This window comes from Porites lutea, chromosome 2 (genome assembly GCF_958299795.1).
Source record: "Porites lutea chromosome 2, jaPorLute2.1, whole genome shotgun sequence".
NCBI classification, from domain to species: domain Eukaryota; kingdom Metazoa; phylum Cnidaria; class Anthozoa; order Scleractinia; family Poritidae; genus Porites; species Porites lutea.
The window spans coordinates 3,298,172-3,370,260 of NC_133202.1; the positions used below are offsets into that span (position 1 = coordinate 3,298,172).

General features: G+C 40.3%; 2 protein-coding genes and 1 pseudogene across 2 annotated transcripts; 2 read left to right on the forward strand and 1 right to left on the reverse strand.

Annotated features, from left to right (window-relative positions):
• Positions 1-9,533: 9,533 nt before the first annotated feature.
• On the forward strand, positions 9,534-15,087 carry LOC140927431 (uncharacterized). Its single transcript, XM_073377079.1, has 2 exons — positions 9,534-10,302; positions 12,608-15,087. The coding sequence occupies exon 1, from the start codon at positions 9,587-9,589 to the stop codon at positions 10,283-10,285; it is 699 nt and encodes a 232-aa protein (XP_073233180.1). The 5' UTR covers positions 9,534-9,586; the 3' UTR covers positions 10,286-10,302; positions 12,608-15,087.
• Positions 15,088-37,509: 22,422 nt separating this feature from the next.
• Positions 37,510-37,914, reverse strand: LOC140925002 (uncharacterized). Its single transcript, XM_073374968.1, has one exon. It carries the CDS (start codon positions 37,912-37,914, stop codon positions 37,510-37,512), a length of 405 nt encoding a protein of 134 aa, XP_073231069.1.
• Positions 37,915-40,596: 2,682 nt separating this feature from the next.
• On the forward strand, positions 40,597-42,400 carry LOC140927433 (uncharacterized; annotated as a pseudogene).
• Positions 42,401-72,089: the final 29,689 nt, after the last annotated feature.

Sequence of the window (72,089 nt, forward strand, 5' to 3'; positions counted from 1 at the left end):
AATTCTACCAAAAGAATCAAGCCGAATTTCATTTTGAGGCGCGCTGGACAACCCGCAGTGGGTGCTGGGTGGCTGGAAGTGGTCATCTTGTTTTGAAAAGGAAAACCACCGAAGAGGAATGACGTAGCGGCGTCATAGCAAGTCATAGCATAGAAAGCTTTATTAAGTAACCTTAAGCCGACTAGAACAAGTTTTTAACTAGATATGATTATTACGACTTAAACTGTTTGTTGTAGCGAGATGAATCGACAGAGTCGTGCTTTCCCGGGAGTTTTTTTTGACCAAAGATACAACAGACAGTCAGGACTATGTAGCGGCCCCGATTTCTGCAAGAAATTTGCTCTCCGATCTCTTCCCTTCACCATTATGCTTTTGCTCGTTGGTTTTATCTTGACCATGGTTGCAAATTCTGAGAAATCTTTCTGGGGCCCTGAAGATGACTGGTGTTGTAAGGAAGAGAGGCTTAAGTCGGAGCGAAATATAAAGAATCGTCAAATCATTGGGCAAATTATCTTGGCGATCAGCGGTTTATCTTTAATTATTACCATAGCGTACATCCAGAGAAAGAACAATGCCGGACAAGGTATAACCAGACCGAACACTGGTCAAGCAGCGGGTTCAACAACTCAGGAAGGATCGGGCAATGTGACGACCACCACTCAATATCCTAGCCCCAATGGCTTTGAACAGCCCGCGTATGGGCAGACACCCGAGTATCCCTCGGGATCAGGACCTTATACTTCAACACCCGCTGAATATTCGTCTTTTCCGACGGGTCCAGCTTATCCTCCATCGACTCAGTACCCCTATAATTCTTCGCAAAGTGGTCCACAGGCACTATCTCCAACAGAGATAAATCCACCCCCATCGTATGAAAGTATTGTTGGCCAAAGTAACTCTGCTTCAAGTGCTCCCCCAGAGACGCAAGTTTATTAAAAAGAGATGAAATAATGAACCGTCAGATTTTACCGCTTGTTTTTCTTACGTTGTAGTGATAAATATAGATATATAGATTTCAAATGATGTTGTCATTGTCTCTAGCTATATACGGCTATCTCGAGGAAGGTTGTTGGAAAAAATGAGCACGCGACAATCCCGAAAAGTAAAATGGGATATGATCAATACACGGTGCCTGACACTATAGTTAGCTGTCGAACCTACTTTTGTTGCTTTCATTTATCATTCGCAAACGTACTTCCATGGCCTCTCGTGCCATTCTTTCAAATTTCTCTGTGAAATAGTGAACCCAAAAACTATCCACTATTATAATTGATATTTGGAATAAAGACCACTTGTGATATTTCAAAATTGTCTCAAATTTCACTCGCCTAACGGCTCTTGAAATTTACGTATAACAATTTTGAAATACCACTCGTGGTATTTATGCCAAATATCACTACAAATCATGCTATTACCTATACCAATTTTATCCGCACCATAAGATCGGGAGACATGTACTTGAGCTAGAATATGGATCAGTTCCGGTGTTAGCAGGAAATGAAAGATCGGCTGCTAATCTGTTTACCACAAAAAGAAAAGGCATTTCAAGCATTGCCTTTTAGCTGCTTCTGAAAGTTCACATGCTGCAAATTTAATGAAATACAAATATCTTCAAAAGAGGACATTAAAGTCACTTCTCTGTTTTCAATTATTAAGGCAAAATACCAGATACAGCAATACAGTACCGAGAAAGAAAAAATTGAATATAATTATTTATCGGTTGTTTCGGGTCAAAAAATTTCCCTTGTTTGAAGTTTAATTTCCTTTTCCCAGGGAATGGCAAGGACCTCAAAACAAGTTCAAATCAAAAGTAAACAACAACAACAAAAAAAACACCACAGAACATGTATTTTGTCAAGATGCTCTGACACAGAGTTTATGCAGACAAGGAACCAATTTTTTTTTGAATGCTTCAGTGGGGCGGAAATAGGGATCAAAAGTGGTTTTGAGTGACGCGCAACAACCGGAAGTGGAAGTACCTTTTTTCCTTTCAATATACCTCCACGCTAACAAATCTGTCTTTACTAAGTGTCTTTACTCTCATCATGTGACACGATTTGCCTGAAAATTTGGGCAAAACCACTGCCCAAGAATAAAACAGTCTCCGCTTCCGGTTGGGTGCATCGCTCAAACATTCGGCTTTGTTCCAGGCTTTGCTTCAGCTCCCTTTTGTGGCCTAAACGGAACCAGAAAGAATTTCATTTTGAGGCGCGCGGGACAACCCGCAGTTGGTTATTGGTGGCTGGAGGTAGTCATCTTGTTTTGAAAAGGAAAACCACCGAAGAGTAATGACGTAGTTGCGTCTTAGCAAGTCATAGCATAGAAAGGTTTGTTAAGTAACCTTAAGCCGACTAGAAGACGTTTTTTACTAGAAGTGATTATTACGACTTGCACCGTTTGTTGTAGCAATATGAATCGACAGAATCGTGCTTTCCCGACAGGGGTTTATATTAGCCAAAGATACAACAGACAGTCAGGACTATGTAGCGGCCCCGATTTCTGCAAGAAATTTGTTATCCAATCTCTTCCCTTCACCATTTTTCTTTTGATCGGTGCTTTTATCTTCACCATGCATTTCAATTCTCAGGAATCCAAAATTATCTTGGCGATCATCGGTTTCATCAATTTATGTTTAATTGTTACCACAGCGTACATTTGCATCCAGAGAAAGAACAATGCCAGACAAGGTATAACCAGACCGAACACTGGTCAAGCAGCGGGTTCAACAACTCAAGGAGGATCGGGCAATGTGACGACCACCACTCAATATCCTAGCCCCAGTGGCTTTCAACAGCCCGCGTATGGGCAAACACCCGAGTATCCCTCGGAATCACGACCTTATACTTCAACGCCCGCTGAATATTCGTCTTTTCCGACGGGTCCAGCTTATCCTCCATCGACTCAGTACCCCTATAATTCTTCACAGAATGGTCCACAGGCACTATCTCCAACAGAGCTGCCTCCCCCCCCATCGTATGAAAGTATTGTTGGCCAAAGTAACTCTGCTCCAAGTGCTCCCCCGGATACGCAAGTTTGTTAAAAAGAGATGAAAGAATGAACGGTCAGATTTTACCGCTTAGTTTCCTTACGTTGTAGTGATAAATATAGATATTTAGATTTCAAATGATCTTGTCATTGTCTGTAGCTATATACAATACGGCTATCTAGAGAAAGTTTGTTGTAAAAATGAGCATGATCAATGCACGGTCCCTGACACTATAGCTAGCTGTCGAACCTACTTTTGTTCAGGGGCACCCAACGTCAGTTTTCGGAAAATATCTGTTCGGAAGACGATTTGAGACCTTGAATTTTCGGAACATTTTTTGTAAAATTTCTTGCTTGCCTACCTCTCCTAGGATTTTCGAACATTTAAAAAATGGTATAATTGCCCATTTTTAACGGATTTTTACCCTAAAAAGGTCACCTAGAATTTTCGGGAGTCTTTTTCTGGCTGAAACTTTCGAAAAGGTAAGTTTTGATCCGTACAATTTTCGGATCACCATACCTTCTGCTGGGAAATCCGAACAGATGAAAAATTTTTAGGGGATAAAAATATGCCTATATCTACCGTTTAAATACTAAAGTACGTTTAACAATGCTATGTTTAAGTTATTTTGAACTATATTCTCGTTGGGTGCCCCTGTTTTGTTGCTTTAATTTACCACTCGCAAACGTAGATCCATGGCCTCTCGTGCCATTTTTTCAAATTTCTCTGAAGAACAGTGAACTCAAAAACCATCCACAATGATACCTTTCGGGATTGTCAAGTACCCTTTTCCCGAAAGCGTTTCTCGAAATAGCCGTATATGCATAAACCCGTCTGATGGTCTAGTACGTATCAATGAAGATCTCCGCGTGATCGTGAGTTGTTGCACGAAAGTTAAAACGAGGGCAAAAAAGATTGAAGGGGAAAGGGAAGGGAGGAAGGTGACACTTTTCGCTCTTGATAAAGTCGTCATGGACAGTAACACCGGATTGCAGCGATTGAGCTGTCACTGTTTACTTTAAGATACAACCTATACCTCTATGTGCTAATGTGGAGGACGGATATGATTTCAGGCCATAGATTTCAGGCCATAGTGCTTATTCGAGGCTGGGCGCTTATTAACTTTTTCTGCCGTTAGGTTGGGCGCTTATTCGAGGTTGGGCGCTCAGTACTCGGATAAATATATGGTATGTGGAGGGCGTAACATACTTTGTCTTAAGATACCTGGCCACATTTTTTATTGGAAGGGTAATTATAAAATCACCCGTCTGTGAAGTTCATTCAACCCTCCGAATTAGGAAACACTTACAAGTTTAGTTTAGTTTCTTTGGTAGAACAATTAATTAGGACTGGAATAATTTAAGTGATTCTGTGATTGAATTTGAATCATATAATGGCTTCAAACGAGCCGTGAGTAATTTAGTCATCTTATTTGTTATAACAAGAGTATAGATGATGGTTTTTAGTATCATTTATAACTATTTAATTTATTTATGATATATTTATAAGTAACTTAACTATTTAAATGCAGCATTAAATGGTATCACGTGTATTATTAAAATACTGATGCAGTTTTTCGTTGCTTTTCATTATTTCAAGACTGTAAGCTCCTGCTGACCATATCTATGTAATGGGAAACATTATAGATTTTAATTGTAGATGTATAGATTTAGAAAATGAATTAGGACGAGTGCGATTTCTTTTTCATTTAAAATAGCCCGCGAGAACATCAGTTTCTCCTCGCTCCTGGCCGCTGGGGACGTTTCACGTTTCACGAGGAGGTTCCTCCGGGCGAAACGTCCCAAGTGGCGAAGAGCGAGGAGAAACGGATGTTTTCGTAGGCTACATTCAAAACAAATCTACATGAAATTGTTCAACATTCATTTTCCATTGTTTTATTTCAACATCACAAGGAATCGGCTCCGGATGATCATGCACCGCCATACAAAAAAGAAAACAAAAAGGAAAAAACACAGAGGAAGTAAAAATTGAACCACACCGTATACCGCAGAACTCTTAATGAATTCTCTCTCCCGGCACTGAAAAGAAGTTGAGGTGCAGAATTGCATTGCGCATGATGAAATTCCTCAAACTTATTCCTCCTTACCACAAGAGAGCTGACCTGTATTTGTGGTAGAATATGGATTTTCCGCCGGGTGTTTCAGTAAATTGAAATATTCCTGCGGTACGTAATATAACGAACCTCTATATAAGAAAGCCCTGAACTGTACCTTATCAATCACATTATTGTATAATTATTTACTTATCCATCATGCTATCTATTTTTCTCATTTTAAGTTTATCATTAACCTTTCATGTAAATTTAAATTCAAATTTAGGAGCCCTATCGCCAGCCTTGAATTCAGTTTTGTTTTAATTCCCACTTCAACAAATGACGTCTGGCATTAGCCTCTCTACATTAGAGATCCGACAACAAACAACCAGTCGGTTTTATTTACACGTTGAGAGGACCTCTGCATTCAAGGGTCTTTTAGTACAGTCGGTATAACGATCGATTTTCTTTACCCCAGTAATAGCAGTGATAGTAAAATATATGAAAAATGACCTGGATATAACGAAACCTCGTTATAGCGAACACATTTTGCCAGTCCCTTGGGCCTTCGTTGTATCGAGGTTCCGCTGTATACAGCTATTTCTAGAAAGGTTGTCGAAAAAACTGTGCACGCGACAATCCCGAAAGGTAATATGGGATATGATCGATACACTTGTTCCTTACGCTGTAGCTGTCGAACCTACTTTTAATGCTTTCCTTTAGAACTTGCAAACATACGTCCATGGCCTCTCGTGCCATTCTTTGAAATTTGTTTGAAAAACAGTCAACTGAAAACCACCCACAATACCTTTCGGGATTGTCGCGTGCGGCTTTTTCCGACAACCTTTCTCGAACTAGCTGTATATTTCAGAGATCATTGTCACCCGGTAAAGCTGGGAATGCATAAGGCCGACACCTTGTTTAGCTGCTTTACAACCCCCAAAATGATCCCCAAATTGACCCTGAAATGATCCCCATTTCTCTTCACGTCCGCCCCGAAATGATCCCCAATTAATTTTAGGAATGGAATGATATCCTGGAACTATGGATCGTGCAAAATGCACAACATCATAACTTAAGTTTCACTAACACAGTCTTCACTTGCCCACATTCTTTAATGACATTAATTTGGGATTACGCTTTGAACTGGATTAGACGAACACAAAGTCTAGTATATTTTTAGTAACAGCATGAACTGCAACTGATAACATCAAGAAACATAACATTTATTATTATTACTTAGTTGATTATAGCCCGGGATATAGAGAAAATGCCTGGATGTTAAATTCTAAAAATGATGTTAAAACTACATACCTTGGATATTGTGTAAATAGACCGAATTTTGTACTAGTACCCAGTTCGCTTATCAAGTGTTTTAACACTTTTTAAAATTTTAAAATGATGTTGAAGGTGCAAAAGTAGACATAAAGGCCATTAGATGACAAAAGCGCTAAAAAATCACATACACTGTTGTGAAATGTTGAATGCGATTCAAGAACGCAAACGCTGCAACAGACTTGTAATAATTCCGTGACGGAATACCAATCCATTCCAAGAATTAATTGGGGATCATTTCGGGGTCGACGTGAAGAGAAATGGGGATCATTTCGGTGTCGATTTGGGGATCATTTCAGGGTTGGGGGTCATTGCGGGGTCGGGATCATTTCGGGGGCTGTACAGCTTCTCTTGTTGTTTTCAGAGTTTGAGCCATGGTTCTTACCCAGGTTTCCTACTGAGCGTTTTCCCAACTGACTTCTTTTTCCCGATTGGTTCTTTCTGGCCTCTCCGATCCCACGGTAGGTTCTTTGAAAACTAAAGCTAAGCTCTTCTTTAGGATATGTTTCGCATACTTAGCTGTAATTAAAAGTTCTGTTAATATATCAGGCCCGTAGGGAGGGGGGTAAGACGGGTGCGCTCACACCCCCCTTCTCTCCACAGGCCTGGCACACTACTGGAAGATCATGATGATCAGCAGGCCATAGAGAAGAAAACGGGTTCTCAAATGCTCAAAAATTGTAAAATAAAGTTGTCCCTTTGACACAAAAAAATCAGTTTTGAAGTTAAAAAAAGTGAAATCAATGTTTTACAAAACGCTCGTAATGCAGTCTCAGCTAGACAACCCAATTTCCCCCCTAGATACTTGTACCTCCGGCCTTGTTTGGTCCGTCGCCTCGTTGGATCGCACCCTCCGGTAAAAAAAAAAAAAAAAAAGCTGGCTACGGTCCTGTACATAAGTTGCATCAGGAGCCCATGACCCTGATATTGCCAATGACATGGCCACGAGTTCCTAGCTGCCGTCACTGATGATTGATACTACAAGGAGGGAGTAGGGGCAGAGGGCAGAGGATATGTTTTTATAGGCATTATTATTATACCCGTTTTTTTTTTAAAAACCGGGCTACTAAAAAATGTTAGTCTCTCGCACTGATTGTTAATTTGATGGCCCTTGTTACTTGAAAAGTAAAATCTCACCTCAAAAAGAAATTATTGAATACATGAGCTTCCATTTGATAGAATCGTCTGTCTTGAAAGTAACAAAAGTGAAGTTTTCCTCATTAATCTGGAAAATAAGGCATTTTAAGAAGCAATTTTTAGTGTTCAACAACATGACACTTAGTTTGACGGAAGCCGCCCCTCAAAAAATATTAGCTGGGCCAACGGGGGCAACAGCCCGTCCCTACGGGCTGGGCTGTTGCCCCCCTCGTGAAAATTTTCTGGAATTTGCACTGATTTCTGTCAATTCCAGGAAGTTATTTGGAGCCCATGGTTAGGAGATGAGGGTGGTTAGTCCTGAAGAGCGAGATTGTTATTTTTACACTAAAAGTATCAGGGCTTTAAGAAAATTAAGTTTTGAAAGATTGCTTGCAATGTGCTGGACTTGACTTAAGATTTCAGGCAACCCGGTTTTCAAAACTCCAGGTAGTATTATTTTTTTGTATATCCCCAAACACTGTACATAATTTTTCGACATCCACTCCTGACTGGCAAAATGAAAAATGACAACCCCCCGTCTTGATAATGAAAGTGAAGTACTATCAACGATACAGAGTCAGTAGAGATATATGTTTAAATTAGATAACTGAAACAAAAGGAATCAAGATCATAGATGGTAGTATTTCTGGCGTAAAGGAACTTGTGGGCGGAGTCATGTCAGAAATCGTGGGCTATTGAGACAATCATACTTAGATTATCAAGGTTAAATTTAGGCCTCAAGCAGAAACGTAACCTGAGATCAGACAGAAATCTACCAAAAGAATCAGGCCGAATTCAATTGGCCCTCAAAGTTATGAGAAAGTAGTTACCCCCTTTATCCTTGAATCGGGGGCTTTGAATGCGCCAGCGGCTGGGTCAGGAGGGGCTGGGTCATACCGTTGTCACAGTGATATGTGTATCCCCGTGATATGTGTATTCTCGTACACATATCCCTAGTGATATGTGTATCTCTCCAATATGGCTGCCAGTGAAATGTGTATCCCCTACTTATCCCCTACCCCCTACCCCCCCCACCCCTCCAAACAAGTGTCGGTTTTATTTCTGTTGTTTTTGTGAATTTTGGGAATCATCGTCACAGGGACCACAAATGATTCACGATTATGAGCAACACAATCGACAAAAGAGCAACGATTCGAGACAAAATAATCGCAAAGCTTTCTCTGTGGAGTTTACTTCTTCGTGGGCCGCAATGTTGATGTAAACATTCGTTCTCGCTCCTCTCCTTATCCAACATGATTATAATTTATACGTCACTAGTCGCGTTAAATAAGTATGACTGACAAAATTTCATTCAGCAAGGGATAACTCGAAAAGTCAAAAAATAGAGAGGGGATACACATATCTCTGCGCTAGTTCAGTGATATGTGTATCCCCCCCCCCCCCCCCCCCACTGCAAGAACCATAATAATCCACCTTTTAAGTTTGATTCCTGTCTTAAACCTAGTTGTATTACTAGTCGTTCTGATAGATTATATGGACGATATTCCCTTTAGCAAGAGAAGGAAAACAGGGGATACACATATCTCCGAGCCGGGTCAGGGATATGTGTATCCCTTTTGCGAACGCCCAATATTCCACCTTTGCATGTTGTTTGATTCCTCAGTTAACCCCAACCTCGTTCCCAGGGTTCTCTCTTACCCGCCCTTCTCTCTCTCTCGCTCCATAGGGCGGGTAGGAGAGAACCCTGGGAACGAGGTTGAGTTAACCCTTGTTGTGTAACTAGTTATGTTAGATGATATCGACGATATTTCCTTTAGCAAGAGAAGATAATTCCTTATTGTGTCGCGGATGAGCATCAGTGTTTATTGTATCCCCACCCGGGATACCCATATCACTAGGGATATGTGTACGGGGATACACATATCACGGGGATACACATATCACACCGGGTCATCTTGCTTTTAAAAGAAAACCGCTGAATATTAGAGAAAGCAAATGACGTAGCTGCGTCAACTGCTGCGTTACGGTAAGTCGAAGCATAAACAAAAGCGAAATTTTGGTTGCACGCAACTTATATCCGATTGAAAACGACTTGCTCCGTTTATTGTAGTAATATGCATCAACAGAATCCTGCTCCTCCGACACGAATTGTTATTCACCCCACATACAGACAGTCAGGACAATGTGGTGGCCCCGAATGCTGCAAGAAATGTGCTCTGATTTTCTTCACGATTATGTTTTTGCTCGTTGGTTTTATCTTGACTATGGTTGGAAATTTGGCGAAACCTTTCTGGGGCCCTGAAGATGACTGGTGTGACTTCTGTAAAGAAGACAGGCTTGAGACGGAGCGAAATCTAAAGAATTGTCGAATCGTTGGGCCAGTTTTCTTGGCGATCGGCGTTGCATTGTTGATTGCTACCATAGTGTATTCTCGCATCCAGAGAAAGAACAATGCCGGACAAGTTATAAGCGGACCGAATACTGGTCAGATAGGTTCAACAACTCAAGGAGGATCGGGCAATGTGACGACCACCACTCAATATCCTAGCCCCTATGGCTTTCAACAGCCGGCGTACGGGCAAACACCCATGTATCCACCGGGATCATATCCGCCACCGGTACCGCCCGCTGGATATTCGACTTATCCGACAGGACCAGCTTATCCTTCATCGACTCAGTACCCTTTTAATTCTCCCTATAATGTTCAAGCACCATACCCAACAGAGATGCCTCCACCCCCATCATATGAAAGTACCGTTGGCCAAAGTGACACTGCTCCAAGTGCCCCTCCTGCAGAGAAAGTGGAAGCATAGAAATGAAGGATAGAAAGGTTGGATTTTGGTCAATTTTGCTTGTTGCCCTTCGAGTCAAATTACTTGACTCTCTCTTTAACAATTATTCCTCGAGGCCGAATGGGCTATTGACTCAGAGACCATGAGGGCCCGAGGAATAACTATTTTAGTAAAATCCAACTAGTCGGTCAAAAATATCGAGAAAAAACAACTTTAGCTAGTTAAAGCTAGACATTTTGCCGCCAAAAAGCCAGTGCTTTTCACTACTAGTGGGCTACTAAAACATATAGCCTAGTAGTAGCTCAACCAATCAGAATGCAGCATTGATGATAGACCACTAGTTGGATTTTACTAATAACAGATACCTCTATAAGATGGACACGTTGGTGCTATAGACACCTAGAGTTGATTCCTACATGTACCTTACTTTACCCCCTTTATTAGACTCTCTATAAGATTGACATCACTATTAGACAGGCACTTGGTGACATTCCCAAAGTGTTCGTCTTACAGAGAGTTGACTGTACATATTACTTTAACTTGTGACAACTTTTGATTACTTTACAAAACATGTCCCAACTTCCTTCAACTACAGGTATAATCCATTCTTTGGTTAAACCAGGTTTTAGAGATTTGAGCAGGTGTCTGCTAAATGGCTGAACAATTCAAGTTAGTGATCCATACAAATAGTATTAAAAGTAAGGACTGTTGTTGACAGCGACTGACGTTTTGACAACCCTGCGTAGTCATCTTTAGAGTCTGGTAGTCATCTTCAGGGTCTGAAGATGACTACTGCACAGGTTGTTGAAATGTCAGTCTCTATCAACAATAGTCCTATTCAGGACTACGCTCACCCGGACAATTGTACAATGTATTCCACCCACTTATGAAATGACTCCAGGGCTTAAACCTTTCACAGTATTAAAAATATTGGAAATCTGGTGAGTCATTTGTTTTGGTACAGTTGAACCTCTCTATAACAACCCATCTGATAGGGTGCAATAAAAAATCAGAAATTTCGTGATATTTTCAAGGTAGATTGTGTGATAAGATAGGACTATTATGTGATAAATTATGCAGTCTTTTGGGGGCTAATTAGCATTGATTTATAAGGTTTCAAAGGAAAAAAAATCACTTTAATGTCGTTTAACAGGCAATTTGAATGTAAAAGAATAAGAATAATAAAACATCTATTTTAATACAAATTAGTTTAATTTGTCCAATAAGTTTGACCTGGAAAAGAAAACAAATAGAAAGAAAGAAAAGGACACTTTTTTAATATTGCATGATGCCGTTACACCGCTGACCATACTGCTTGTCTCTGAAATCAAAATGGCTGCCCAGATACCACGATCGAAGGTTTCAGATGTCTTACAAGGCTTTCTTTAGTCTTAAATCACCTGAAATAACATTAAGATTGGGAAAATGTTTGATTAAAACTAGAATTTATTGTTTTCTTTACTTGAATTTAGCATTTTTTTTTACGAATTATGCGATTTTCCTCAAATTGTGTGATCGGATGCGATTTGAGATCAATTTTGCGAAATCGCACCATCACGTAATATCAGATGGCCTGCTATAACGGTTACCTTGGGGACAGAAGAAGGTGGCCATTATAGAGAGGTGACCATTGTAGAGACGTTGAAACAAACGTTAATGTATGGACTGTCTGCCAAAAAAAATGGCCGTTGTAGAGAGGTGGCTGTTAGTGGAGGTTCAATTGTATTTACTATAAGAGAATGGGAAACTTAGGGAACCTAGTATCATACAGTATAACAAGTTTAGCTAAACAGCTAATCTATAAGCTAATCTACCACTCGGGAAAATGCCATCTTATTGGAGGTCTTGAGCAAAGGTTGGCCTGGGTCAAGTTAAAACCAACCCAGCTTTATAAAAGCTGTCTTTAGAATGTTCAACTTTTCAAGAGTTATCTGTCTGAAACGAAAGTCAGCCTGAATCAATGAACTATAGGGTGAAATGATGAACACTGCCTTATTCTTCTATCAATTTCACATATTCCCCAACCCTCGGCCCAATTTCTCGAAAGTCCCAATAATAATATTACAGGCCCTGTTTTTTTTTTACTTTCAATTTGGTGCTTTTTTCAGCTGTTTATGTGTGCTTCATGTTTATGGTGAGGTTCAGGGTTTTAAATTAATAGTTTTGAAACCAAAACTACATGTATAAAACCATCTGTTAATGAAACCTGGTAAATGATATTGTAAAATATGACTTTGGGCCCTAAAAGATGTTGGGATTTTTAAGAAACAGACCCAAGGCACATTGAGGTGGCCTGAATTGAATACTGTAAGTGGTTAATATTATTGTCTTATTTAATTGTAGGTTTGCCTGAAAGTTTGTTATCTGAAGGATGAGGTCAAGTGAAGTACTGAAAATACCTTGAATCTGTTACTGTAAGACACACATGTCTTTTCTGCTCATTTTAAAGTTCTACTGATTTTCAGAAACAAAATAAGAACTAGTTTAAAATAATGATTATAACTTTTTTTTTAACTACACTGTAGTTCATTATCAATATCTTACAACATGTACAAATAAGAGAAATGACCTCTTAAGGCAATGAAAAACTAATTTTAGTGCACTTTATTATGCCAATGTTTCTATGATGGGGAAGTTAGTGCAACATAGCACAATTCTTAGTTAGATATACATCATGTGGGAACCAGGTGCTCAGCACATGCATTAAAGTCAAGTTTATGATTAAGAGACATCGACAACTTGCAAATAAATGCATAGTTGAAGTGTCAACTCAGCACTTAGAAAGAGAGAGCCTCTAGAAAATTGAATTCTAATCAGAAAGGGATGGGTTCTGAGTGTTGTGCCCCAAATTAGGTGCCAGTGACAAAATCAGTATCCTTTCCAGAAAATTTTAAAGCTTTTAGATGTGCATCTTCTTATGATAATTGCATGATGTCAAATGGCTTACAGAACAAGCCAAGGAAATATCCAAATTTGTTGAACTTAGGGTCATTTCTCAAGCCTAAATCTCTTTGCGCACTCAATCTCTTCAGAGCAAAAAAAAATTAAGTAAAAAGAGACAAGTATAATGTTTGTTTCAGTGGCACTTAGAACACTTCTTAAAGGCATTTTTTAGCATGGATTACTGGTATTTTAGATGTACAATAAATTTATTACCTTCCAAGCCCCTGTTGTTCAAAAGCTGGATAGCGCTATCCATCGGATAAATCTCTACCCAGTAGATAACAGTGAATTAAGTTTTGATGAGATTGCATTTGTTGTGACCACTGTTACAGCTGTATCAGCTGGGACCTGTATGTATAATGTAATGCATATTTTTCACAGAGTATCTCGCTACACTCTGTATGTGAAGAGGTGATAATTGCTAGCACTTTATATGCCATATTACTGTTCTGGTTTTGTATTTAATTTGAATTTAACTCCTTTGTTGTGGCAAAACAATGTGAAATATTTATTGCAGAAAAGAAGTATGAATTCCAATAATTTGTTTGCTCAAGAACATGTGCTAAGAAGATTTAAAGCAACAAAAAATAGCATATGAGAGTAAACTATTTCTGCCCTTAAATTTCCTGCAGGCAGCTTTTTAAAGTTTTGATGAGATTGCATTTGTTGTGATCACTGTTATGTAATAAACTGGGCAGGTCCTTAGGTGGAGGGGGGGGGGGGAGGTTGCCTTTGCCAGCTCCCTCTTTGCACCACAGAAAAACTTTTTCCTTATTCCATACACCTCGCTTCAACTGTTGAACCTCCTCAAAGGGGAACTGATAATTTACGTAGGTAGCCACTTACGTTAGGTGGTCTTGTACAGGATGAACGGTGGCTGCTTAAGCAGGCTGTCACTGAAGCAGCAACAAATGACTTATTTAGAATTGCTCATTTTTTGGTGAAATATTTACCGAAGCCATTATTTATTTTATTGTCTTTTTGTACATAATTTGGGCAATGACATTAAACTGTTGGCCGTCCTGATCAGTTACATGTGATTGCAGTTAAAGCTCAAATGAATAATATATGCGTTTAGACCAGCAATGTATTGAAATCAAGTGAATATTTGACACGCTTCACTAGGGAAAGGAGACTAAGTGAACTTAACAGAAAATGATGCAATTTCTTGTTTTGTTCGTTAATTTATGTCTAGTTTTTCAATTCAGTTTTATCCTTGTTTCAAGTTTTACTTTCCTTTGTTTTTACTGAGGCTAAATTGAGGTCCTATTGATTGATGTACAACATTTCCCCACATGGGTTGTCCAGAGTCGGCGTTTGAGAAAACGGTTTTTTCGATTTAGGAACCTCTCCTTGCCTTTCGATAAGTATCTGCTTGTTGTTTTCTCCTTTAATCTTTGGGTTGAGCTATTGATATGACCTTACTTTGTTTGAATGTAATAGTTTCAACTCAGTAGTAAAATTGAATTTCGAGGTCGAGTTTCAACGCACCGATTCTTCCCGGCATGGTGAAGGGTCGGAGTTCTACTTCTCACAAAGTGATTGTGTCTTCTTTTTTTATTATTATTATTATTATTATTATTGCTATCATCGTAATTAAGACTGTCAAATTAGGCCGAATTTAGCTTTTGTTTTTCCCATCAAAAGCCCTATCTTTGTACCCTGAATACGGGCTCAAAGATCTTCCTGTTTAGTACAATAGTGATGTATCGCTTGAAACAAAGTAGATTTCGAACCAAGAAATAAACTGGACCACCGTGTATATATATATTTAACTAAGGTATTATTTAAGGTGTAAATGTAGTAGACACCAAGGTGAGCTCGCTAAGACAAGTTAGGGAAATATATAATTTATTTATACATTTATTTTTATTCATTCCTCACATCAAATAAAAACCACAGATAATAACCTTCGTTACGTCTCCTACCTTGCTGAATGTCCAATTTTTTCAAAAAACAGTTGTTGATCCGGAGTTGCTTCTTCTTTTGAAAGAGATGTGTTTTATACCCTCAGTTTACATGGTATCGCTCAAAGTGATAAAGAACAGCTCTTGTATACGAGCAGTCACAAAGTTTCTTGCTAGTGGGCAGACCTCTCCGTATTGTAATGGCAAGTAATAGTAGCTCCGTGACTAATTCTTTGAAAATTCAGCCTTTTTCACCGCCATGAATTGACGCCTTTGCCCTGTATAGTGAATCAAGCTAGGAGTGCAGCTCTTGGATCTTTACACGTAGGTACAGTTAGCATTCATCAAGCAGTAGGTTGTTTACGATTCATGTAGAAATCGTAACTAAAAACAAATCATTTTTCTGGAATGTTCTACTTAACATAGGTTTTCCTTCAGCAAGGCCTTTGAGGTATTCTCCGTACATCTGTGGCGTTATAAGGGGTGGGGTGGGGCACTTTCTCGATGTCGTACGGCGAAAAATTTCAAAACGCAAACCTGAAGATTGATTCATTCAATAATTGTGAAGTTAACTCTCTTTCTTCCTGACTGACTGGCGTTCATCGTCTTTTCACTGTAGCTTTGTTTTGTGGTTAATTCTTTCTCATTTCCCTGAAGCCTCAAGGCTCCACGCCTTTTAGAGACGTTCATAGAAAACAATAGAACCGATAAAGAAAACAACTCCTCTGAACGCCATTTAAATTTTTGCCATTTTTCAGATGTTTCTGCAAAAACCACAACATTAGATGTTAAAATTCAAGACTCGTAAAGAACGTTAAGTCTATAGTTTCCATGTAATTATCCGAACTGTCTTTCTCTCATAATGTGCGGTCGAGGTTATCATAGAAAACACGCACTTTTGACGCGATTTTGCACGATCTCGGTCTCACTGATCATGATGTCTCCATGTAGTACTGGTTTCAATATTAATTGTCCCAAAAATAGGGGCCATATTCTTCAATTCCTTCAATTATTTTCTAGGTGGTGTTTCCCTGTCGTTGCTAAGTTGTGCTTTTATTTTCATTTGCATGGAAAATATTTTGTGGTTCAGAGAGTTCACTGAACCAATTACCTTTTATTTGTCTGAACAGCAATGGATCGCTTGTGAGTAGCATCATTGACTCATTTCCCTCAGGCACTCTCTAAAACAATGTGTTTTGATTTTCTTTTGTTTTTCGCAGTACATGAAGTCGTACAAAACACGAATGCCTAAGACCCTGTTTACATGGAGTGGGGGACCCCGGTCTAGTAGGGTAGGTTTCTTTTGTTTTGTAACCCCAAGAGCGTGAAAACAAAAGAAACCAACCCCACTAGACCGGGCCACCGCTCCATGTAAACAGGCCCTTAATCTTTTAAAAATACTTTCTCGTTTTTGTTTAACTTCCTTCCGATTACTTAGATACAGAACTCCACCTGCAGGTATAGTATAGAAGCAGTCCAGAGGGGGGTCTTTTGGATCCGATAGGGCCAGATAAATTTTAGTTTCCACTTCGCGAAGACTGTTTTTGACCGTGTTTCTGTTAAGTCCCGTACTTGTTAGCTCTGGAAGCAAAAATAACTAAAGACCATTAACTTTATCGGGGCTTTCGAGCCATTACTCGGGCGCGCACTTTAGTCCCGCGATATAAGAACAGACAAGGCCCACCCAACGACGGTTTCCTCCTAAGTACATTGAATCAGGAGCCGATAAATACACTTTTTAGACTATCCAGTGCACTTTTAGATATCTGGAAGTGCATTCTAATTGGCGCTATAAAATTTGTAACTGTTCAGTCATCCTAGGGAAACCCTTCAGTATTAATTATTTTCTCGAAAATGTCTAGATGCAATTTGAACGTATTACGAAAGTACTCCTGATTCCTCTTTCCCTCACATTTTTGAATACGAAAATTTTAGGTTTTCTTTTATTCTACGAAAAATAGCCTTTCCTGGGTAATAAAATGTGAAAATTAAACATTAGAAAATCGTAAGGAATGTATTAGATAGGCTTCGAAAATTGAACACGAATGGAACGGTGATCTAGAAATTTGTAGCCGTCCGCAAGTAATTTTAGCCTGCAAGAAAAAACGGGCGCGCGAGAACGAGACACGCGTGTCTCCCTCGCGCGCGCCCATTCTCTCTTTCACCCACTACTTCCAAGCGCCTGCTACGCGGGTAATAGAAAAGTCTAGCCAATGTTTGCTCCTCCCAACAGATATTTTACTGAAAACAGTCGTTAAGTGCCCCTGACAGACGCAGGATCGCAACCTGGAACATAAATCAAAATATACACTACTCCGGCTTTCATCGAATCGAATCTCGAATGTACCATTTCTCGCGTCAAAGAATGTCTTGACGTCACATATGAGACACAGTGAAATTACAAGTATATGAAGTACTTAACAACATTTCATGATTTAACCTGGAGGTAGGAATGGATGGCTGACTCGAATAATTGTGTGCGTCTACAGGCGGCAACCTTTTAGTTTTGTTACACTGACTGGCAAATAAACAAAGTATGTTAGTTGTCGCCGTGCGTAGTTGAGAAGTTGAAACGCTTAAACTGAAGAGGAAAATATCGTGAAGTGTGCATCATTCCTGAAACATCAGAAACGGTTAGTACCGCTTTTGAATTAATCCGATTAATTAGACCTCTTTACGATGAAGTCTTCGTCACCAACGGCTGTGTTCTGTAAAATATCTGTTCGGAGAAGCAAAAATTGCCTAAAATTTTCTATGGCTTGAGGAGGGTTAAAAATTTCTAGATGACCCTTTCATTCATGTACAATTTTCGAAACACATCTAATGATAGCCTGCGTGGCAGGCGTTTGGAGGGGGAAGGAAAGGGAGTTTTAGGCGCGAGATAAACGCGAGGGCCGGGGCGAGCGAGGAGGGAGGGAAGGAAACGCCTGCGAGGAAACCATTGTTTTCGCCATCCCGCCTAGTAATTATGTATGCAAAAATAACGCAACTGTGAATGACTAGCTGTCAAATAAGTCTGACCGCGATACACTGATTTTTAGCTTTTGTTTTTCTAGAACAAGATATCTGAAGTGTAGGTACGTTCTATAAAAAAAAGTTCAAATGCGGTCGTCCGTTGAAAGAAGAAAGTTGCAACGATGCGTATCTTATTATATAAAATCCAGCATAAATCTATTCACGTCGTTTGCTGAAGGAAACGTGCTGGACGTCGCAACTTGAATGCAATGTTTGTCTGAGAAAAACTTACAGTCAAGCCAGGTCAACGGTCCCCTTCAAAATGCCATTAATAAATTTATTATTCGAAAGTTGAGTCCGTTGGCAGTTGTAGATTTCAGATTCATCTCGACATTCTTGCATGCGTGATGAGCCGTGAATTCACACGCGATTCAGTTACGAAATTTCTACCAGCTCAGTTTCCCTGAATTTACCCCATCCCTGTCGTCGTTTTCTAGGTCGTCGTTTTCTAGGTCATCGTTTTCTAGGTCGTCGTTTTCTAGGTCGTTGTTTTCTAGGTCGTCGTTTTCTAGGTCGTTGTTTTCTTGGTCGTCGTTTTCTAGGTCGTAGGTCTTCGTTTTCTAGGTCGTCGTTTTCTAGACACCCAGTTACGGGAACGACTAACGATTCATTTTTCAAATAATCAATTCATTAATAGAATCTTGGGGGGTACGCTTGACCTGTTTTGACTGTAAAACACTTTGCTGGCTCTCGAACTGGATCCAGCGGAGCGTACAAGAGAACGCTGGTAGCGGGGAAAGGAGAGCTGAACTTCGAAGATCTACAAGAAAGCTGTAATCAATTATTAAAGTAAGTTCCTGGCGGCTTTATAACGTCTTTAACCAGCAATACCAAAAATCGTTTTCAACAATCTGGTCGTTGATAAAGCGTAGCCTGCGTGGTAGGCGTTTGAGGTCAAACAGCAGATAAAAAGCACACAGCTGTTTCTTCTATAGTGAGTAAAACAAGCCGTTGGGAGATGAAACTTCTCAAAACCAGTCAGTAAAACTTATCTAGCTGACAGATTTTTTCCTCATACGGTTCTTTTAACTGTCTTCTTATATTCTCCACTTCAAGCTGAAATTGATGCCTTCAGTTTCTACTTCTAACGATAAATTCCGTACAGACCTCTCATCACCGCTTCACTAACAAAATATTTTTAAATGATTACTGAAAGATCGATTTAGTTTATGGTAGTCTTTACACTAGAGCCTAAATAAGCTAAGAAATATTTCAAGACAAGTAAATTTTAATTACTTCAAGTAAAATAAAGCTTCACACACAACCGATTCCTTTTTACTTCAGGTTATTTTCCCACGCAACAAAATTAAGATTGATTGACATGTCTCGCCTTTCTCAAAGCTCAAGAAACCGCAAAACCGCAAGTCAGCTAAGTCAGTCATAAGGATGGTTTTCAAGTCGCTTGAAACTTTCTTGAATCGTTTCAACTTTCCGACTTTAATGAAATGCAAAGCAAAGTTACTTGAGATTTTACTTAGGCCTTCACACACGAATTTTTGGTTAAGTAAAACTTAGCGGCTCTTAAGTCTTACTTAACAGCCTAGTGTAAAGACAACCAATAGCGTGATGTTGATTTCAGCCAATCGGATTAAGGTATTTTAAAAGGCTGTGATTGACATGTTTTGAAGACTGACCAATCAGGATTTTAACATTCGCCTGGTGGATGTTAAAAACGAGAAATACAATGGTCTCCTGGCAGGCGTTTCCTTCCCTCCCTCCGCGCGGCCCTCGCGTTTCTCTCGCGCCTAAAACTCCCTTTCCCTTCCCTTTCAAACGCCTGCCACGCAGGCTAATCTAATGAATTCCCTACGATTTTCTTAACCTTTAACTTTTTGCATTTCACTCCTCAGGTTACGCCCTTTTTCGTAGAAAAAGAAAACCTAAAATTTTCGGATTCCAAAATGCGATGGAGAGAGGAATCAGAAAAATTCTCACTTTCGTAAAACGTCAAATTGCATCTAAAAGTTTCGGGAAAATAATACCCCAGCAGGAGCCGATTGCAGTTTCGAAAAGATTCCAGTTCCCCTAGGATGACCGAACAGATACAAACTTTACAAAGTGGATAGAATGCATTTTTAGAGATCTTAAAGTACTCTGGATAGCCTAAAAAGTGTTTTCAATGCGTGTAGGAGGAAACAGTCGTTGGGTCCCCTTGTTGATCCCAGTCCAACCTTCCTTTGTAAATTGCACACGCAAATTTTCAAATGTGTTTGCTAAAGAGTTTAATACGATGTAGTGCAGTTATCACTCTTGTATCGAGACAAAAATTAAATTCCCTCTTTATTTTTCAGCCGTTGCGTTTTCCAGTTTTTCTTTATTTTTTTTCGTCTCTATCATCCGTTAAATCTTATTTACACATGAAATTCTACTGTTAATTCTTATGGCACCGGGGTATATATGCCGCATCTTTTTATCACCGCACGAGATTGTTGACCTCGGGAGTCAAACTTTTACTGTTGCAAGCCAGTACCACTATAGCCTCCCACGCAGGCGTTCACGGTGGTAGTAAAATGATAGCGAAGTTCTCGCGAGCGCGAAGGGCGCGTAGCGGAGCACCCAAGAAATTTTGGTTAGACGTAATCGTCCGTACGTCCGCCTCTTCATGTAAGCTGAAGTGAAATTTTGAATTTCGAGCACCCCGCGCGTTTCGGCCGTAAAATTGCTTGGCCGCCCGGACTTTTAGAGAGAAAAAAAAACAACAACAACCGACAAAAGCAGCGAGTCTTTATTTCGACTAAATTTTAATGTCTACATTAACGTGGGTAACAAGGAAAGAGCTAGAGCGAGAAATAGAAAACGGATGGTGGCCGGGAGCGAGTTAAAAACGTACGCGGAGGAAACGACGGAAAAAAAAAACGAGGGGATAGTGGGGGCGAGAGCTCCCTTTTTCCTCTCTAGTCTCTTCCGTTTTTGTTTGTCTCGACAATTTTTCGACCGCGCTCTGTTATCTGAACACCTGGAACAGGCTAATCACATCACGGTATACTAAAATGATATCGAGGAATGTTCCATCACAGTAGTAAAATGATACAAAGGTAGAAAATGTTCCGTCACGGTAATAAAATGATATGAAGAAAGAAAATGTTCCATTACGGTGGCAAAATGATATCAAGGTAGAAAATGTTTATATCACGGTATATAGTAAAATGATCTCAAGGAAGAAAATGTTCCATCATGGTAATAAAATGATGCAATGGTAGAAAATGGTCCATCACGGTAGTACTGAATGATATCAAGGTAGGAAATATTCCATCACTGAATGATATCAAGGTAAAGAAGAACCATGGTAAGTGGATTCAGTAACACACGGAACATTTGCAGAAGTTCCGCCAAATAAACCATCACGGTAACAAATATTTTTAAAACAAACGGCGCGCCATAGGCACCACCCGATGCGCGCGTTGTTTTTAAAGAGTTGACTGTAACAGATTCAGTGAAATCGTTTTCTAATTAGTATCTTTTCCCCCATTCGTTGCAGTCATGGACACGTCTGAAACCGGAACGGAGACTTCTACAAGCATTGCAAGTACCACCGGACTCACAAACAGGCCACGAAATCAGCATAAAAACTGCCGGTTCATTCGCCTGGCGCCTCTCATCTGCGTCTTCGTTGGCTGTTCATTGACAGTTGTTGGTCAAGTTGCTTCGCAGAAAAGCTGCGAGATTGCAGGCCCGGTAGTTATTGCTATGGGTGGACTACTTCTTATTTTCCTAACATTTTGGGATTCAAGGAATAAACTTACTGATGGCACTTGTTCCGGTGAAGAAGAGGTTGTGAACACGCCTCAGACATTTTCCAACAAATGCCTCAACACTGATGAAGCAGCTGATTTGGGCTCCATTCATCATTTTGAAATCTTCACTCCAACCGAAGAATCTGTTATCGAAATGGTGCCTCCTTCATACGAAATAGCGGTGGGCGAAAAGGAAAACATTTCAAAATAACCGACTGAACAATGGGGGGTAGATTATAATGGAAGAATTAAAAGGCATCCGACTCTCCATACCAAAAAATCCGTTCAAGAAGTAAATTGACAGTGAATTTACTTAAAAATGATCTGTGGTAAATTGATCAGGAACGCGAAAAACTAAAACTCTTCGTGGACCGTATTCCCGTGAGAGTCATGGCTCCTCTCCCGGGCTCCTCGCTTTCGCTTGTATCGCGTGACTCGTCGGAGGAGAGGTGGGTAGGGTACCTGAGAGCCGCTCTCCGTTTACCACAGAACTCAGCAAAAAATACAAACAATCTGTTTTATTTTTGTAAGTTATAAACGAACCAACAAGCTGGCCATTCGCTCGCCATGAAGTAGTGACCGACTATTTAATGTCTTCAGTGTAGTGCGATCATGCTGAAAGGATGCGGAAGCTTACACTAAATTTACTTCTTTGTTACACTTACGGTGTTTAACGTCACATCCTGCCAAAATAACTACTTTCCCTTTGTCAAAAACGTCATTTTACCACAGGAAATTTTAATGCTTTAGAAAGTTATGAAATTTACAAAGTGACGGAAGCCTTAGGTTACCCATTTCAAAAGTGAGAAAACCCACAATTGTAGTCGTGGAGTCGACCCCGGCTTATCGAATTTTTTTTTTTTACGGCAAGGCTATACAAACTCAGTCGACGAATGTTTTTTTTTCGGAAAATCGGTCTTATACTTTAGCATTTTATTTTTCCTTTGTCTTCCGCTTTTTTTCATTTTTTGGAAAGTTTAATTAAATTCTGTATTTATAGCCAGAAAGAACGTTCAGACTGTAAGATTAATTATTGCCGGAATAGCTAAGAACATTTTAGTCGTTGTGAAGTTCAGATTTTCTGTTGATGATTGTTTATTAAATATGATTTTTAAAGTAAGCTACAGTGCCAACCGTAACGTGCCCGTAAGAAAGTTATCGATTTCAACTGATGATGGGTATAATAAAATTAAGAAATCAAGAAAATATTTAGGGGAAAAATAGTACACATGTGCTGTATGTAGCTAAACTGTACTGAGCATAATTCAGAATACATTTGGTAATATGACCTTTAAAAATAGTAAATCAAGCCTCCTCGGAAACATTTTTAAAAGAGCATCCTGTACCCTGCGAGCAGATCTAGGAAGATCAAAGGGCCTCTACCAGCAGGGTGAGCAATAAGGGTAATCCTGAGGCTCTACGCAATATTCAGTCACTGTTCTTGACAGCCTCAACTCGAGTCATTTTATTTGCGCTAACTTCTGAATCTCTCCAAGCTTATTTTCTCAATAAGTAAATAGTTAGTATAACTTTAGTTGCTTGACTTAAAACTTCCTGTGTTGCTGAATTTTCGCTCTGTTGTGGCTTTTCCGCATGGCTCTCCTCAACCATTTTTTCCTTTCCTGTTGTTTCTGAGTAATTTTAAAATTCGTGCCTTCTCATAAACCTCTTCAGTTTCTCAAAGCTGAATCACGTACGGTTGTAAGGAACAACAACAAACTTAGTTTGTGGCTTAATTCTTGGCAGTCAGTTTTGCAAGTCATAATATAAAAATGGTATTGGCTGTGGTTTTCCTATCTATTATAGTCTCATCCTGTGTTCAGAACTGCCAATACTTTTTTTTGTTTTGTTTTGTTTTTTTTTGTTTTTTTTTTTAGAACTGCCAATACTGCATGTGCAAGTTATGGTCCAACGAACCAGGTGTAATTTATCCTGTAATTAAATTGATGTTAACCATCACATGGAGCGTATCTCTTATCATAGTAACTCCTGATGGCTAAGATTTCTTTTCTATGAAGTTGATTTTCTTGAAAAATATCAGAAATATGATGAATTTCATTACATCACCCGACCGACCCATATTTATGGAAATATGAAAAACAAAGGTGGTTAGAATAATTACATTTCATTAACCTTAGGGCGCTTTCCATTTGTCAGAACTGGCCGGCGGCCAGACCGTGCCTTCCCGACGTAATGAGAATTTCACTGTTAATCAAAACTATTTGGCCAGATTAGTCAAATCCTAAATAATGTGCAGGAAGGCGATGGTTTTTCGGCAAAAACCCATGGAAAAAGCCAATTTCATCGTCAAAATGACTGGTCCGGCCGGCCAGTTCTGACAAATGGAAAGCGCCGTAAGAGAAAAATTTCCTTTCTTCTATACAAAACGTATTTAAAGGTCTTTAAAGACACGACGTTTAATATTGATATTTATGTTTGTAACTGTATTATTTTGTTAAGACACGGGTTTCCCGAAGAAAAAGTGACCTTGAACTCATCTTGTTGTGGATTTATTTACATGCTACAGACCTAACTGTTCAAACTGATTCACAACGAATGAATCATGATCAGTTTTATAGTTTAGACTCTTGTTTAGACGATATATGATCCAGAGGGCTGCCCATATATAATAGACAAAAGAGAGAGAGAGAGATGGGAAACAAAACTTTTTACGGGCATGGCCTAACTTGAGCTTGTGAACATCGACACTGTTTACGGCTTGCTCATAACCAAGACTCTTTATATTCTTTATGTCATTTTGAGATAATTGTCAGCAATTCCTTTTCAGTTCTACTTTTTAAAGGTTGGCTGACCGTTAACAACTGATAATTTTCATTTAACACAGGAACCAGTTCTCCCTGGATAGCTCCTGTTTTGGGGTAGCTATGGTGAATCCTTGCTGACTTCACGGTTCCGTATCATTGAAAACAAGCCATAAAAAAAGAGTTTTTTTGTTGACGTTATATATAATTAGCTTAGTTATATTTTTTTCAATTCGCTTAACCCTATATCAATCTACTTGGCTTTTATTCACGTAAGTAGTGAAATCAGTTAAGTGTTTAGTTCTGTTCAGTGACTAAGCATTTTCATCAAAAATTAAAGATGTCAAATCGTAGATCAGAGGTTTTTCGCGTCTTGAGGACCTAACCTGAGATCAGGGTCTATATTCGATAGAACTGCTAAAATTGAGTCTCTGCATGAGTCTTAGTTTATAATGACCAACCAACATTCAAAAACATAAATATGTTGATATTTTAACGAGTGTAAGCCTCAGGGCGTGAGAAAGGTATACTGGGTGAGCATATTTTGGCTTTTAAACCAGTAGACTTAATTTACTAAATATTTTGTCCTTTCTTATGAAAATCGGGATGCTACAACTGACATGTCATATTATCGTCAAGGGTAAGCCCAAGACCGTTGCAAACCAGTTGCTATGTTCAACTTAGTCGAGACGATTTGTTGTAAAGAAATAGTTTCAAAATATTTATCTTCGAGATTCAAATAGAACAGAAAATACGTCAGACATACGATATTACTAGTTGAACAGTCCAAACAAACAAACTGGGTGTCAAAGTTCATCATCAATTAATGATTTTATAAAAATAATAAAGTAACTTAATCAAGGAATTATGCCACTGCAGGTAGTGACGGTGCAAAATATCTAATTCAGAGGCGTTGTTTACCTTTCCTAGCCTACCTAGGCTTGCTTTTTTAGTGATTGCCACATACTAAGTTTAATATGGAGGTAAAGTCTTATAGATCCAAGGGACAATTAATATATGAGACATTTTCAATTCCTGCCATTCTAGCTTAGGATAGTGGACTGACTAGTGCATTACGTATTCCGTTTCGGTCTGTTGCTTTACAGTGGAAAAAAGTTCCTCACTAAACAATATTATCAGACAACTAATGGGTATACAAGTTTTAGTTGACCTGTCTGTTAGAGAAACCAGAATATCTTTTATTTCTATGGGGATGCGAAAGATCGATGACTTAGAATAAAGCAGTTTCTCGATTGTAATCGAGTTAGCTCACTTTTGATATCTATTCACAAAATATAAGGAAGAAGTTTTTTTCAAATCAAAATCACTTTACCTTGTTTCTACTATGTTGGGGCTAATGAAGTTGTATGAGCTCAGTGCTCTAACTTCAAGAATGTAATACTGCCATATCACAGGCGCCTACAAAAGAAACGAGTCAACTAAGGCTTATAGACATTCAATACAAAATAAACTGACACATGAAGAAGAATGCTGTCCTCAAAAACTGAATATTTCACGGAGAAAGTTTCTGAAAGTACAGGACGGCTAAATAATAGTATCATGACTTAAAATAGAGGGAAATTTCTTAAAACTTCACGTGACCAGTACACCAACTGTTAAGTTCTAGATATCGTAGTAGTTGTAAACTACAATAGCGTGAATATCTATAACACGTCACCGACAAAAAACCGAGGAAAACGTGCTCCTGTTTTAATCTATAATTGGTTCTACTGATATCCTTGGAACTTTGCAAAGTATTACCTCAGAAAAAACGAGAAAATGTGAAAACGGAAAGAAACTGGCACCGCAGCCGTTCCGCGACGGTGCCGTCAAGACGTCACTCATGTAGTATTCCGGCAAAGAAGATCAAAAGACAGGGGCACCCAACGAGGATATAGTTCAAAACCACTTAACATAGCATTGTTGAACGTATTTTAGTATTCAAACGGTAGATATAGGCATATTTTTATCCCCTAAAAACTTTTCATCTGTTCGGATTTCCTAGCTGAAAGTCTAGTGATCCGAAAATTATAGGGATCAAAACTTACCTTTTCGAAAATTTCAGCCAGGAAAAGGCTCCCGAAAATTCTAGGTGGCCTTTTTTAGGGTAACTATCCGTTTAAAATGGGTAATTATACCATTTTTTAGATGTTCGAAAATCCTAGGAGAGGCAGGCAAGCAAGAAATTTTACAACAAATGTTCCGAAAATTCTAGTTCTCAAATCGTCTTCCGAACAGATATTTTCCCGAAAATTGCCGTTGGGTGCCCCTGAAAAGATAGTGGTGATCAGATATTCTTTATTAAATTTAGTTACTTTATTAGCAACGATTCCGGGCGTAATAGCTTTTATTGAGTGTGAAGAATCTTAGTTAAAAATGTACATGTCTTCTAAAGTATTGAGCCATTTTCGACGTGATTTCGTTTGTCACTCAGTATCACGTCCCATTGGCGTATTGCGGTTAATTAATTTTATGACTGAAGTAACCTGTATCTGCTCTTGCCATTGTAAGAAGGGGTTTTCCTTGCAAACAAATTTACATTTAAGAAATGATGATCACAAAAAAGCAGTTTGTAGTTTCATTGTCATTCACCACACTCCAAATCGGGTGAATTATTGTTCGATTTTTATATCACTTGTTCCAAACATGAGCAGTAAAAATCAATCACCCGTATTTATTATCAAAGTGTTTTGAATGCTTGGAAGAAGAAATAAGGGTCCTTAAAATACAGTAACGGTGGTATCGATTGTCTTTTTTCTTTCTTCAGAACGCTTTGAAAATGTTCTTAATGTAAAATTTTCTCACTAATTTTGGTTTATACATACATACATTAGTAACGTTTACGTGATATTCCGATGTGGAGAAACATTTACTTTTCAAATACTGGACCTCCAAAACGGAATAATTCAAAAACAATTGCTTTAAAAATGTTTGAACCGTTGCTAGAATGATCTAGTTAAAAAAATGAAATTCTTGATAAACGCCAGCTTTCGAGTAGATTTCCTCTTCAAGACTAAGAAAAATTAAGATGATTTGTCCATCTGATATTGCGTCAGTCGGTTCTCAGCAAGCTGTCCAGTTTTTAAAACTTCCGTTTTACCTTTGATCGCGGTTTCGTCGCATATGGCAGGCATCATCAGTTTATGTTCCACGCGACTTAGTTCTTTTTTATCACTTGTTGTAAAGCTGAGGGTTTTACTTTCTGTAGTATTATTTTTTACAGCGTCATCGTAGGATGGAGGTAAAATTTCTTCGCGTGAAGAAGGTGTTAGATGAACGATCTCGAACTGATGAATGGCACCCAATTCTTTCAATTTATCCTTCTCACCTCCCTCTGTTGGCTGGCGAGTGTTAATTCCTTGCTCACAACTCGTGTCAGAAGAGAGATGATCCTGGGACATAGATCGTGAATTGCACAAAATGATAAAAACAAGTAAAACTCCGCCTACAGCCATAACAACCGGACCACCGATCTGGCACGTCTGTATCCCTTCAACTTGGCCTACAACTGTTAGGATAGCACCAATAGCAACACACAACAAGGGAGTTAAGCGAAGCAGACGGCATTTCTGTCGGCGAAGAGTATTTTCTTGAGGATGCCCTGTGGCCATCGATGAATTAAGATCATTCTTTGAGCTTCGAGCTTCCATGATCGTACCCTCCAGCTGCTGACGGAAAAAACTGCTAACTGGTCGAAGAGAACAAAAAACCTATATCTAACGTAGCTAGTTCCTCGTTGATATTGGTCAGTTGTGGTTTTGACTTGTTATGCGCTTTCATAAATAGAGAATCAATTAAGAAATGATGTAAAACGCGGCCAGGCCTGATAATCAATATAAATGTTACAAAGTTACGGTTCATGACTTTTTAAGCACCAGTCCTGTAGTGTTGCTTATTGTATACAAAGGATTACTTTAGCTATACGTGCTGAAATCTAAGGTGACGGGAAATGTTTTCATTGATGAATTTATTCCCTACAATTACTGGTTTGCCCTTGACGTCACGGCGCCCATGTTAGTGGTCAAGAACTTTTAAAAGCATTTCGCTCCTCTGGGAACTACACTCTGTTTAATACTTTTCATGTAAATTCTTCGAGAAAAGATTCTATTGTATTGACCCCCAACATGCCCGTCTTTCTTGTCACGTGGTTGCAAACCAAGAATTGGGTGTCATTTTGAGGTATCTTTGCATCGATAAAACCTTTTTTATTTTACTTTGAATTGTTTGTAAATTATTTGTAAGGGATACGCATAACTGTTGTTTTTTTCTTTCACTCCTGTTTCATCTACGGGCAAGTGTCAGTAAGACCTTGAAACCACTGAGGATGGATTCTTGCTTTCATTGAGCATACGCGTTCACTGGTTGCATTATAAACGCGTACCCTAGCCGTCTGTTTCAATCTAGCACGAGGGGTACTCCTGGGAGTTCTTGATAGGGGTGCACCACCCGGTTCTCCAAATCCTGACCCTATTTCAGAGTAATAAAATTGTAATTTTCCACAACCGTTTTCATACCTGGCCTCTAAAATGAATTCCCGTTTTGAAACCTGGCGAAGGCAGAAATATCATTAATTAGATTAGAGGGCCGATAAGAAGATTTCCTCAAATCCATTCGAATTCGCATATTACTCTTTCTTTCTTTTTTATTTGGAATTGTGACGTAAAATAACTTTCATACAACCCCGTAGTTCCCTCAAAACCAAACCCGATTCCAGACCAAAATGGACAAAGTCTATACCCGTGTTTCAGACCAAAACGGTGCATACATACCCTTACGGGGCGCCGCAAACAGTACCTATATTGCTTATATAAGGGGGTACTTCCCGAAGGGGGGGGGGAGGGGGGCCAATCTAACGCATCAATAAGCGCCAAAAACTACCCGAGCAAAACGCCATCTTGGCGGTTTTCAAGGGTCTGCTTCGAAGTTCAAAGTACATGTAATGTGCGTCATCTTAAAACACCATCCAAGCAACTTATCCCTTACCTACGAATACGCGAGCGGAAAAAGCAGGTTTACATCTTCGCACAGTCGTATGCTGGAAATCAATGTACCCTAACGGAAACTCAACGTCGCAAATTCTAATGATTTTAAAGCAGCACGGTCTATAAAAGTCAAAATTGTTAAGTGAGTGAACCAATTACACTAATAAGCTATAGTAACCAAAAAACTGCTCTACGGAATCAGTGATGTGTATGAAAACAATATAAAAGTGTAATCGCGCGAATAAAGGAACAATATCGAAATGTTGCTCATTCTCTATATGTGGTATGCGCAGTCTATACGTTCTTCTTGGTGTTACGGAAACTTACTTAATGTTATGTAACGTGTGTCATCTTTTTAGGCCCTGCTTTTATCCGTACTTTTGCTCGGGAAATCAGTCTGCCAGAAGCTTTGCGCGATGACTCAAAGAAAGGCTGCGTCAGAAAGAGGCTTCTGCGTGACCCTGAAGAAACGAATAATTTGTCCAATTTGGGGGTAGGAAAATTTGTAGTTTTCTTTACTTGAATTTTTTTACTACTTCTAAGAAATTTATTACAAAACTCAGCAAATTCAAACATAAAGCGCAGAACAAAACATTTAATGGGTGAATGTTGTACGTAAAAGTATTGCTGGTTTTCAGTGTCACGCCATTCAAAATAGATCAAAATAAAAATCAAAACCGTTCAATAGACAAAGTCCAGGATCTGGGAAATGAAAGGAGGTACATATACAAAAATGAAGACCCTCGCCAAGATTCAGGTCAGAGGAATATTTCGTATACGAGATATCCGAAGAAATGTTTTACCCAAACTTACAGAGATTTGTATGGAGACGCCATGCTGGTGCTCACCTGGATGAGCTCCAACATGGCGGATGGAAACCAACAGAAACATCTGTTACCGAGTTTTGCTAGAAAAGCGTGAATTTATTCTTCGAGAAACTCATAAACAATAAAGTAATTCTTTTTCTAATTCATGAACTGTTTAGATAGCAAAACTTTCTGAAATAAGTCATTTTTTTTAACCTACATTACAGCTCTCTTGGCCGTCATGTCATGTAAATGAAAGCTTTGAAATTCAAGCGTACTCTATCACAAAACCAAGAACCCTTTTGGAGCGAAAATTTGTGTAAAAATTAGTTTTCAGCTGCTCTAATGCATCGTGAAAGTAAAATCTCGGTAGGATCGATAGTTTCTTAGTTTGAATGTTAGTGACGTCATGTGAAAACCAACAATATTTCCGTCATGGCTTTTGACGTCTACGTTGACGGGAGTTTATAGCTAGGTAACGGTTAGCTATTTTGTTGGTCTGTACACATTTCTCTTTTTATAAGAATGTTTTTACTTGTTTTTTCGACCCAGGCTGAATATTCTTATTTTTGTGCCGATTTTAGGCTGAAAGCATTCTTTTATTATTCTTAGATTTATAGCTTCTGACTTTTCCGTTTTAGAATATTTTGGGATCAGTATATTTAAACTGCAGTTAATGCACGTTTTTTTCGTTTTGGTGACTAGTTTTGCCGTAAAGAGAAAGGGATGATTTTACGGTTAAGTTAAAAAGATATAATTGTATTGTATTTACAGACTTTCAATTAACACACAAAATTATATCCTTTTTAAAATCTTAGCATTGTGTTCATTCTTATCATATTCTTCAAATATCGCAAATTTCAGCCTCAATATATAATATTCTTATAAAATATATTCTTATAAGAGAGTGTAGTATTATGACTGAGCTTTTCGTCAGTACTAACTTCTCTGCGCTCAATATTGGTCATAAATCAAATGTCTTATTTTCGTTTTTCTTAGGTAAAAAAAACCTTATTAAGATAGGGTGACTCAAAATAGTTATAAAAGTTAAACTAGTGACCAAATGATTACTGCAATTTGAAGCAGTTATTTTGGTATTTCCCATTCCATTTCGTGATTGTCTGCTTACTGCTGAAAATTAGACCCAAGCCAATTAGTAAATTATATAAGGAAACCACTCCCGTTTCCTCGAAGAACGCAGATTAAACTGAATTGAAATTCAGGTGTGTCAGGGAGCAGTGGTAAATGATCCATATCACTCAACTATACCAAGAGCCATAATGGCGAGTAGAAGCCCATGACAGGCTATTGAATTAATAGCTATAGCAAGAGTCGACCGGGCTGAACAGCACGTAACTTATCGCAAGTCACATCTGTCGGATTCGAGCCGTGACGAGTAATGGGAGCTGCAAACTGTGGTTTCCACTATTCCGTGTTTTTTACGCTGCAGACTTCAATTTTACGCGCTTCGTTATAATTAAGAGGTTCGTTGTATGGAGCATTCCACCGAAACTATCTTCATTTCCTTGAGCGTGAGATGAACTGGTCACGTTCAAATATAAAGGAGCCAAGTTTCAAATCATTAGCACCTTTTATATGTGCTATGATATTGTAAACAGACATTTTTGTTATTTACACAAGTTTAACAGTCTTCATAAAAGGCAGAAACGAATTAAGATTGTTCTAGTGTTGTAATAAGGCATAACCTAAGGGTAGATATGTCCACTGACGTATAATATTTACGTGCGTACGAACTTCAATTGTACGCGCGTTAATAAAATAGATGCGATGTACGAACGGTCGCTCATAAACGGAAAATTCGTGCAAGGTTCAACTTTTTGTGATTATACACGACCTTTCATCCAACGCTTCTAGTAAACGCTTTGCCCAGTAGTGGTAAAAAATATTTGTAAAAGAACCTCGCTATAGTGAACATATTTTGCCAGTTTCTTGGCCCCTCGTTATATCGAGGTTCCACGCGACTATATCTAAGTTCCCGCGATACTGATTTTATCAGGCCGCGGTTTTTAAGGACTCTATAAGTACACGTTGGGTTAATTCAACGGGACTGAAGCCCTGAGCAAATTTGCATGTGAAGACATACAACTACAATGAAATGCGTAATATACTTGTATGGCCATATACTAGTATGGCCCCAAATAAGAACATTTTCCAAGTAGGCTGGTTAACGCTCAGTTGTATTGGGCGTAGATACACTGTGAACAGCCGATTTGTATACTTTACTAGTTGGACTTTTTCCGGAATATTAAGTTAGCTCTCTTCGTCAAGAGACTCATTGGGTGTTTCTTCCATACTGCTAACTTGATCGTCGCTTGTTACAACGCTACTGTCTTGAAAATTTTGTGTATAGGCATCATTTACGGCTTCCTCGTATGAAGGAGGCAGCATTTCAGGGCCAGAGGGTTCAGGAGGAACGGGAATTTCAAAGTGATGAATGGAGCCTAGCTCGCTGGCGCATTCGTCCGTGTATGATTGGTTGGCATCTATCTCAGGAGCGTAATTTCCTTGTTCAACATTTGTGCTTGTGTCTTGCGCAGGCAGCAAATTGCGTCGTGAATACCAGCAAAATGCAATAACAAGTTGACTCAAGCCACCAAAAGCCAAAACTAGAGGACCAATTGCACGAAAGGTTTTCAACGATCCCGTTAAACCCACTACCGTCAAAAACACTCCAGCAATGAAAACAATCAAAGGAATCAAGCGAAAGATTCGAAATTTCTCTTTGTCCGTCACCATTTACAACCGGGAGATATGTCAATAAACAAAAGATGAAGTCTTGATGTTTGATCTGAGTGTTTGAGTCGTCAAGCAGTGGCTGTTCGTAAACTGCTTATCATTTCAGGTCTGATAGACGAAGGCGCATAACAATTTGTAGTTTGAATAGATATTATTATGACGGCTCATTCCGCGTGAATGCAGAAATGATCTTAAAACAAAGCTTCAAAAATTTGCATGCTATATTAGGCTAAAAACAATAACGAGGGAAGATTCGTACGTGAGTAGCTGTCGCGTTAGCACTGTTGGAATTTTTTTTTTTTCAGATCAGGGTGGAGGTGACAAGGCTAACTCAGTGAGTGTAGCAGGAGAGTTGCCTGGTCCCTAGGTCGCTTATCATAGCGCACGGCCTATGTGTTTCGTATCACTTGGCCTGAGAGAGTTTTTACCATTTACATGGGCAAACCTACCCTGGTCCCAGAGGTTTTTCTTGATTTTTCTTCGCGAAAGAGATCAAGAGCAAGCCGCGAAGCGGCGACAACGTGTCGCGAAAGCGATGAGGAGAGAGAGAAAAACCTCTGGTTACCTTGGCCTCGAATCTCACTTTCATGCAGACGACAGGGTCAGGATCTGACCCTCGGGCGTTGATTGGTTGATATTTTTTCAAACACGCAAACCAATTAGATTGGCTCGTTTAATTGTAACTACCGAGGGGACGCTGAGGATTTTCACACCTCATTTTGCCTCTCTCTACCAGGGAAGAAAATTGTTTGTATGCTGCACTCGCAATAACATTTGCACGGGACCAAGGCACGTAAAGGCACGCCATATTTCAAGATTTTGACATGGATGTTGTTCCTGAAAGAATATTCGAAGAACTTTTGACCTCAGTACTAGATGAGCGCTTTCCTGGGTCTCACTGAGCAACAAAAGAAAGCTTTGTTCGCCGCGTTGAGTCGAAAGGATGTGTTCACCATTTTATCAACCGGACATGGAAAGTATATAAAGTATATAATATTTCAGTCGTTACCTGATGCCTGCAAATCCTGCAGCAGTCGTTTGCAACAATGTTGGTTTCTTTATAAAGTGGTGTTCTTATTCCTGGACTCTTGCCCATTGTTAACACATGCTTTAGCTTGACGCAGATTAACAAATCACTCTTTACCACCCTAGTGGAGATGGTTTGTTCATAACATAATTTCCCCAGGTCTACCCCCGCTTAAAAAAATAGCGGCTGATAAGCACGTGTTTGCTAAATTGCCATTGGTCACTCTTTTTATTAGCAATTTGACGCGTTAGACAGCTGTCGTCTGCATGAAAGTGAGATTCGAGGCCAAGGTAACCAGAGGTTTTTCTCTCTCCTCGTCGCTTTCGCGACACGTTGTCGCTGCTTCGCGGCTTGCTCTTGATCTCTTTCGCGAAGGAAAATCAAGAAAAACCTCTGGGACCAGGGTACGACAAACCGGTGGGTTCACGGTTTACTTTCTTTTTTTTACTTAAATTCACGTTTACTTTTTGTAAAAATCAGTTCCATTTCCCAAATAACGGCCGCGAAGGCCTGAAACTGGAATCAAAGATGGCTTGAAGAAATGAAAGACGTCCGTTTGGAATATTACGTCCGGAAAAATCACAGGTAGCCCAAGCTCGAAATATGAGCATCGGCGAGCATCGGCATTGTTGCGTAACATTCGAAATGTAAGGATTTGTATGGGAAAAAAAACCTATCGTTTATGTAACCTACGAAAATGAAAGGATTTCAATACAAAACAGCTTGCCTTACTTAAAATGTGTGTTACGTCTCTCCTGTGTGGTCCAAGGGCCGATTTATGTCCGTTTTATGGGTTTTTATGTAAACGGTTTTCTCTCTAAACCCATTAAAACGGCCATAAATCGGCCCGTGGACCACACAGGAGAGACGTAACACACATTTTAAGTAAGGTAAGCTGTTTTTTATTGAAATCCTTTCATTTTCGTAGGTTACAGAAACGATAGGTTATTTTCCCATACAAATCCTTATATTTTGAATGTTACGCAACAATGCCGATGCTCGCCGATGCTCATATTTCGAGCTTGGGCTACCTGTGGAAAAATAGGCCTACCTTTTCAGATGTTCCAGATTATCCGTAGACTTAATGTAAATGGTAAACAACCTCTGTCTCCCCGTTGTTCGTCTCAGCCTACATCTTTGAAATGCACTGACCGAAAGGGTCTGGTAAGACCGCGCCTTACAGACAAGCAAGCAAGAGAGAACGAGAGTAGTCAATAATTTCATAGTCTTATTCCCAAATCCGATATCAAATATAAAGCATGAAATGTGCTGAGACGCTCTGAACTGAGGGCCCCCAAATCTTGCCAATGTTACTGCCAAGGGCCGGAGGGGATTGGGAGCTGTGTGCAAAAGACCATCGCAGCAATTATTTAATTAATAATTACTGATTTGTACGAAAGCCGAGGAGGGTCTTCCGACTTCTGACTTCCGACTTCCAACTTCAGACTTCCGACTTCCGACTTCCGACTTCCGACTTCCGACTTCCGACTTCCTACTTCTGACTTCCGACTTCAGACTTAAGATTTCATACTTCAAACCTCAGGCAGACTTGACAAAGTGCAAAGACCGGATTTCTGATTTCTGACCGCTCAGACTCAAAGCTGAATGGCTAGACCTTCGGACCTCCCACTTCCCACTTCCGACTTCTGACTTCCAACTTCCGATTTCCCACTTCTGATTTCCAACTTCTGACTTCTGACTTGACTCTTCTGTTTGGCTCGATCGCCGCTCGATCCACCACGCAGGTAGTAATGCTCAAAGTCAAAGCTCAGTGGAAAGGATGGCTGTACCGTTCTCGCCACAAAAGAGAACATTTAAACTTGCTCTTGAAAAAGCAACTAAGCACAAAGCCAACCCGGCAACCAATAAGATTCGCTTGGAGAACCGAAACCTTGGTCTTGGCTGATCACAAAGTGGCAATAACAAAACAGTCCAAACACTGTTAACCTTATTCTAGCCCGCATAACAGGCGCCTTATAAACCAAGCGAGGCGAACGCGGCATTTTGCGCGAAGCGCGAAACGAGTGCGAAGCACTTCGCTCGTAAAACGCCTGTTGTGCAGGCTAAACTTATTCAAACTCGGGATTTCAAGTGACGGGGATGATCGAAGGATTTTTTTTGGGTTTGAAATTTCCGATTCCGGGATTTTTTTGGGTACGAAAATTTGGCAAGTATTTTTTTGGGGTAGCTTGATTTGAGTAGAGATTTTTTGGGGGTATTAAAAAGAATCGGTAGTGCCCTGTCTGCGTAGTTCTGCGAATAAAGTACAAACAGGTTGGTCTTGTTTAGAGTTATTCATAACATTACTGTTGAAACAAAACCGTTCTTGGGTGTCTCTAGCACCCACTCTAGCTTGTTAAAGTGACTGCCAGATGCGGGAAAGGATATATTCAGATGGTGCGATGACACGAGTGTTCAATTTCCAATGTTTTTCCTTGTGTTATAGCATTACCCCTTTCTGGAACTTTTAAGGGCCACAAAATCGGCATGGGGTTTTTTGGGGGTTAATTTTTGGTTCAGGGATTTTTTTGGGTTTTGTGGGAAGCCCTGGGGATTTTTTGGGGTCTTGACTTTTGGCTCCATTCGATCGTCCCCGTCACTTGAAATCCCGGAGTACCCCCCTGGGCGCGTAGGCCTACCAGATAGATAGATAGATAGATAGATAGATAGATAGATAGATAGATAGTTTATTCTGATTAAAATCGCAGCCAAAAGCTGAATTAGATTAATCGTTACAATAATAACATCTAATAAAAATATGTCTTTGAGAAAAAAATATAAGAAAATTGTACACATATGTAGCTAAAAATTTAATTACAGTTGGTATATATAAATGTGTTCTTAAGTCTCTTCGTCTTAGCCAGAGGGACATTAAAATTCCTCTTTCGTCTTAAATTGGATTCACAATTGTTACGAGGTGGCAAGAGCTCATGCAGTTTATGGTCTGAGTTACAAGTGATGGAATCAAAAAGCTTAGTTGTGACAGACTGCCTGCGTCGAGAGAGCGTCTCTAAGTTGGCTTGATGTAATGCGTCGCTATATGGTACGAACGGAAAAATAATTTGCTTGGCGCGCTTCTGTAGCTGTTCTAGCTCTGCGGATAAATATGCGGGAAGCGCGTTGTGAAAAACCGGGCACGCGTATTCCGTTGCTGGGCGGATACAGGTCAAGTACAAGATTAGCAGATCTTTGGCGGGAATATTCGCTCTCTTCAGTTGTTTAAGAAAATATAATCGACTCGCTACTTTTTTACTTATTTCAGCAACATGGCAGTTCCACCGGAGGTCGGATGATGTATTTAGACCTAACAACTTAACAGTGTACCTCTATTGCTTTCCCGTTGAAAACAATGGGAGCAAAGTCCGCGGCTGATTTAGCGAACGAAATCCGTAGTTCCTTACACTTCGACTCGTTTAGCTGGAACTTGTTTTGGTTAGACTTAGCGATCAGTTCCTTCACATCAGATGGGATACGGCTGTCTTCCTTCTTGTCAACACACCCTGCAATAGTTGTGTCATCCACGTATTTCCCCAGTTCCGTGTTACTGGTGTTCATGTCATCAATCATGAGTATAAACAGCCACGGCCCCAGCTTGGTTCCCTGCGGCACCCCTGCCGGTACGTTCCTCCATTCAGACAAGCAATCTTCTCCCAATTTGACTCTCTGCGTGCGATCTTTAAGGAAATCGATGATCCACAACAATACGCCAACCGGCATGTCCAGGGCCAGCAGCTTCCTAGCGAGAAGCGCGTGTTCTATCAAATCGAAAGCCTTCCGGTAATCGAATAAGACGACCCTGATGGTGGATCCTGTACCATTAGTGTTTGGTCCAGGAGTGCACCATACTGATTAGCGCATGCGTTGTTGAGGATTCTTGGATAGCCCCAAATTGGTTGTCTCCGATTTTCTTAAAAACTGATGGTCGCAAGTGCTCCGCAACAACAAACTCCTCCGCCACCTTAGAGAGAACGGGCTTTAACGAGATGGGACACAGGAAGTCGGAAGTCGGAAGACCCTTCTCGACTTTCGTAGTTTTGTTTAGTTGTTTTCATTCATGCAAATTTAGAGTACTTTAACCCCTTTTGAACTCGCATTTTTATTTTTTCTATTTCTTGATAATGACGTCATTATCTCGTCGGAACGTCGGAACATTGTCTCGTTTCCTTTCACATATTTATTTAGCAATTATTGGATGAGGTGGATAACATCCTCCAAGATCTGCATAATTCTTCAGATCATACCAGGATATCATACGAAAAGCTAAATCCAATATTTAATGACAGGCCAGGGGTCACCATTTTAGGCTCTTGTTTTTCTGTTTCCCTTCCCGTCGTCCTTTGCGCGCTTTCTTTTACCCTCTGCCCACCTCCCGCGTGGCATAAAGAGGCCGCTCTTCTCTGCTTGGAGTAGAGAGAGAAAATAAAACCCTGATTTGTGCAGTTCGTTGTGGTTCTGCGTCATGTCAGTGAATTACGTTCGAAACTTTCGTCAGCAAAGATAAAGACCTCGATCCCAAAATGCGAAGATCAGCCAAGATTTAATGATTACTACATAAGAAACCTTGTCGCTATACCGAAAGAGGATGATAAACTGAATTTGCGCTCTCTCGTGGCGCCAACTGACTCTTGCGTTTTGGTTGGTCGAAAGAGAAGTTTCTATTGTTACTTCAATGTTATATACAAAGCGGAAGGCAGAACCAAACAACAGGAGGTTCTTCCTGGAACACGATTTCTGAGTTGCAGTACATGCAGTGTCACTTTTTCCACTAAAAGTTCCTCATATTCTATGAGCTAGAAGCAAGTAGGCGGTAGCCGAATCAGACCGTGTGTTAAGTCAGGGTCGCTCGAGAACAGTCGTAAGACGCGAGATGCCAGGGGCACCCAACGACTGTTTTCTGTGTAAAATCTGTTCAGAGAAGCAAAAATTGCCTAGAATTTTCTACAGCCAGTGAGGAAGGCTAAAAGTTTCTACACGACCGTTCCATTCATTTTTTCCATATCACACCCCAGGCTAGGCTATTTTTCGTAGAGTGAAGGAAACCTAAAATTATCAGAACTGTAAATGCAATGCACTATCAGAAAAATTCTCACTTTGGTAAAACTTTAAATTGCAGCTAACATTTTCGGGAAAATAATACTGAAGCGGCTTTTCATTTCGAAAGGACGCAAGTTGCTCTAAGTTGACCGAACAGATAAAACGTTTTTATCGCCACTTGGAATACATTTCTAGAGATCTAAAAGTACTTTGGATAGCCTAAAAAGTGTTTTCAATCAAGAGAGAATGATCTAGCTCATTCTCTCTTGTTTCAATGTATTTAGGAGGAAGCCCGTCCGGTTGGGTGCCCCTGTGATGCCAGAGCGAGAGCGTTGCTGACGCCCAGGGCCCCGGGTTGTTCGAAGGTCGACTAGCGCTTACCCGGCAGGTTAAAATTTAAATCGGGTTCTTTATCTTTTGTTCAAAAGCATTTTCTCGGATAAATTTTTCTTTATTATTTTTAGAGCATCCAATCATCAAATTGTGAACAAAACGAAATCAAACTGAATTGGCTTTTTACGGCTTTCATGGCTGAATTCAAATTTTCAGTAACCCCGGGTTATGTTAACCCAGCTTTGAAGAATCTAGCCGTGGGCGTTATTTTTCGCCTCTCGTAGCCTGCGTAGCGTGGCGGTTTCGTCGAGCCGGGCCGCACAAGCAACGAAGCCGCGAGAAAAATATAAGTTGCTCCCGCCCCAATCTCCTCGCGGTTTCTCTGCCCTCGCCCGCCTTTATTACTTACCGCGCCCAACCAAAACCGCCCTGCTACGCAGGCTACGCCTCTCGCGACCTTGCAGCTCGCCGCCCGCGTGATGTGCTTCATCAGTCCAATCACCATCAAAAAAGTGTTCGCGGTAGGTCATTTACTAAAGGTGATCATTTGCGATAGACTCTAACCATGCTAACTATGGGGCTTTTCTAGGACGAATTCGAAACGTTTGGTGTTCTAGATAAATGAGTCGCTTAATGGGGTCGAAATGGTTACTTTAATACCACGCTCCGACAGAGACAGTACTGCACTAAACTCGGCACAAAAACATAAATTAAACCATGTGACTACCCACTTTCGAGATCGGCGTAAAGCCACTTCGCCCCGTCACAGATAGAGCCTGCGTAGCCTGCGGGCCGTTGTTATTTAACGCGAGCAAAGTTTTGGCAGAGGAATTGCGAAGCAGTGTGGAGAATAGCCTCAGGCCTCAGTGTTGTTTTTAAAAAAGTATTAAAGCATGATATGTAAATTTGGTAGTTGTTGTTTAGAGAGGGGGGCGTAAGGGTTTGCGGTGATGCGGTTTTGCGTTATTTTTGGTGCGGTTTCGCGGTAATTTTTATTTTAACTCGCGGTATTGCGGTTTCAAAACACTAAGGCCCAGTTCATACGTCGTGCTTCTGCCGTGCCGAACCTAATTAATATTGGGTTCGACAGAAGCACGGCACAAGCACGACTTCAATTCAGACGTCGTGCCAGAGTCGAACTTAATTCAGTGTTCGCACAGTAGTCAGCCGGTACAGCGGTAATCGGTGACGAAAATGGCGCAGCACCGTAACGTCCGGCGTAAATTGCTACTGGTAAAACTCTTACAAAACTCGAGGAGGAGAAGAAAAGAAATGCAGCAGAAAATCCTTTTCCTTTTGACCGTCAGGCGAATGTTATTATTAGAAGTTTTTTTTCTTTCTGCTCTTCTTATTTCTTCCGAGAAAACCACTGCTGATCGATCATGTCGACGGCTTCCCCGTAACGAGGGATGGTTCGATATACACTGATCAGAGGTTCAAGAAAACGTTTCGTGTATCAAAAGCCACCTTTAATTTTATCCTTGGTCGTATACAACACGATTTACAACGTGATACCGTGACAGAAGATCCAATTTCACCGGCATTTAGATTGGCAGTGTGCCTTTACCGTTTAGCAAGGGGTGATTATTACTACACAATTGCTGAAATGACAGGTCTTGGTACCTCAACAGTTTGTGGCATAGTAAGCGATGTTACAAAGGCAATCATCAATAATCTCTGGAATGAGCAAGTTGATCAACACTTTCCGAAGGACAAACAGCAATTCAGGGAAAAAATTTTGGATATGGAGGAAATGTGGCAGTTTTCCTGTAGTTGGGGGGCTATTGATGGATGCCATATTCCTCTGAAATGCCCGCCTGGTGGTCTTCAAGCCAATAAAGAATACCACAACTTTAAAAACTTTTATTCAATCGTCTTGATGGGAATGGTAGATGCTAAACGTAGGTTCATTTGGGCGAGTTGTGGATTTCCTGGCAATTCTCATGATTCTATAATTTTTCAGTCGACCAACCTTTGGAGTAAAATAACAGGAGGACAAACAATACCTGATATAGGTAAAGAAATTGGTGGTGTAAAAATCCCCCCTCTTCTGCTGGGAGATTCAGCTTTTCCTTTTCAAAGCTGGCTCATGAAACCATTTACAAATGCTGTGTTAACTCCCCAACAACAGTATTTCAATTACAGACTTAGCAGGGCCAGAATGGTCACCGAAGAGGCATATGGGGAGCTTAAAGGCAGGTGGCGAGTCCTTCTAAGGAGATGCGAGAGTACCCAAGAAGAAGTCAGAGATAACACACTTGCGTGTATTGTTCTTCATAACATTTGCATTGAAAGGGGCGAAACGTTATGTAGACAATTAAATGCCACTGTTGACCCTGCTACCAATCAGAGGAGGCCAAGGGATGTGATCAGGCGTCTGCTGAACATGTCAGATTGTCCTCGTATAAGGGATAACTGTTACCAAGAAAACCAGATACGAAATGTGCTTATGCAGAAGTTTTGGAGGGAAAAACAAGGAGATGGAGTTTTTTGAACATTGCACGATGTAGCACATTTCTTAGTCTGGTTTCATTTCTATTTTTTTCCTTGTTTGTGTCTGGTTTATATTGGTAAAAAGGCTATCAGTGGCAGATCCAGTGGAGGCCACGGATCTTTTTGAGAGTGTGCTTTTAATATATCAGGGCCTTGATAAGTACCCCCCCCCCCCTCCCCCAACCCCTTACCTCAAGTACTGGATTTGCCACTGAATAAGGATTTTGGGTTGTTTGGAGTCATATTTTAGTTGCCAGTCTTTAAAAATAAAATTAGTTTGCTTCATTTTACCAAAGTTAATATAACATGTAATTTCCTTCCTGTTTCAAGGAAGATACAGTGACTATTATGTTAGAAAAAAAAATTGTGACAGAAAAAATTACAACTGTTATAGATACGCTAACATAAAAGTTGAATGAGAAATAAAGAAATGTTTGAGAACAGGAATTGTTGCTTTTAATCTTTTTCTGATAATATCAACAGTGCTCAGTTACAACTCACTTCAAAGGGTGAAAATTAATTATTCAAAAACAGTGGTACTGCTTCAGAAATATCTAGCCAACATAGGAACACAACTACCCCATGCATGAGATAACTTCAGGACACTAAAAAATTTGGTATTTTCAAAACACCATCAGTCATAGAGCAAATGTGGAGGAACCTATTTAAGTTCAAAGAAAATGGAACATGTTATTTCATCATGCTAAAAATATCAAGAAATGGACAAGCAGGGAGAACCCAATATAAACTGTCTCTCTGAGTTTCTGTCAGTCACTAGACAAAAGCACTTTTTCAGAAAAAAATGACAGTAAAGTTTGTTGAAAAAAAAAGTAACTACAAATTTGTAACATGATTTCTGGTTCCATTATTGGAATAAACAATAATTTGAACATGTTTTCAAAAAAAGGTCAAAGGTTTATATAATTTGGTGCCATATTCCCGCTTTCCATATATTGATAGGAATGTTGTGACGGGTAACTATACCCATACTGCAGGGAGTTTCCTTGAGGCGGGAAATGCCCAGAATCTTGCACCTGTGTTGACATAATCATTTGCATGAGTTGCATCTCGTGCTTTCTAGCCTTTTCGTTCTCTTCGCGGTAAAACTCCAGAAGGTCTTTGGTTGGGTCTTTCTCTAACAACTTCTCCATACATTCAACAGCACTTGAAGCAAAATCTTTTCTTTTTTTCCCTCTATTCTTTATTGGAACAAAAAGCTTTTTCTCACCAGCACTTTCCTCGCTGTCATCAACAGGTACAGGGCTTGATGATGCTGATGAATGATCACTTCCGTTGCTCAAAACATCACTGCTACCGCTAGCCGTTGGCTCAATCGCGCGATCTGGCTGACAAGAATCACGCGTTTTCACCAATGCAAATAGCACTGCAAACCATGGACCATAATTTTTTTCCTCTTGAAAGCGATCAATACCTGTAGCGGTTTTAATAGTGAGGGCCGCCTTTTTACATTCACTGATCAGCTTCTTTAATTTGTTCCTCACTTGATTCACAGTAAATGAAAATTCGTCACCTCGTGCAAGAGCCCGTTCTTTCAAATCTTTCAACAACTTGCCATAAATCTCATTGTTTTTCGTGTTCTTTGAGTTCGTAAATATAATCTTTCTTTTAAAATACTCACTATTGCACACAATATCTACCAGGTCAGTTACGTCGTCTTCTCTCCAAGTCGGTCTTCTTCCCGCCTTTTTCTTTGAACCCGAGTTTGGACAACTCGTTTGCGATGACACTGACTCAACATCACCGATCGCTTCCTCGTCCTCATCTTTATAACCAGCTAGTGGAATATTTTCGTCAAAAGGTAGTTCGTCTTCTGATGAATTATCAGACTCTGCAGCACTGCAAACCAAGGAGGAAGGAGCATGCAAACTTGCACGGAAAGCCGCCATGTTTGTTTTAAACCATTCTCGACCCCAGTGTTTACGCTTCTGATTCCTGGCCGTCATGCGCAGAGGAGCTCTGGGGTAAAAAACAGAATCAATGCGCATGCTCATTGAAGGACATTTTTCCTCGAAGCTACTCGCGGGACTCGCAAGATAACAATTCCCGCGAAAATACATTTCCGAAATTTATGCATTTAGTTCGACACGGCATAAGCACGACGTTTGAATCGCTGCCGTGCCAGAGTCGTGTAGCACGGCAGACCTTGTCGAACTTAATTGTTCTGCCGCACTAAATTAAAAACTTTGATTCAGACGTCGTGCTTCTGCCGTGCTTATGTCGAACTTAATTCAAGAATTAAGTTCGGCACGGCAGAAGCACGACGTATGAACTGGGCCTAAGCGGTTTGCGGTTATTACAACCTTTAAGTCGCGGTTTTCGGTGAAAAAAAAAGTGTCTGCGGTGATAACACTCTTTAGAACGGTCGGCATCCGGTTGTTTTGCAAGCGCGAGCCAAGTGTTTTGTTTTACAACGCATCAGGGTTCATTTAATATCAGCTTACAATTTAACTCTGTGGTTTGCAATTACGGCCTTTTCCAGTTAATACTTAATGTGATTAACCGTTTTGGCCAATGATGCGTCGACTTCGTGAAATTCTATGCCGGATGTTAGCTCGTACAGCCGTACAGCCTCGTGTTCTCGTTGCTTTGATTCAGTGCGCGACAAATGGCAAATGAGGTCGTCGAGGTCGCAACTGAAAGCGAAGAGGACGTAATTAATTGGGTGGCAATCTTCTATGAAGAAGGAAAGGAAGACGTGAACTCTTTACGAGACAAGAAGGTCACAATTCCAGAAGAAACATTTATTCCGCGTTCCACAACTAGCACAGGGTCGTCCAAAGTAGTCAGTCACCCAATGTAAGACATACAGGATCAGTGACAGAGTTTTTAAAGTCAAGGGAGATATCAATACTCGTTCAAGTACATGACCAGCATACTTGGCATTTGGTTAGTAGTAAATAGAGTATAATACACTGTAGTCAGGGGCATAGCGTCCATATACGCACGTACGCCCGTGCGTACAGCCTAGATCTGCGAAAAAAATTTTTTCTCATTAAATTTGCTGGCTAATAATTTCATATTTTCACATTATACTGGCTTTTTTTATTAGAATTCCCATTATCCAAGCATCAATCATTCAGTGCTGGCCACTAATAATGGCCACTAATGATATCAATCAGAATAAACATTTAGGTGTTATAATCTCATTCCAGGTAGGATGCCGCCAAAAATGTATTTTCTATTTTATCTCCGAACGCAAATTTTGCTGATCGACTCGTACGTTTTGAACTCCAAGTCGGCAGCCTTTCAATCAATTTGGCTAAAATTTGGCCAGAGTGATGCCATATATCTCTTCTACAAAACCGTGTGTGCGAATTTTAATACTCCTTTTCATTTTAAAGCTAGAGCTTTTTTTCCACAGGGAGCGTTGAATAATTGCCTTCCCCAACTTCATTTGCTAATAAAAGAAAAACAAACGCACTTGTCAAAAATCTGAGACACGGTTTTTTAGTGGAACGTATTGAGAAGCGAATGCGGTATTAATTGTTTTCTTCCGTTTATTTCCGACGGCAGTGGAACATGGTTTATAGAGACGTGTACTTTTACACAAAGCGTTCCAATTTCGAAACACATTTAAGCAAATCATTTTTGTTAGTTCAAATCCATAATCTGGAATTATTAAACTTTTAAAAAATATATGGTTTATAGGGGTTTTTATAAAAACAACTAACGCTACAGCGATCCGCGCGGACGGTCCTGAAGGGTGGCTGATACCTTAAGGGTCGACGCCTCGCCCTTTGCTAGCCTGCGAGCCAGCTCTCCTATTTGGGCAAGCGAAGTGAGCCTCGCGAAAACGCGCGAGCGAGTGCCCCTCGCGGCTTCGCCGCTCGCTTGCGCGTTCTCGCGAGACTCGTTTAACTCGCCCAAATAGGAGAGCTTGCTCGCAGGCTAGCCCTTTGCTTGTGACCTGTCTTCATTGTTTTTGTACAACTTTCTACTGCATTTCTGCCGCATTATTTATTGAAAATGCCCCGCAGAAAAACCAGGAGATGGCATTTCCGAGACCCTAAATTTCAAAAGACCAGACCCCCCTAGATGTAAGCGCCTTCGGCGCTAACGCAAAAATTTATTCTCGTGCGTACATCTTCAAAATCCCATGCTACGCCCCTGGTAGTGTACTACAATATATCGTTAGAGTTATGATGGTATGTTTAATACTAACGCACAATGTTATCAGAATATATCACAAGTCTTGCTGACGTCAGCTTCCATATTGCGGCCTACATGTACGCGCGGTTTCGGTATTCGGGAAAAAATACAATGCGGTTTGCGGTTTTTTGGTGTATTTATGTGCGGTTTTGCGGTTTTTGGACCCCCCTTACGCCCCCCTCTTTAGACTATTGCGAGCAGTATTTTCTCATCAGCCTTTTCTCAAAGATGGTACACGGCAAAGGGATTAATATACAAGTCTACGGGATCATCATGCGGTAATTACTCATGAGATATGCAGTGATCATCACATAATTGCACGAAAAATACAATTCACCAAAATTTTCCTAATAAAATAAAATTTTAGCCTTTGCTGAAGCATAAAACTAACGAACAAGTGATAACGAATGAGACTAACCGGTGTCCAGAGTAAAAAGTAGGGGATGATAAAGGTACTACATCTGGTTTGAGAGGGAACAATTTTAAGGGGGGTTTTATAAGCGAAATATATATATTTATAATATCCATATATTTTCTCGTTTGCATGGGAATGGACCTCGGAACGGGTCTTCACGTGCTTTCTAACGGAAGTCTGAGGCAGTGTCTTGTCTGTGCATATGACCCCAATGTGACAAAGAATTCTTTTTCTAGCGCTATTTTAGCTTCAGCCTTTTTAGAGCAAGGGCTGACAGTCTTGACAGTGCTTCGTCATAAAAATTTTAATTAAGCGATATTTCACACCACTGTTTTCAGGTGAATAGAGATAAGGAACTATAAAAACTTCCGTTCACTATTTTCACCTGTGTTTTAAAAAATGTTGTCAGTAGGCCAATATAAATCAGTACACGTTATTTCCGCTATGCCGCCCTTTGGTTGAATTGGACTTTGTTCAATCGCAAAGACCAGGTAAACTGATACATCTGCACAGGTGATATCGCGATTTGTATGCAACAAAAACGCAGGATCAGACTAGGGATACCTATTACGTAATAGTGCTCAACTGTTGCAGTTGTTTTGCCTTATTTTCGAATTCTTTTTTTCACAAAAGGCAAGGGGTAACCACCGGAGCAGGATTTTGTGCTTTCGTCATTCCCTGGTTGGCTGATCTCGGCGATGTATCTCCCGATCCCGGCCCGGCTGAGCAGCCAGAGCAGTGGAAACTCGCAATGGGTGATCGATTTATGACCGAAATTGGCCGAAACCGAGCTTGAAAGGAGATAAATGACAAGAGAGACAACATCGGAAGAAGGTAAATTTACTTAAATTAGTAAATAACGTTTTTGTGTGTCTCCATAGAAGGAAACTTTGATAATAATCGAACCGACCATTGTATCACAACACCCGAGATATTTTAAGGTATGATCACTTATTGTCTCCATTGTACTCTTTGGGCTTGGGGCGCCTATAATCACGCTATGAATACAACGTTGCAGAGTCCTTTTTGCAACGAGGTCGGAAACGTTAATCTTCCGACCACTTCCACCACGACCTACTAAATATCCCACCCCGTTACAAATCAGCACTGTGTTCATGGCGTTTCATTTTCATAATCCTATCTCGTATCGTACATAAACTAGAGACCTCGTTAATCCCTAGTCCTCACTGATGTTTGAAAGTTCGTTTCGATTTATATACTTCGATGGGGAACCCGAATTTCTATTTTAAACTTCATTTTCTAATTGTGGGAGGTAGGCACTTAATTACCGGTTCAGCGAACATTCACTGCATTGATTGCATTCCTCATGGTAATCAGTTCTTTTTTTCTCATGTTTCAAACAGGTGGAATACAAAGAGTTCTTGACACACTGCACCTTGGGCTCTGTTCTTAAAGTTCTTCTGATTCTCAGCCTTTCTAGGCCTGACGCGACACGGGACACCGTTGGCCAGTGTTGCTGCCCTAAAAGCCGATTTCAGCGAGCGAAGATAGAGAAATGGAAATCGCACATCACAAAGCAAGCTCTTGATACAATTAACAGTCATCAGCATCTGGGAGAATCCGATCCCTTGTTGATGGAAGTTTTTTGTTAACCATCGTGAGAATAACTTATATTTGACCATCATCTAGCTATGCGACTCGATCGATATTATTCTGTGTGTTTTTAATAGGAGTCCATTAGGATCATAAAATTATTGCGTCAACTTGTCAGATGTACTCATTTAGAATGCCGAGCAGAGGTGATTAGCCTGCAGAACAGGCATTAGTTCATCGCGTTTTATAGGCAAGTGAAAGTTAGCGCAAAGCGGGCGAGGATTGCGAGACACACCCAACGTCCAACAAGGCTGGGTTTTTTCCGCGCCTTCCCTCGTCGCGCGTTTTTCGCGCTCTACGCTAGCTTCGTGCTTCGTTCGTCCGATTTTGAACGCGAAAATATAGCGCCTGTTCGCTGTTCTGCAGGTTAAGCTGATTTTCTTGCCGGCACTTGGATTCACCGCTCACCTAGTTCTATCCTCGCGCACGGACGTGGACGAGACTGGCAGTGTAATCCTCACTTTCTCCTCGGCGAAGTAATCGAATGTATACTAATCGGCCTTCTTTGTCAAATGTGTTTGTGTATATCTTCGTAGACTTAGCATTCCTAGCGTTCATAGCACCCCTGTCATTTTGAGCTAAGTGACCATGAAAAGAAACGCCTCGCTAACTTTGTCACAATTTGTGAACGCGAAAATCAGTGTACAATTCGCTAAGATTCCTGGGAACTACTCACCAACCCCTCCCCAGACCTAATTGTGCACGGTGTTTGTATTTTGAGCGAAGGCAAGAGAGGAGCTCGAGACTCGCGCGCTTCATGCTTCGTTCGCCCGAAATCCGCGAAAAGCAGCGCCTGTTGAGGGCTAAAAGGGAACTCCCAGATTAGTCTTTTGTACATTATGCTAGAATTTCTTAGACTACGAGCAGTCTCTCTTTTTTCTGTAGTCCGTCGAGCAAAACGCGAGACACGCAAATGGCCACGCGCGTGACTGATGGCGCGAGATGGGAGAGGCACGAAAAAGACAATTCGAGCATTTTAATGGCATTTTCTGAGAAAAGTATTTACCGAGCATTTTAGTGGGTCGGAAACGGAGCATTAAAGTGGAGTATTTTTATAATGAGGGAAAAAATATCATCCGTTTCTGGCTTTCAAAACCAATGGTAGGTGACTTACAATGCTTACAAATCACACTCTCACGCGACTGCAAATAGAGCACGTGATTGCTATTTGAGTCCTCAAAGGTTAACCTGTGCTTCTCGTATGTCCTTTGTTTCATCAGGGTAAACAAAAAGGGAAATGTAGCACGTATAAAGCATATGAGCCAAGAGAGCTAAAACACAAAACCGCACCATATGAATGACTTCGTGAAAGTCTAGATTAAGAAAGGCCGCTGAAAAAAATTAACCCGGTTACGCTGTGGAAAATTTGCTACCGGGTTTTTCAAAAACTAAAGCGGATAACTTGCAAAGTGGTCTTAGTGCGGTCGAAGCCAATGTCACGGAGGTGCGTTGCGTTATGAGACAAAAGACTATTATTTTGTCACGTTCGCGGGTTCTGAAACTGACGTGATGTAAACAAAGACCCGTGAAGACATTTAGATTTTCTATTGACCTCGCCTTCTGATTTAATCAATATGTAATATTCCTTTAGGAGATATTTATATAATTATTAACGGAAGGAAAATGTAAGGTTCAGTATTGCGACGCGTCAGGAGCCGACTTCGGCAGCTCAGTTTTTTGAACGAGCTAATTATTAACTTAGGAAGCCTTCCTGAACTAATACTTTTCATGAATTGATACATTTAAATTCACCTGTACCCGCATTGTTAACTTGACCTTCAAAATTCAAATTGTCAAACAATACAAGGTTTTATAAATCATAACAAGTTGACCAAGACGTGGTGGCTAAGCGAGAAACAGAAATGCCTGAGTCACGCTATTGATGTTGCTTCAGCGAGACACGTATGTATACATGCATGTCAATAAAAAATTAGATGCCAAATCGATCCCGCATGAGGAGAAAAATTTTGCAGATAACTTCAGTGAGGTGATAAATAGTAAAAGTCGAAAAACGATTAAGCCGAGGATAACAAAAAGACAGACAGAAATCATTTTTTCATAGAGTACGTGATATGTTTCGAATTAATGTCAGTTATCACTATCTCCCGATTCCGGTCAACGAATAATGGTAAAGCTAACGCAAGCCTCGCACGTGATGAGGCCGTGCCACTTGGAAGTCCTTATACGACGATGAATTTTAATTAGCATGGCATTCGCTTTACACGTGTTCTGACTGTCAAAAACAACGAGAAAATGTCATCTTTTTTAATTGCTAAAATTCTCTGTAGCTCATCATTTCTCGCCTCAGTCGGTGAACTAAGACTTGCGAGAAACCACTTCGTAGGATCTGGAAGGCGAATTTTCGAGCCAAGGCTTGTATTATCCCGACGATTTTTCGACGTCCGCATTTTGCCGGTGGATAAAAAAATATTTTCCCCCGCTTGCCAGTAGATTTGCCGGTAAGTTCTTTGGACCTCGCGCCAGAATTTCGATTTGTAATTTTTTAGCGCGGTATACCGTCGCGTCTATTGTCATCTCGCTTCTTTACGTAATTTCAAGTAGCTAAAGGTACTTTTCATCATTAGGGATTTGTTTTGGCTGAGTGGACATAGACAAAAAATAATATTATACATTGCAAGCCGAGCGAGGTTCCTATGGCCACAAGAAGCGATCTTCAAGGACCTTACGAAGGTTTTGATTGGAAATTATTCTGTCAGATGCCTTCATGCCCATTCAACACCGATGGCATAAAAATTTCAAGCTGGTGGTTATTTCTATGCATTTGCTACCTCAGTTGTTTTCTCATTGGGATTATTTTTACTGTCAACGGTTTCGCTTCGATGGGCAATGAGATGGCCGCTGTCGGCGTGGGTTTGGTGATCGTTGGCGCAAGTTTGGCGATTGTCTGTGACGTTTTACGGCGGCTTGGCGTTGGATGGACAAAAATTGTTCCGGAATCACCTTATCCTTCTCGGCAATTTGTTCATACAAGCGGTGAATTTGGTTTTCCTATTCCGTTTTTACCCGGTTATCCGGGATTTTGTTCTGGCGGGGAGGAAACACGCTGCGACAGCCCCCCTCCTTATGTAAACTCCCCGCACGGGGACGACTCGGTTGCAAGACCTACTATAACTTGTATTAATGAGAGCGACTCCCAAGGGGTTGTTTCAGTTCGTGATAATCCTACAGGTAGATACTCTACAATTTCAGAGACACCACGATTTGAAACAAGCATAACTGAGAATTTAAGACAAGCAGCGTTAGTGCTTGTTACTCCTACGGGCATCGAGCACAGAACTCTTAATCCTCCTCCACCTCCTTACGACTTCGCATCGGCTAATAGAGAGGATAGAATATCGTGGTTATATGATACCCCGCCACCATATGGGGATTTTGTGTAGAAAGAGAAGCCATCTGGAAGAAATTATGGATAGGTGAATGAAAGTTAGTGGCCATAGTATCTTCGTGCGACTCGAGTTTGTCACAGGACACGACATGTTTGTTGCCTTGTAACGTTATGCACCCGGCCGGGCGTTGCAGTAGACATCGTCAGAAATCAGAGACTTGTGAAAGCATCACGTATATCACCCTTACTGCAAATGGCCAAAAATGACCACGCAACTATTTTTCTGCCTTTTATAAACTTGCTATTCTTTGGCCGTTTTCAGCATGAAGAGGAGTTCCCTCACGTGCATAACAAACGTGAGTGAGAGATGGCTTTTATTTCGTTCTCAGATACATTACTAATCCTTTGACCTTCTCTCTGTTTGCTTTTTGGGGTATATCGCGTGATGCTGTTAAGCTAAACCTCTATTACGTAATAGAGTAAAACTTTCAGGGAACTCTCGGAGTTTCCAGAGAACGCGCGAGGGGGCACACCGTGCTCAAGTCTTTTACACAGCCATTTTTTTGTACCTCGCTTGGCCCATAATGTGCCTGTTATGCAGGCTATTTTTTCGGTGTCCTCCGTCGCGCAAAGCTCTTCGTGGGTTGCGTGACGACGTTTAAAAAAGAGCTACGTGGGAGACTACCCATCTCTCGTATCGCGCGTAATACCCTAAATGGCCCGAAGAGCTTACTCGTAGGTTTCGTTGGCAGCCGTGTGAACTCAATGCGCTATTACATGCGATGCTATGTAAAGATCTTTTGAATAACAATCATTCAGTTTTACTGGCCACAGCTGATTAAAAGGTGGATTACACTTTCGAGTGGACAAATCTCGTATTAAAGCTGTTGGTACTTTTAAGCCATGTTGCACCGAGTACGTAGAGTTGACAATAGAGAAGGATTAAGGGAAACTAAGCTCGGCACAAAAGAGTTTTGGCTTGTAATCTAGTCTGCTTTTTCTCTTCCAGTCTTAATTTTGCTTTTATCCAGTGAAAAGCGTTCTCCATCTGCAAGCAAAATATCAGTAACTGAACTGTTTTGCACTAAAATTTTCCTCTAAAAAATACCACTCTACGAGCTGGTGGAAAAGAAAAAAGTCTCCAAACATTTATAGCAGAAATACAGCCAAACAAAGAACTATTAATGATGTAATTTATTGCAAGGAGGCTAAGAAATATTTAAAATTTATTGACAAGTAAGATTCCGCTTACTGCTCTTCTAGATCTTTTAAAATGTATTTACAGTGCGGTATATAAAATGTGCAGAGAAACCATCATCAGTTGCGTTCTCGATTTTCCCTTTTCACAAAATATTTATGCAACCTTAGCTCCTGGTGAATCAATAGGCAAAGACAACGAGTGGTCTTTATTTGGAGCGAAAAACGCGCAATTTTTGCGCGATTCGCGTACCTTTTAGGCGAAATTGGTAAAACAAAAGAGAAAAAAAAGTAAGCCATGAGGTCAAAGACAATAGAGAGATTTAGAATCACAATTGACGCCAAACGGCAAACGTGAATCTCATAAGTAGGTTGAACTTGATCGTTCGGGTGAACGTACTGTTGTTGACAGTGACTGACTTTTCGACAACCTGTGCAGCATGCAGTACGTCAGTTGGTGGTTTTAAACTCTGGTTATTGACCTTTAGTATATACTAAAACAGTGGATAGTGTTTTCGCGCGCTCTGATTGGCTACTCATCAGTGAATTCACGGATTCACCTCCAGTTCCTCTGAGCGAGCGATTCCAAACTCGCGTAAGTTGCGAGCAAAATACCTAGTCCTCTAGACAGTCCTCTACATTACGGCAGCAAACCGGGTAAATAGAGAGGACTGAATTGGACTGGGCCCGAGCCCTGAATCGGGGGATGATGCAATCGAATGTAATTGGAACCACTGAGTGTCGAGTGCAGTAAAGATACTGAATTTTACAGATTATTTGTCGTTTAGCTGTTGTCTTTGACCTTGATTGGGCTAACAGTAACAAACAAAGAAATTTCACAACTAATTTAATAATCAAGCAAGCTGTTCCCGAAATACACGAAGAAGGTGACGAAGTTCGGGGTGGAAGTTTTAACAGGTAAAGCTTTGTCTTTTTGACTTGAATTTATCGATAAAACCGGCGAAAAAGTTTTTTGTTTACGAATGCAAGTTAAGCTTAAGTCTTGCGTTACTTTATTTAGTTGACTTGTTCATAAATAAGCTTAAAACTAAATTTAATAATCTTTTTTACAGAATGATTTTAAGCTGACAAATTAAAAGAATTCACAACTCCTATTGAGCAAATTTCCTCGCAAGAGCTAAACAAATGCCTTCAAAAGTTTTATTTGTCGGCAGAAAAAGCGACGACCGCGGCCGTTCGGTCATTGTGCGCCAAAATTGTGATCGTTGTAGCAACAGTAAATGAGTTAAAAATCTTCATTTTTGTGCTCAATTATCTCACTGTTTTATTATATACTAAAACAAGTATTCACCTCAGTGTCGGTGGCCACCACTAGCCACCTCCACTTCGGTGAATAATTGTTATTTATTCTGGGACTTTGTTATTGGAAATGTTGGGGTGTTTCCTTTGAAAATATTCCTTACCCGGAAAAACTAACTTCGAAGAGCCAGGTATAACCACTAAAATTTTCCTGAGTTGATGTGGTCTAAACTACGCTCAAATTTTCAAGGTGTCGTCCCACGTAAGGGAATGCGGGGAATACAGGAAAGTCTTGGATTCTGGATTCCACGCCGGGGATTCCGGATTTCAGATACTGAATTCCAGTCTTTGTCAGTGGAACTTGGATTCCAAAGCCCAGGATTTTGGATTCCACAAGCAAAAATTTCCCTTTCATGAAGCGAAGGATACACTCACTGACGCTGCTGGACTGAATGGCCCCGGACTAAAGGAAAAGCCATTGATTCCGTCTCGCTTTGATCATGTTCACTAACACTTTCAGCGGTTACCCTCGTGCCCAGAGGTTTTCAAATTTCACTCGCTCACTTTCCTCCTTCCGTTCCTGTCCGTCAGGTCAAGGGCACTTGAGTGACCGAAGATTTTAGGTCGTTACTAGTTCCTTTCTAGTATTGTGTGGTATCCTTGAAAACATAAGTGCAGGCCGCAATTATGAGTGGATTCACGTTGTACAAACTGCCCGCGGGACAGGCGCTTTTTCGGGAGGGGGGGGGGGGGGGGGCAGGGCGGTCAGGAGGGTTTTGGGGCGCGAGGGCGACCGCTGATAAAACGGCTAAACGGCTGGTGGATTTTCAATGACAATAAAGCGGACTGTTTCCGGAAAGTTCAATCCGTTTCTTTGGTTTTACTTTCCAACCGAATTTGGTATTAAAATCAAAGTTAGGCGGAAATTTCCATCTAAACGATAAAGCTAAGCATTATCCAGGGCATTATCATTCATTACAAAGTCCCTGAGATAAAGGCTGTAAAATTGTGTCAGGGCGAACAGTTCTCAAAAGCGACTCTAGTTGCAGTCCGTTTTAATGTTGACAAAATGTTCCCGAACTGTTTGAAAGAAGGTTAATTTTTATAATTCACTACGTGACTACTTCCCGATGGCTTATAATTCAGTGGCTAACTTTCGTGACGAAACTGTCAATGTCTTTAAACCGAAACCGAAAAAGTGCTTGAAATCCCCTTTTAATTGGGCGAGCCAATTGAATGCTTTGACATAATAATATGCACTTCACAACTGTTAGAAATCACACACACAAACATCGATCCTGTTCTCGGTTTGTATCGCAACTTAGGTAAGTAATTCCGCCTTTTTTTCGATTTACAATAATGATATATATAAAACTGGGATTTTTCTTCTCTGGAAAGCTGCCTGTGTGTCGTGTGTGATTTTAAATGCCTGGTCAAATTCAAGGGGACTCGCCGAAGGTTCGTGTTTTTTCTGTAGCGGTTTCGATCTCTATATCAGGAAAAAAACAAACTTACCTTTACGGCGGAAGTGCCATAAGATTGTATTTTCACTGAGTATTTTAGAAGTGTACTGAAGCTCATAATTTTTTCTCATGTCATTTTTCTTGAAGATCGCGAATTCATCAAGGACAAGTATGTTAGTTTCAATCATTGAACAAAAATTTCACTCGGCAATAAAACATTTTTTTTTTAACAAACGAAACTGAAATTTCCCCTTTTAATAATCTTGGCAAGCATTATCATTACGTCAGAATAATGAAATCGTGTACTCATTATAAATCAACAATCACTGCACACAGTTTTAACACGATCTAACGAAACTCGATATGCAGGGAGCAAAAGTTTATGCCAATGTTAATTTAGCTTTCACTGGTTTGAGAAGGATTAGGTCACGTAATGGCACGGCGGAATCGGTACTATTTTTGAAACAATTTTTTGATTAATGCAAATTGCCTCCTGTTTTACGCAATGTCGCAAAGTTCTGAAGCTGTAACTTCCTTCTCTTTGTCAAAACCGGAATCGTCCATATCCCTGCCTGTTATATATCGCCTCGGTCAATCAAAGGTCGTCAAACGCCTTAAAAAATTAACAGTCTTCAAATGGTTAATTTCATGAATAAAAGACCCCCATAAAAAGGTAAAGCTTTCGCTTTCTCGAAAAACCGTAGGCCATGTTGTGGAAGCGGACTTGGTTACTGATTTTGAATAAGGGTAATGCTTATTGTATGTGTGATACGCTCACGGTCAGTTTCCTTTTGGTTTGACGTAAGAGAGAACTTCTTGTTTCACCCGCGAATTATAGAGCATCCAGTGGTTCCCTTTATCGAAAAGTAGCCACACCCCGTGCTATTTTTATCGAGCAATCTTTCCTCTAGTAGTTTACCCAATCCTTAATTTTTTAACTTCATAAATAAAAGTAAGTCAGCTTAGCATTCCCTTTTTTATAAACCTCCTGGCAAACACTGTCAATGATTTTGTATTAGGCTATTGCAATTAAAACATGTTAATGCAGCTTACACCTTTTCGAGAAACTGTAGGCTTCCTCATGGTAGACTTACGTAAATTGCCAGTTTCCTGTGTCTCGTTAATACAAAGTTCCAAAGCTATAACTTCCTCCCCTTTGTTAAAAACTGAGTGCCACATCTCAACTTCTGTTTATCGGCTCATTTCTTAGATACTCAGAGAAGATGGCAGACCTCGGTACAGCACGACCTTTCTCTTCAGAAAATCCACAAAATTATGGTCTAAGCCAAGCATCCTATAGCTGTCGATGTTTTCGTTCGACAATCTCAATTTTCCTTATCTTGGCTTGCGCTGGTTTTGTGGTGTTTGTGGCGGGAATTACTTCACTGGTAGCCCACGGTCCAGAGAATGGTGGAGCCATATTAGCTGGCGTAGGCTGTTCCGTTTTCGCGTTTGGCATGTTTTGCGTGGCGGTTGTTAAGATAAAGCAAGTACTATCGCTGAAAGGTGTTACTTGGCAGGATGATATAAGAACTGAAATGGTTGTACCAGACAGTACCCTGCGAGTGTATTCAGCTGGCGGTATCTTTGCATTCACAGGTTTATACCCACGCAGCCTGCTTATACCCGAAGGCTACAGTCCTCCAAGATACGAAGATGTTATTGGATCTACCGATCGCGCTCTCCAGCCTCGGATCGAAACAGTTTCCCACCGGTCCAAATCTGAATCAGATACATCAAAGGCATTTGATACACCCCCTCCATACGAAGAAGCAGTATCTTTTTCAGGAGAGAGCCCAATTAATGTTGGTCAGTGCTAAGACGTTGTTCTATTGTTAACAAAAAAAGGCAACACGTCACACGAATTTATCGATGCCTCCTGGTATCGCACAGGCGAAATAATCCTGAATTCAGAACTGGCATATAATTGACATGTACATATTAAGTTTTTCTTTTCAGACTACAGCCGAAATGTAAGTCTTTTTGTTATAAGGATTACCGCCCAGCTCTAGTATTAGAGGCTGCCATTGCACTGACATATTATATAAATATTAACTAGTTATCACGACAAGAAGATTTTTCTAAGAGGAAGTCATATTAAGTCTCTTCGGTTCTCTGAGGTAAGTGCCGATATACTGAATTGCAGTGTAAGTGGTCACACATAATTTTCTTAAGACAATATCGCTGTGGTTAATGTTTTCAGCTCGAGGGGCGAGGATACAATGTAAGGGATCACGTATTTCAATTTAAACACGATGAAAGTACTTACGTATACGTTACCGAGGAGGAAATTGAAAAATGCTATTGATGATTATTATAATGATTATATCAGAGATTACAATATTATGTGGCGATGTTTCTGAAGGTGGAAGGGAAAACGGAGGACCGTGTTCAGCTTCAAATTTGCTCTCTTATTCTAGGCTAGGTACAAAAAATCTCTTAATTAGTTGTTACCAGAAACTTCAATCTTCCTATACCGCTGATAAACATGGCAGTTTCCCACACAGTTTACCCTTCTGTTTGTGATCGACTCAACGCTACTAATGTGACGTAAACACAAGTTACGCCTAAATGAGTTTTTCCTAGACTCTTCCCTTTACTATGTTCCGACGTCAAGCAAAGTAATCACGCTTCCAGACTGGTTAGATATTATAGTTTAATCAATTAAAAAACGGCTGTGTCGAGGATTCCTGGCTATCGTCTCAAACCCCCTGTCCTTGAAATCGAAGAAAGCAGGTAAAATGGTTTAAATTACTCGACTTCTCCACCTAAAATAATGGTACTTGCCTTGGCCTTTCTCAGCGATGGAAATCGATTGAGTAAAAAAATTGGACAACAAAGTTTTCAAATTCCGAAAACGAAAGCTTTCGCAATACACCATACTTTACGACAAAGCTCCTTAACAATTCGCGACTAAAACAACAGAGTTCATGCCAAGTTTGTTCTATGCATGGTGACATGCCCACACGTGTTTTCTGACTAGTTCCCATTCTCTCCCTTCATTGTGGGACGTGCATGGGGCCGAAGCTGCATGTTTGATGTTACACAGTCGTCAGTCTGTCGTAGTTCCTGCGATATCCAGCAGGAAAAAGTAATATCAAAAATAAAACGGTACGCCGTCTTACTAAAAAAAAAATATTAAAGCAATCAGGCGGATAAGAACGAAAAGAGCAAATTATTACTAAAATTTTTAAATGGAGGGTCTTTGCCTTGCTTTTCTGAAGTGTTTCTGAGTGAATTTTAAAAAGGCTTGTGGTCTCTTGTTGATCATCATTTTTTGTGAACTTGTCTGTTGTATATCTGAATTCATCCAGTCACTGTTTTTAGACACTTCAGGGCGATTCAGTTCTTCACAGCTTGGTTTCGATCGCTTGTGAAATAATAGTTATTTCTGTATGGGAATCGACGTGATCACCAAGTTCTTCACTTTTCTGCCGACCCATCAAGTTGATAACCACGAAACATACCACCCCAGCTATGTATACAGTTATACCGGCAGTTGCTAACGCATTCCTTGAAGGTGAACTGAGGCCAATGACCATAAGAACTGCTCCAGTAGCGACAATACTCAGAGGCAAAAAGCAAAGGTACGTATGATGGCAGGGACCAAGCGACTTGCTAGCTGTTTTTGCAATCTCTTGCTTAGAGAAAACGTCCGACTCCTGCACAAATACTTGTGTCATTGTGCTGTTCTACCTTTCTTTGAAATGCTACTGTAACTTTTTCAATCAGAGTGGATGCTTTCCACAAAATATAAAAACATGTTTTCGACTGGCAAGATTTTAGTAGCTAAGTGTAACAGCTGATTCATGGCATTTTCACACCGGGCCCAGCTGATCAACCGGATTCTAAAATCCAAAATATTTTTAAGCTCTCCCATTTGAAGATGCTGCTAAGTTCGAAACAGAGCTGAGGGCTTATAAAGATTAAAAATAGTCCCAATTTAAACATTGTTACATACGTACCAACTCCGCGGTTTCCGCGGTATGGCCAGTACCTTACGCATGCGCACAACCATGTTTTGCAGTTCCCAACCAACAGCTACTACTTGTCTACGGTGGAGCTGGTTCTTAAAGGAGTCGAGCTCAAATTTTTTCACGAGCGCGAAGCGCGAGTGGTAGATTTTTTATGTTTTCTGCGGCGGCGAGCGAGAGAGCACTGGGGCCAACTACCGGAACCGGAAATGAGAAGCGAAGGACTTTGAGAAAGTCTATTCTCGCCTCTGTAATAACCGGCAGGATCGATGATCGCAAGTGAGACCTCTCGCCTGGGGCTGTGCCATTCCGATGAGTTCTAATGAGGACAACACAGCTGTCCGTGGCTGCCACTACCAGGGTGATGTGGTTGTACACTTGTGTAAGGGTACTCGCCGTACTGCGGAGTTTGTATGTGTGCTTCACTGCTTGGTATTGTAACAAGGTCCACCCGGTTTCCCTTTTTAGCTTCGCTTCGGTACTCACGCTGTTTTGCACAAGGGGTTAGGTCGATATCCCGTTGTAGAGATTTTTAAGGCTTTGATCGGACATGTTTTCTTCGAATCCCAAGGCTAAGGAGTTAGAAATCTTGAGGAGACGAAGAAGAGAATAATAGGAAAGGGAAAGGGGGCCGGTTTATGTCCTCCTCCCTAATCCCTCGCCTATTTTCCCCCTTTTCCCGCTGTACCAAGAGGGCCTCCTTAATTGGTTAAACAACAATTTGTTCACTTTACCTCAAAAGTTTCACGTAGATTGATTCCCAATTTTCAGTCAACAGCATACAATTAAAAGAGCCAGCCAAGGACAAATACCATTGTCCAGTTGAGTAGCAAAAAGTACCCCTCTCGGGAGTAGCGTGCGAGAAACTAAAAGGCGACGGGTTTCACTGCCAGTCACACGCTTTGTACTGCCAATTACAGATTACAGATTCGCGCGCGAGTCATTTCTTTCCTCTATCACACAGACTATTGATATATGGCCTAAACGAGAAGCGGGACTAGGCTTTTAGCTTTCGCTTCAACTGTAAGTACAGTTCGAGAGGACAAGTTACTAAGTAAGAGAGTAAACAGAGTTATTATATATATTTCCCTAGATAGGGCGAAATAGCGCGAATAACTGAACACAGTTGCAAGTGACAGTAGTCTGGAAAACCGTGTGGGTGTAATGAATCGGCCCACTAAACTCACCCCGACAATTCAGTGTGTCTCAGTACTGCACATTTTATGCGTTCCTCAGTCTCCGGGCCGTATGACGTAGTCGGCGGTATAATCATGTCTTTTACGTTCGATTATGTCAATGACCAGGGGTATAGCTGTTGGAGAGATAGCTTTACACTGAAAAGAACATATCAAGGCCACGATGGAGTGATCATGTCGAGGCGGGTAGGTATGATCAAGTTAGGCTTATTACTGCTAGGGCTTTTTGCGCTATACATATTTATAATTACAAGGTTTTCAAGTGAGCAACAGTTAAAGATTACAATAAATAGTAAATTGAAATAATGACAGCGAATGAAAAATAGCAAATAAAAATAGCAAAACAAAATTACTACACAGAGAAAAGAGAGAAAGAAAAGTGATCCGGCACTATCTGGTCGTAGTTGCAGAATTGCTACAGTTTTACAAGTTTTTAATTATATTATTTCAAGAATTGAAGAAGGTGTAAGGTACAAATTCTCTTGTTTAAGAATATCAATACAGGTAAGTGTTTCATGCATTTGTTTCTTTAATAAGTTTCTACTGGCAGACTTTTCAATATTTTCTGGTAACGCATTCCATAGCCGCACGCCAAATCGGGAAAATAAATTCTTTAGTTGTTCAAGATTAGAAGACATGACACAAAATTTGTTGGTGGTTGCTGATCTTGTGTTGTAAGAATGGATATCGGAGACATGGGTGAATAAATTTTGAATACGAGCAGGAGCTACAACCAGTTGCAAATATGTTGAGACACTCCCTTGAAAAAACGACCTTTCTTGCTGCAAATCGCTCCTGGTCACGGGTGTGTGAGATATAATACTGACGTCCCTGCTCCCTTCCATTCAAAGTTGTTCCTCCACGTTTTGAGTATGGTCTTGTATTGCTAGCAACTTTGATAAGGGATGAAGGAGGGATCACAAGCACAAGATCATGGACAGGCCATTTATGCCAAAATACGGTACAGTGTCTCAAGTACTTTTGCAACTCAGGGTTGTAGCTTGTTTTAGACATCATACATTAAACAAGAAACAGATTCGACGTAAAGACAATGAACAGGCAGGATATTAAGATAAACAAAAAAAGGAGTAGCCTGTTCACGCTTTGTAGAAACGTTTATCAAACGTATAGCCCGCTTTTGAAGGAGAAGAAGCTTATCCAATGTTGACTTTGACGCTTAACGGCCTGATCTCAGGTTACTTAACCCCACGAGCTAATTCCATACACAGTTGAGGTAGGGGAAAATAAGAAACTGATATAACTTGAAAATAATAGAAAGGGGTACAAGGTGTCTCAGTTTAGCTATCGTGCCAATGGTCTTGCTAAATTGTAGAGCCATTAGTAATATCCAATGAGCTTTAATTCCAGTTAAGATTCTTGTCAGTAAGTATGCCAAGATATTTCACATAATCTTTACCATTCTAATGGTGAATATGCATGACATTTTGTCGTTGCCAAAAATATTTATCGTTGGTTGAAAAGATAGCTTCTTTCTATAATTTCGAAATATTACATAATTAGATTTCTTAGCATTAGAGTTAGTTTCTTCGCTGTCAACCATTCGCAGAGTTTGTTTAACTCAACATTTACTTCTCATTCTAGGGATTTAAGGTTTTTATTACTGTACAAGATAACTGGTATCATCAGCAAATAAATCAAACATGAATTTACTATGCATCGACTCAGTTGGTTATAATATAACAAAAGTTTTTTGCTTCACCAGTTGTTACTGATTATTAGCGGCTATCTACACTATCTACAAGGTTTAGTTACAGGACTTGTTTCTTGGATGGCTGCTCAATTATAGCCTCTTTTTGTTGAGCGTATCTGCAATTATTAAAACTTCTAAATTTAATAGTTCTCGCTGCAAGTTCATACATGGCGTGAAATCCTGGAGTGCCTTTTAACAAGTAATTTAACTTCTGTCGGTGTTAAAAAATATAGACACCTCTCCGCTGCTCTCGGACTGGAGTGCTCAAGATCATGTCGGAGTTTCAGTTTTAAAAGCCCCTTCAAAAAGTAACTCGAACGCGACTTTCCAAGAACTCTTTATGCAGTAAATGGGAAATGACAATTTAAACAGGCACGCTCTCGTCGTCATCTTTCCGAGATCTTGTCGACGAATGATCACAAATGTGTCCGCAAAGTAAACAAAAGAGAATACCAAGTATGAAAATAACAGCGCCACTTATGATCAGAGCTGAAGTTTTGGTTAAACACCCAGCAATAAAGACTGCAATTCCTCCGCAACTGGTAAAAAAAGGAAGCAAAACTATACCCACGACTCGCACCAACATGTCTAATCTGGAAGAGGACTGGAAGCAGTTGCTACAGAGGCCATGGAACCGATGATGTCGGGAGTGATGGCCTTGGTTGGGCCTACAAATGGGAACCCTCACTGAATGCTCCTCCCTTCCCATTGTCTCACTGAGTCGTGTTAGTCCATTTGAAGTCTTAAAAGAACTTTGGAGTGTTAAAAACAGGCGTCTATTTGCTCTGTTTTGACGTTTTTGTGGGCTAATTTCTCTACAGCTGGAGCACCTCTGCGGGCCTGTACATGTTGTGCTTAGCAAAGCTTCACGCGTGATCGGCGAGGTGGTATTGTTTGTTTACTTTGATTAGTGGTAAACAAGTGGAAAAGACCCTCAGCGGGGTATCAAGATAAAGTTAACAGATGATCGAAATGATTTTCATTACTCTATTACATTAACCTGGAACAACAGCTAGGAGTGTTTTGACTGTCTCTGTAGCAGGCGCTTTCGAGGAGCAACAGACCTAATAAAACTATTAACAGTCATCTTCAAAGTAGTTTAAGAGTGCTTAGAGCCAATGAGGCCCTATTCGGTATATACTGGATCAGTACAGAATTAAGCGAGTATGTGCAGTGAGGTTTTTAGCTACTGTTGGGAACGGTGACGTGTGTTTAGGATAAGGGTGCGGTTTGAGCCCCTAACGCTGTTGAAACGGAGTATATCACAAAATAAAACAAACGAAAATAGGTAGTTTGTATACTTAAAGGACTTTTCAGCAACCTTTGTTTAGAGATCAATCATTTTAGGGCAAACGAGCAAAGGATGTTGTCGATAATGAATGCCACTCTTTGATAAAATCATGGAGGTGAAAGATGCCCTGATAAAGACCTACCTATGTCTCCGTTATCTCAGAAAATGCAAACGCATGTATGCTTACTTCCATTCCTAACACTTTTGCATGCTTTTCTTTAATAGAGTACTTTTTAACCCCAATTTGAAAATCGAAACAAACATACACATTGATAGAACTAGACAAGATAAAAAATACACATTATATAGAGCGACAGACTTGAGTCGGCTAAGAAGACAAAAGTCTGTAAAGTGCTCAAGAATAAGGGATATAAGGTCTTTTGATATTTCGGCAATTTTTTTTTTATCTTTAATCGGTGAATTTGTTCTACATTTTATTTCTCTTCAGCGACCGTGTAGGGCATGCTCTCATCGCAATCTCTGATCGTAGACTAAACTGACTTCAGTTTTACTTAAGTTTAATAAGACCTCATGATGGCGGATGGGTTTATCTGGCGATCATAGCCATCATGATATCAGATGTTAAAAGAGCTATGAAAAGGGCTCATGTTGATAATTTCTTTCTGGCTCTCTGTGCGAATTAACAATTTTACAAGCAATTACATTTGTAAAATAATGCACGTGTAGCGTTGAATAACACATCAGAAATTTTGTACGTTGCCATGGTGACTGCAACTCCAATCAACTTGATATCTCTGAGTTATTCCCTATGAAAGCTGTCTTTTCAAAAATGCAAAAAAAAAAAACACCAACCAGCTATTTTCTATCAAGTTTATCTTCATTATAAGACATCTGACAGAGGAACAGACAGTCGGTATATGCAAATAACAAAACAATAATTAAGAGCCCATTGATTGTGGCAAAAACCGCAAGCCACAATCCTTTGTTTTCAATCGTATGGAAATACTCTGCTACCGTACCTGCATCCAACTACCGTAAAATCAATGTCGAATTTGTGCCATGCACAGATCATCATCGGGAAAATTGGCAATTAACAAATATACGATGCGCTTGATATAACTTACAAACCGGCGTTCACCCGGGAAATAAGACCGGCTAATCCTTCAAGACGATAAGATTGGTTACACATCACAGCCAGAAACCTGAGTGCACCAAATGAAGATTTGATGAATAAAAATCTCTGAAATGAACTGGCAAAACTCCGTAAATTATGTGAAACTGAAAAAGCTTTAAAATGTAAATGCCCGAGAGGGTGGGGCGCAGGGTGAAGCAGTTTTGTTCCCGGGGGGGTTACTTGGATTAATTTTTGTTGGGTATGTGCCGCTGGCCTTTCAGAACTTCCACTGAACCCCTAATGAACTGACACACTCGGTTAAACTTAATGTGGTATAAATCTTCCTATTTTTAAATCTCTAATAGTCAATGTAGTCGGGAAAATGCGACCACATCCAGCGGCACGTTAGCCGTTTACTAGGAAGTAACCCCCCCTCCCTTCGGGGTTCCGCTGGACTGACCGTGGAACCCGTAGTCTGCTACACAGTAGTACTTTGTGTCGTCTGTGGCAGACTGTGGAACCCATGACCAATGATAAAGAAATAAACTGCAAAAAAACTGTGGACGAAGATGCTGCTGGTCGTCAACGTTGAAGAAGAAGAAGAGAAGAGATCATATTTAAAACCAACAACGAGACGTCCACAGACTAATGTAAAGGTGATAAAAACGTACATAAAAAAGGCACTTTATTTGAGTGTCAATTTATTTAGCACGAAAGTGCTAATTGGGTACACTATATTTTACTCCATATTTTTTTCCTAATGGAGACGGGACCGCTATTTTACGTGGTCATCTGAGCCACGCGAAGGTCCAGCCGCCTGCGGGGCAAAGGAAGTACCTTCACTGTTCTCAGTTGTTTTAAGACCCTGAGTATTGGTCCGGCCCCGGGAATCGAACCCGCGACCTCCCGCTCTGCAGTCAAGCGCTCTACCGACTGAACTAATCCTGCCGCGGTTAAAACCTTTCTCAATGATAGTTCGACCAGCCTTTCTCAATTCTAATAAACCTTTCTCAATGATAGTTCGACTAGCCAGACAAGCCTTCTTCTGGTTCATGAAAGATTAAATACGATTGGTTGATAACTGGTAATAGGCAGAAACGAACAATGAAGAACTCCTGTATAAGACATAAACAGATTTTATAACAATACTCGTTTTTTGGTGACGAGCGGAGTGTTGGCTTCGTCGACCTGCTAGCTCACCATCGATATCCTGAACAGTGATTTCGTAGGTTTCAAATGGCAAACTGAGTAGCGTTAAATAGATTGTAGAAAAAAGCAATTTCAATTAACTTCTTTGCAGGGTTTTTTCCTGACCTTTTCCTCTCTTAACCTTGAACCGTTTCTCTATTTAAAAGCGGATAATATTGTGCCCATGTATCAATACACAATTATTGACGCTTTGCTTGTTTGCATGGCAAAGCCAATATTTTATGTTTGCCTCACGAAAAAATAAGACAGCTATACAGGACAATTTTTTTTGCGCCCTGATGTTCGTCTAGCAAAACACCTTTCGCCATTACATGTTTTACATGCAAGCCTATCATGTACTTGCTAAGCGCGAAAAACTGAATCGTCTCATGTGACGCAACTGGGGGCGTGAGGCATGAAACCAGTAGATGAATTTTATTTACATTGGAAAGGCTTGCCTGTATTAAGTTAAAGTGGTCATTTATCATTTCGTTATCTACTTCTGTCATCCTTGGCTGACTCTGCTCAAACCTGAACCACTAAACTATTTAAAAGTTTTCATGCGTCCGCCGAGTCATGATTTTTCTTCAGGTCCCGGCTTTGTTTAAACCTTAAAACGGAACCCTTCCTTCACGATCTGCCTTGGTTGTTTTATAGCCAGGCTACATTGTTAAGGAAAAATTTAGTGCTGAATAAAACGGGTAGACGCCACTACCCTTAAAATTCACTTGTAACAGAAATGGGCCCTTTAGGGCACAAAAAGGCCGGTTTTCGTGTTTCGTGCTTTTGGCCGCATCCACGATGATCATTATTCAATTTTCTAACATACTTTGACCTTGCGATCTGTATTTTAATACAACGTAATTAAATATTTCATCGTATCAATGCAAATCTGCCCCTGGCATTGGGATAAACACATCCTTAGTCACGTTCAAATTTGCCAGTGATTCAGTGATGTCGAATTTTTAACAATTTGTTGCCAGTTCTAGGAGAAAAAGAAGAAGAGAAGATGGACATGGAGCTTCTTTGACTCTTCCGTGTTTTATTATTATTAGTATTATCATTATTATTATTATTGTATTATTGTTATTATTATATTAATTGCTTCGCTCAGGCTCTTCTCATGTAATATGATGAGTCTTTTTGTCCCAACAGTCCAACTAAACCCCCAGCATACTGACAAATGGGCTCACTTGCTCACTTGTGCTCCGTCAAAGCAGAAAAAGAAAAAGCTTTCCTTTTTATAATGATTTCAGTTTTCTTTTTTCGCTTTTGTATAAATTATGCCGCAAGCCTTAATTCATGTATATTTACTAACACAACTCGCCTTTGTACGGGCAATGTGATAGAGAAACCGGAACAAATAGGTGAGGTATCACTTGATGGGGTCACGCTATTCAACGGGGGTCGTCCGTGAGTTTTGTTCGACTCCTCCGCTAAAACGTTGAAGTGCCTCCCCAGTCTTGATTGTGCAAGTAGCAATTGCTCATAAAACCTTCGAGAAAATGAAAATATATATGCTGCTGTCGGGAAAAAGATGTTCCGCTGTTACAATCGTTTTAAAAAATATATCGTGATACATTTAGAGTAAAGCACTTCAAACTGTCTTCATTTTAGGACTTTTATTCCATGTTTTTTTACATTTTCATTACAGTAATTAGCATGATAAGTGACGTCACGCACCTCACGATTGGACATTGCGTTATATTTATAGTGCTCTGTCGTTTCCGCTGCAGTCTGGACTCGACAATACGAAGGAAAACTGTAAACATTGCTACGGGCAAATAATCGTAGTTTTGTTAAGAACACGTGCTTGCTGAACTCTTCCCAATTCGAAGAACGCATGGAAGCAGCTGTGGTGAAAGCTGATGTATGCGAATTGTCGATTTGAAAAAATACAGGAAAGACAATGCCGTCGGGGGAATATGTAAGTCGGCCGTCGGAGGATTCGCAACCTGTGACTTCACGCTCAACATGGCATGATTTTCGGCGATGGAAAACCCCCACGCAACTTTTTATGATATGCTTATTACCATTTATTCTTATCTTCGTGGGCTGTGTGTTGATGGGGCTCGTTTGGTCGGAAAGAGTTGAGTCTTCTCGACAGATTGTACTCACGTGCGGAATGGTATCGTTCTTCTCCGGGTTCCTTACGTGTGTGATCGCAAATTTCTGCGATGCATGCGGGCTTACATGTATGCGATACGATGAGCCCTTGGAGAGTGAGGTGCAGAACCAAACTTTGTTCGTTGATCTGGGAGACTTAGGACCCAGCTTGGTTGATCAGGAGGAAAACTTAGCCGGTGACAGTGATAAGTCGGAGGTTCAAACAACGCTCGTTGAATTAGAAGAGAATACCGCCGGGTAGTTAAGACGTCGTCTCTTGTTTTTCCCAGGCTTATTCTGGAATAATCGATCACGCAAGAACACAATAAGAGAGGAGATGGAAAGAAACGATTATACCAACTTGTTCCCGTAAATATTATTAACAGAAGTGGAGGAAACGGATTGAAGTTTTGGGCCCCCTTTGTTTATTGTCGTTGAAGTTTGATATTTTTGCACACGGCATTGCGCAATATGACTTCGTTTCTTTGTCTTGAAAGCCAAAGACAAAACAATTGCGTTTTTTTGCGCTGTCCGTGTCACACAAGAAAAACGAACTTTCTTGGATAAGATAGAGTTCGATGTTACTTTTCAAAGCCTTGAGAGAGAAGCAAGTCATAGTGCTTTGGATTTTTCAAGCCCGAAACAACATTTGAACAATACAAAATTGTGAATAAATTAGCTTCCTGTTTTATAGGAAATTTCATTGTCACGTTCGTACTAGTGTAAAATATTTTACTTCCCAGATAATTTTTACCTTGATAATTATTGACTGCGTTAGATTTGTTAAGTTGTGTTCTCAGCTTCCACAAAGTGGTTTTCCTTTCATGTTTCTTGTTCGTCCAGCTTCAGGTTTTTTCCTCTGTTATTTGCAAAGCAAACAACGGAAAAATTTGATTTGAGAGGCTCTTTGCAGAGAATAAAATTTCCATATACTGACTCTCTTATATACGCAGAGAGTAAAATTTCCATAACCAAATCTAAAAAAGGTTTCATTCTTAAAAGAAATTCTTTAATAATTCAAAGGTTGGAAAAAGCGGCATTGTCTTATTTTCGCATCGCTGGTTCACTGGATGAAAGTCGTTTGGAATTATTATCTGTTTTGCTTTGTGCGTTGTTATTTTTAATGTTCTGTAAACTTCAGATTTTCGATTTTAGCAGTTAAGGGAATCGTAAAACAACTACACATTCAAACTTGCCCTGGCTAATAAAAAAGAGTACTTAAAGTTTTGAAAGCAATCTTTGACTTCAGTAAACGCCGTACTTATGACAATACCAGGATTAGAATTCATAGCTTTAATAAATGCCCTTTTTCCAGTTGTATATATTGAAGAATATAGCGCTATCTTCACAATGTGTTTTCTTGATTCTTTCAAACTTTTAAATGCATGAAATTCATGAAAACGTACACGGAATGGCTATTGCAGCACATTTTCCCTGTTTTTATTTGTCCAATCGTGTTTCTTTTTATCCTGAACGAAGCTCTGATTCAAGATTTGTGACTGACTTGGCTTTATAGGGGTAGTTTGATTGTTTTTATTTCCTTAGGGGCGGGGGAGGAAGGATAGCAGAAGCGTAGCTTACTTTAAGCTGTTAAGCACGGGCTTAAAAAAAAAACAATGGGGTTAGCTCAAGTAGTCGCATGTTAAAGACAAATAAGGCTGTATTATTTTTTGCCTGAAAGAGCCCGTCTATGAGAGCTCCCTCACTCATGATCAAGTCACCTTTAAATTGAAAGTGACTTGTTACTTTGTCCTCAATCCCCGCCCTACCTCTCTTCAGGAATTCTAGAGTCCGTTCGTTGACAACTCACTCCTTATTACTCATTTAACGTAACATTTTACAGCAAAAAGGAACGGCTGCTGTGCTGTAATTGTTTCCCGGGGGGGTACTCCCATATATGGGCTATATAGGTACGAGCCGCGGAATAGGGTATGGTTTTTGAGGTTCTCAGTCCTTAAATAGGGTATCTTTCTTGACCCTTTTATTTCTGTGTCCCTGGTGTGGTCCTTAGATAGGGTAGCTTAATTGTATTATCTAACACTGGAGTGTAAAAACGCCCGCCTAAACGAACGGTTTTCTTTAAACTTGATGTATCCGTTTAAGTATTAACAAAATGAGGTTTAATAGCCGTTAAGCGGGTAAATACACGTAAATACAGAGAGGAAATAAAGTTTTTCTTTCCATGCTATTAATAATTTTGTTTTTTCCTTGAATAGGGTGTCATTTTTCGGCTTTGGGCCTTAAAAAGGGTATCAGTTTTCGCTTTCTTAGTCCTTAAATAAGGTTAGGGTTCACGAACCTTCGCGGCACACCCCTATCCAAAATTCGCGGAAGTACCCTCCCGGGAATTGTTTATAGGGTCAATGTACATGAACTTTGCCTGCACGTACTCCCCACCCCCGCCCCCGTTAGTACTTATACAACTCAGGCTTAAAAGATAAAAGGTTGGCTATGCCCCTGAATCGGGTTACAGTGGCGGATCCAGGCCAGGGGAGGGGGCCTGGGCCTCGCCTTATTTTTAGACCAAACTGAGGCCCCGAAGACCCCGAAGGGCCCGAGGAAATGTTTTCGGAGACCGCGCCACCCTTTATCTAGGGGTCTGGATGACCGGTCCCCCCCCACCTCAAGGTCTGGATCCGACACTTGTACTGGGTTATATGTGAGAATGAAAGAGATGAGGTTGGAACTGAATGGGTATACAAACTACGAAAGCCGAGGAGGGTCTTCGGACTTCTGACTTCCGACTTCCGACTTACGACTTCCAACTTCTGACTTCCGACTTCCGACCGCCGTAGCAATAAAAGCAGAGGCACCCAACGAGAATATAGTTCAAAACCACTTAAACATAGCATTGTTAAACGTATTTTAGTATTTAAACGGTAGATATAGGCATAAATTAATCCCCTAAAAATTTTTCATCTGTTCGGATTTCCTAGCTGAAAGACTAGTGATCCGAAAATCATAGGGATCAAAACTTACCTTTTCGAAAATTTCAGCCAGAAAAAAAGGCTCCCGAAAATTCTAGGTGACCTTTTTAGGGCAAAAATCCGTTAAAAATGGGCAATTATACAATTTTTAGATGTTCGAAAATCCTAGGAGAGGCAGGCAAGCAAGAAATTGTACAACAAATGTTCCGAAAATTCTAGATCTCAAATCGTCTTCCGAACAGATATTTTCCGAAGATTGACGTTGGGTGCCCCTGTAAAAGGCGGTAGTAGGCCTACACGACTTTTACCTTATGTCAAAATGCTGCTTGTTTCAATAACTTTTTTTCCTTCTGCTGGGTAGATTATGCCATGGAAGGTTCTACATTTTTTACTGAGCAAATGCGATCTTAGCCGCTCGTCTCACACTGAGAGGTCATGGCACACGTATTGATTTACAGTGGTTTTTGTTTCTGGTCTGCAGGATTTGCCCCCTGATGAAAGAGCATTTTCTTTGACCTCGTTTAAAGCGTAAGGCTTTTTATTACGGCTGATTAAGGCTCTAATTTTTCTCCAAAATGCCTTCTGGACCTGAATAACTAAGCGATTTTCTTTAGTCCGTGAATCTGCAATGTTTTATCACGATGGGCCCAGCTCGTTAGTTTTCTTTACAGTGTTAAATTATCACGGATAGTGATTTACAGATCCAAAGGTATAAGAATGAAGTGCAGCTCACAATGAAGCCGCATCTATTATGTAGAATTGCATTGTGACTCAGTATATTCCAGCTAAGTGTTTTTCTAGTCTTGTGACTGGAGCGGGTATTTCCTTCCTTGGTAATAGTTGCTTAGTTGCTTTTTCGAGAGCAAGTTTAGTTGTTCTCTTTTGTGGCGAGAACGGTACAGCCGTCCTTTCCACTGAGCTTTGACTTTGAGCATTAATACCCGCGTGGTGGATCGAGCGGCAATCGAGCCAAACAGAAGAGTCAAGTCAGAAGTCAGAAGTTGGAAATCAGAAGAGGGAAATCGGGAGTCGGAAGTCGGAAGTCGGAAGTTGGAAGTCAGAAGTCGGAAGTCGGAAGTCGGAAGTCGGAAGTCAGAAG

Coding starts and splice junctions, on each gene's coding strand:
- LOC140927431 (XM_073377079.1), top strand. CDS start 9,587: ATGCATCAACAGAATCCTGCTCCTCCGACACGAATTGTTATTCACCCC.
- LOC140925002 (XM_073374968.1), bottom strand. CDS start 37,914: ATGCCGGTTGGCGTATTGTTGTGGATCATCGATTTCCTTAAAGATCGC.